At 37.2% G+C, this 59,838-nt stretch overlaps 1 protein-coding gene, 1 non-coding gene and 1 pseudogene across 4 annotated transcripts; 1 reads left to right on the top strand and 2 right to left on the bottom strand.

The window, feature by feature from the left end:
* Positions 1-11,879: 11,879 nt before the first annotated feature.
* Positions 11,880-11,986, bottom strand: LOC147914129 (U6 spliceosomal RNA). The gene has a single exon (XR_015555917.1). It is a non-coding gene; the product is annotated as a U6 spliceosomal RNA (small nuclear RNA).
* A 10,275-nt stretch (positions 11,987-22,261) lies between these two features.
* On the bottom strand, positions 22,262-58,809 carry HNRNPR (heterogeneous nuclear ribonucleoprotein R). 3 transcript variants are annotated; one of them, XM_004425705.3, is made up of 11 exons: positions 58,700-58,809; positions 55,391-55,559; positions 53,004-53,122; positions 52,252-52,359; positions 49,578-49,691; positions 35,390-35,566; positions 33,619-33,754; positions 30,952-31,157; positions 26,289-26,438; positions 23,672-23,793; positions 22,262-23,542 (listed from the first exon to the last, which is right to left on the bottom strand). In XM_004425705.3, exons 2-11 carry the CDS (start codon positions 55,545-55,547, stop codon positions 22,930-22,932), a joined length of 1,902 nt encoding a protein of 633 aa, XP_004425762.1. In that variant the 5' UTR covers positions 55,548-55,559; positions 58,700-58,809; the 3' UTR covers positions 22,262-22,929. The 3 variants fall into 3 exon arrangements, with proteins under 3 accessions (XP_004425762.1, XP_014639458.1, XP_004425764.1); XM_014783972.2 differs by having other exon boundaries at positions 55,391-55,556; positions 58,700-58,808; XM_004425707.3 differs by lacking the exon at positions 55,391-55,559 and having other exon boundaries at positions 58,700-58,792.
* On the top strand, positions 38,333-39,007 carry LOC101401660 (ADP-ribosylation factor-like protein 6-interacting protein 1 pseudogene; annotated as a pseudogene).
* Positions 58,810-59,838: the final 1,029 nt, after the last annotated feature.

Genomic DNA, 59,838 nt, shown 5'->3' with positions numbered 1-59,838 from the left:
TAGCAAACAAAATTCTTTTTATTTGCTTCCTATAAATCATTAAGTAGGTTTGCTGTACTCACACACTGACACCTCAATTCCCTTTCACACCCAAAGTGACAGAACTAGGTCTGGAAAGGAGAGTAGCTAGATCAGGGGCACTCTGAGGCTGATAAAACTTGCATTTTAGGGGAATGGAAGAGAAAGCTATCGGTATGCCATCAGAGTCTGAGCATTCTGACCATACATCAGGCAGTTATCCTTGCTGAATGGTTCTGGAGTCCAAGTGACACATTCTTCCTCAATGTACTCATTCCATCACTGGCCGGCAGTCCGCCCTGGAGACCATTTACAAACGTGCAGTGTGCAATAACCATTATCTATCTTAGCAGCTAGAAAGGCAAAACAAAAGTTAGCATACAAAACTACCTTTAGGGACTATGGTAGAATACTAATTCATGAATGATAAACATAATGACTAGAAGCAATTTTTTTGCAAATATAATGAACACATCTGGTCCTGAGGAGTCTGTTTTTATGAAGAAAAAAAACCTCAAAATATCTGTCATTCAAAGAATGGTCAAAGTACTGTCTTTCTTCTCCACAACTTCTACTTTTGGATTGTCATTCCAGAAGTGTAAGAATATAAAATATTGTGGTTAGATGTTCACTAAACAGGAAGGAGAGCCTGTGAATTTACTGATACTGCCCAATTAAATAATAAACATTGAACTCAATATGCCTTCAAATAAAACACTGTTTGTTGCAAGGTTGAGATGCATCCTGGACTACATTTGCTAAACTAAGAGCCAGGAGTTGGCAACAACAGACTTCTGCTCTCCAATATCCAAATTTGTAATATTTTGTTGTTGTAACAGCCAACAATAATTCTTATTTACAAACCTTAAATTTCAAGGTTTGTATTTTGAAACTGATCATTCTTCAGTCTTGCATTACGAATTTTCATAGTAAATCTTACCTTTAAGGTCAGTGGTAACATCTATACTATGAACCACTTCTACTGTTGGTACTTCAAATCCTCTAATATAGTCTAATATACTTAATCATAGCTTCAGTGACATCTCAATTGTCCCTATAGACTCAAAAGAGGAGGGGGGAAACTGAGAAATCATTATGCCTGTTTCACTATACCAGTTGAAGAGATCTGGAGAATTAACTATTTTTGTTTTTCTTCATGCCAGGTTTATAAGCAGCTGACCACTGGACATGAAAAAAAGTGGAAGTTCTAGCACCAAGTCTTCACAGGTATTTTCATCATTCATTTGAAGTAAATTCCAAGGATATCAGCTGTCCCACATATAAAGGGGCATATAATCTCTCACTTCAAAGTTAACTTACTCTGAGTTATTCATATTTGTGTTCTTCTCTAACGGCGTAAATAATCAAGAACCACGACTTATGCCCTCATGATAATAACCATGTCTCTGGCCTACAATTCCAGCTACATTTTTAAGTGCTTGCGTGGTTCTTTAAAATATTCATTTCAAACATACAAAATGAGTAATATTATTGTTTTATTTAGACCAAATATTCAGTGTCTCCTCACTAAGGTGGGCTCAATAACCCATCTTTCAAAAAAAAAAAAAAAAAAAACTTGACTCATACATATTTTGAGTATAGCTGCTGGCTTTGTCTCAACACTTCTGCTCAGTTCTTGTGCCTCAGTTCCCAATTCAGGGACAAAGCCAAGGGCAAAAGTGAACTTGTAGGCTAGGCCTTGTTAACAGTGAGGCAAAATGGGCACCAACTTTAAAGAGGCAATCTCTCCCAATTTGGGGATGCGCTGGGCACAAGAGTAAACAAAGGGTCAAGTGTAAACTGTGCCCACCAAATGGTGATTTCTGCATCCACAGCTCATGAAAATGCATTTAAAAAGATTATAATAAAGTGTTAAGATGATTTTAGTTGTGAAATATTAACTATACCAAGTTATATAAGGAACTAGAGAAAAAAAGTCTTGAGCATAATTTCAATTTTTCTATATATACTTTCCCAACAACCTAAAGCCATCAAAATGCCCTTCATGAAGCCTTATCCTATCCATTGGCTGATGATGGTGAAGATGACCAGACTCATTATTCCTTTGGAGATGCTGTTGCTCTGGACTGAATGCCGTTAGAGCCATTTCTGCTACCTGGATACAGAGCACCCGCTGTAAATTTGTGCCTCCGGGCTGGCTTCCCATTCTTCCCCAACTGCATGCTTTAAGGAATGAAACACTCATTTCATGTTAGTTGTAAGTAAACCACACAGGAAGCAAATCAGACTACAAATTACTTAATACTTATTTATATCATCTCCTACCTCCCTAACGCTGACCTCCCACTCCATTCCCTGCAACTTCTTCTGTTTTCTTTTTCTTTTTTAATTTGCAAAAAACTTTTTCTCTGCATCACGCTCTCCTCCCAACGTTTGTGGGTTTTTTTTTTTCCTCCCACTTGCTTTGAAAAAGACATTGAGCTAAGCTCCTGGAAATTTCGGGAAAAAAATCAGTGTTGAAACTAGAGGCACATCTGTAGTCAAAGTAAATATTACTCTTCACATAAATTATCACCTAAAGGGTCAAGGAACTGCAGACAGTTTATCTGATAGGCACTCTCTTCCCTTTCTTCTTGCCCTTGGTTCCAAGAGTGAACCTTAGAAATCCTGGTCAATGGCAGACTGTCAGGGACAAAGAGAGCGTTGGCTACATGTGAAAAGGAGGACTCCACCTGCCCCTCAGGTAGAGATGCGGAGCAGAGACTGGAGCTGAGGCAGCTTCACGAGCCAAAGGCTATAAACTTCTAACCCAAACTTCAAAGAAAAAGAAATCCTACATGTATCACTCTCTCTTAATCACTGGCAAATCAGTTACTGCGCTCTCTCCTTTCATGAAAATACTAACACATTAAGTACTCTAATACCATCATACACAGCTCCACTAATCACTCATTTTCCAATCTAAATTGAACTTTCAGGTAACTTTTAAAAAAATGCTAACACAAAGAAGGAAAGTTAGAAAATCTGGATTTCAATGACCTTTGCCAGTGACTGTTACACAACCTAGAGTGTCAGTTTTAAAAACATATGGACATAATATTTTCAAATGTCAATAGCCACACTCGTATCATTTAGCTTCTCCCTGCTTTATGAAATAAATCAATTCCTGAAAATCCACTGAGTAAACATAAAACTTTTACATACCAGATGAATTTCCTACTGACAACAAACTAGTTTCAAAGATGCCTTACAATCTTTATTTCTGATTGCTCTCAACCAGCAACTTCTCCTTCCCTCCACTAGCTTTTTTTTCAAGTCAATTCTTTAAAGGACTAATGGTTCTACCTGATACCTTAGGTGAAAATCCCAATTTGATCTTGCTAAACTAGGTTACTATAAATGAGATGTAAAAAGTGGAATTTGGGGGATGTGTTCTTGTTCTCAATCTTTCCTAGACTGCCATCAGAGCTTTGTTCTTAATGATTTGATTATCAAGACAAAATAGGAAAAGAGAGTATGTATTATGCATATGCAGAAACTCATTTTCCCACTGATTTTGCAGAAGAACCTAGTCCTCTTCAATCATTCACTACCAAGTTCTACTCCCAGTAAATGGGCTTTAAGTAAACTTCAAGTAACTCCAAGTAAAAATAATATTGCAGATATCTAATTTTCAAAGAACACTTGTTTAACTGAAAAATTAATGTTAACATTTTTGGTGTCACTAAATTAACTTTAAAATTTAAAAATGTGTGGCATATCTTGTTTATGTATTAAAATAAAGGATATTTTAAAACAACTTTATGAAGGAGATAAAGAAATACGTCACTTCCAAGGTTTTTTTGTCTTCTACAACTTCTAGTCATAGAAAAGAACTTACAAGGACACGCAGGGTTCACCTTGGCACACTTGTTTCAGATATGTGAGAGACGTGATATGGGATTTAAATCCAATGAGGGTTCTGGGAAAATAAGAAAGCATTTGGGACAAAGCAGCAGTAAGGCCTGATTCTGATATATCTAAAATGTGTTTTACATAAATATTTGTTATTCACTTTATAATTAAGTAATTCAAGTCTTCTGCATAAAATTTCACACAAAGGGGAGATACTTTAAGGTCTCCAATATTTCCTAACGTAACATGAGACTACCTTTTTTGACCTTAAAGATTAAGAGAACTGATGCTATGTTTATAAAAATAAGAGAGAATCAAAACACCTATAATCGTTTTGGCAAAATCTATACCACTTAAATTGTTTTGTAAATAATTTTCAGATTGAACATGGCAAGTATGCAACTAAACAAGGAAAAAGATTTCGTAACCCTAATGTTAGAAAATGTTCCATATGATACTTTTTACCTATGTCCTTCGTCAAGTCTGAGTGCTCCAATACATGCTAGTGAAAAAAAAGATCAAAATTAGCATTAGCACAAGGATTTTTAGTTAATACTGCAAATAGAACCACCAGGGAAAAAAGGCCAGAATAAAGAAAACCCAAGTATGTGACTGTAAGAGAAACCCTTGAGATATAAAAATCAAACTAGATTACTTACCAAACCTCTATACTATCTCCTGATAAATACCCAGGAAAAAATGTGGGAGATCTAAAACGTATTATACATGGGCAGAGAGAACACTTTAACAGCCCTCCCCCTAAATAACATAATTCAAAACGAAAGATTTTAAGACAAGACATAGGTCAATGAAGTATAATTATTGTGAAGTTTTCTATAAAAATTTTAAACTTATGAATAAATTTCCAGACTTTTCTGCTCCTAAGGATGCTAAAATCCTTTGAAAAGCAATAGAAGCAAAAAGAAAAACAAAAGCAAAACTTAAATATGGGGGGGGGGAATCCAACACAGAACATGAGGTAGAGGGAAGCTGAGGAGAGGAGAGGGAGAGAGAAAACACCAAAATTGAAAAACTAAATAAAAACCCATTCTCTACAATACTCTGGGGCTCTATTTTTGAACAGACCAGTTATTTACTATTTAAATCACAGCTCAACTACAAAACATTCCTGCATCTCAGTGTCCTCATCTGTAAAGTGAAGTTGTGAAGAAGATTCAAGAACACCTGAAAAGCACTTTGAACAGTACTTGACACATAGTAACTACTTTACAAATGCTGGCTGTTAGCATTAAACACCAAGCACATATTCACTTAAATATTTATCAGCTATTATTTTAATTTTTCAAGGGCAAAAGCAGGGATCTCCCTGGCGGGCTCCCTGAATACAGGCTGGAATTTGAGTCCAGATTTTGACAAAGTATCATACTTAACTTTCAGAATAGCTTCAGGTAAATTCTTTAAAACGCTGTCTTTACACACAAAGTAGCCAACTAAAATATAAGGTAGCACCCTCTTCTTACCTGGCATCAATGATCACTACTGATATTAGGAGGAAATGGAAGGCAGTATGCCCTTATGTACACAGTGTGTCTGCATCCTAAATGATGGTGAATTGAATGATCAAATTTACTGTGGGGATAATTAAAGCCAACAGGCTATACTTACAAGTATAAAACCAACTTAACTTCTTTTATTCCTTTCCTCTACAAAACTAAAGCTATTGTATATATAAAGAAGCAAACATTTATCAATCACAAAATGTGGAAAAGAAAATATTCTATGATGCTAAGGGCAGGGCAATAGAAGCATACAACAGCAAATTAAGTTTTACAAATTTAAACATTATATTTCAGAATAAACCTTTTGCTCTTTTTAGTTTGTAATTCAAAACTTGCCACAATAAATCTAACCTAAGAAAATCCTTTGTCTCTAGCTCTTAGAAAGCTAAATATATATTTCTGGAGAAAGATAAAAATGAAAAAAAGTAGAAAGGTAAGTTCTTAGTTCTCATACTTGCTTTATCACAAACTAGCTGTACAACCCTGGCTATATTATTCAACCTCTCTGGGCCTCAGTTTTCTCACTGGTAAAACAGGGATACAACTGCCCAACTCAGGGGTTACTGTGAATATTAAAGATAACAAAACGCACTTAGATTCATGTGTCTGGCACACAGTAGGAACTCAATGAATGGGAGCTATTCCTTGAATAACGTGAGGGGAGTTAGACTAGGTATCAAGTCCAAGGCAAAATATCAAGAAGCCTTCTTTTGTACTTTAGTTTCCTCAGGAAGAGACAGCTAGAGCATAGAGGTCATAAGGAGGCATGTCTAACAGATTTTGTCTAAGGGAGCTTATTACCATGATTAAAGCAAAGAACTCTTTAAACATTTTCACCCATAGTATGGATGACTACAGCAATATGGACGGACATTGCAAAAATATTACGGTACCTTTGCTTTCAGAAAACACAACAGCATGTGAAAATCTATGTATTCACTTGTGTAATTTTTAGGCCAGGACTGGCCAAGTGGACTATTTTAATACCGTCTGCTCTGTGTACTTGCAAGTAGAATTCTCACAACTGTGAAGCAAGAGATTGCTCCGTTAACAGTTAAGAGCGGAAAGTCTTCCCAAGTTTCCTTTGAGTCATTAGGTTCAGTCTCAAAACCTGACTGAAAACTCATATCCAAATGATCAATTTTGACCCTTCTGCATTTTCTACTTACAGATTTTGTTATCCACAGCATCTAAATAAAGTTCATTACAAATTTGCCAAACTGCCACTTAAAGTGATTTCAAATGCTCCTTGAAGTGGGCCACTAGTAGGAGTCTAAAAATCATTTTGTATATAGCAATTTTGATAGCTCAACCATATATTCCTGTTATTTCATGAATGATGCCACATCCCAATCCATGTCTCTTAGGAAAACGGAATAATCTCCAAAGTAATTGCTATGAAGTAATGGGTTAATGCAAGGTAGACAAAGGCAGTGTAACTTTCCTAAGGCTAACAGTAAAGGTTTAAGTACAATCACAGTTAGACAATCACAGTTAAGTACAATCATAGTTAGAAATACAAGGTTTGAAAGGAAAGATAAAATAGGAAGTATATAGAAAGTCTCAAAAGAGAAATATACGAAAGGTCTCAAATTTCAAGAATTTAGATTTGACACCATGATGTAATGGAAATGTTGGTGTTTGTGTGATAATTATTACGGCAATTCTGTAGGACAAATAAGAGAAGTAAGAGAGATTAGGCAGGAAAATTAGGAATAAATACAGGAATTAACTTGTAGGGCACACAGCAATACTTCCTAACCTATAAGTCTTGGATTGGGGGGTACATTAAACAGGCCAAATATGAATTTTCTCCCTAAATAGAACATTAGGTCCATAACAGGAGAAGACTGTCTTTAATCCACTGCTATGTCTTCAGTACCTACAACATTATCTAGCATAAAGGTGGTTCTCTAAAATCAGTCTAAATCTGAATGTGAATGCTGTTGTAATTAATAAAACATAATTCTCTTAAAAAGTATTGCTGAATTTCTAGAATCTTTTAATTCAAGTGTTCCAGTCAACTGAAATACTAAAGTACAGCTATTAGTTCTCTTGGCTGGTCTTTTTTTCTACACTGGTTCCAAGTCATTCTCCTATAAGATTAAGAACTGCCAGGGCTGGCCCTGTGGCATAAGTACACGTGCTCCGCCGCTGGCGGCCCGGGTTCAGATCCTGGCCGCGCACCGACGCACTTGTCAGGCCATGCTGTGGCGGTGTCCCATATAAAAGTGGAGGAAGATGGGCACAGATGTTAGCCCAGGGCCAATCTTCCTCACCAAAAAGAGGAGGTTTGGCAGATCTTAGCTGAGGGCTGATCTTCCTCACACACAAAAAACAGATTAAGAACTGCCACTCTAGGATAGTAAATTAACGACTAGAGAAATTAAGGAAAAGACATCATAGAAGAATCAGCATGACTAGATTAAAAGAAAATCCAACAGAAGAACTATTAGGATTGCAACCTGTAGGATCAAGAGATGCTCCCAAAACATATAATTCTTTCAAGGCTATGTCTATAAGGTTTAGTTCCCTTTGCCAGACGTTCCCTCTGTATCCCCAGGGCCAGCACAGTGCCAGGAACACATGTACTCACTAAACGTTTGTTAAATGAACACATGCTGGTGACTGTTTTTCAACACCATCAAGTTTCATGTGATCTGGAAGCACATAGGAGATTAGAGAGTGAAAGATCAGAGTTAAGAGAGATGATTTGGGAGGATATAAAATCCAGTAGTCCTCACAGTGGTTGAAGTTCCTAAAGAGGGACAAAAGACACAAGGAGGAGGCATTACAGGGGACAAGAAAATATACAGAATCGTGGATCAAACAGAGCCAAGAAAGCTAGACAAGTTTTCAATGTTTACTCAATTGTGTCAAAAATAACAAAAAGATCAAGGATAATGATCAGGAGGAAAAAAGCAACCCAAATGGCCTGAAGATCACTGCTGCCATTAGCAGGCTGGCTTTGACTGAAGAGCAATTAAAATGATCTGTAATTAAGAATCTCCTAGGCATACCACAGCTAGATGGAACCCCAAAGCAAGCAAGGGCACCTTGGTTCATCAAATATCTATTTGGAATTCTGAAGCTGGTCTTGCAGCTGAGTATAACTAGAGCCAGCCTTTAATACCGTCTAGGCCGTTAAGTCCCAGTTCTGATGTTGCGCAACTGTTTATTTACCAGCCATGTATGTGTGTGTGTGTGTATACATATATATATACACACACACACACACATAGGCTGTTACTATCAGAGAACAGAGTTTTCCAAAGTTAATAGGCAATTAGGATGCCATTCAAATTTGCTTATGCATACTACAGGCTTCTTTGTCCAGGAATCAAGGTGACTGGAAAACTATCAGGAAATAAGTTCGGGTTCCACTCTATTTTTATTCTATGACCCTAACCTAGGTAAATCACGTGAGTTATAAAGTGAAATGGAAACAATAATGCCCCACTTCCAAAACACACACAAACAGAAAGATAACAATCAGGGGTAATCAGAAAAGTATACATATTAAAAAAAAAAAAAAAGAAAGAAAAGAAAATCAACAGTACACAAAGCCATTGTTATGTATGCAACCAGCATACCTCATGACATTTCCAGCAGCCACTTCAAAGACATAAAAGAAAACCAAGGAAGGTACAAAACAGGGCAACTAAGAAGTGCTTATAAAAAATAAAGTGGCTTTTACCTTCAAAGGGTAAAAACTCCAATCTGGAAAGAAAGTTAAGATGATAAAATTGAATCCCATGTAAAATCATAATGGTTGCAGATGAGATACCACAGCCTGGCTCCATTTTATTAAAAGTAATTTAAAACAAATCCTGAAACACTCTAATTAGATGTTATAAAACTGGTAAAACGAAATCTCAAATCACAAGATGTTTAGTAAACTTGTGGCAGAAGAGTACAAAAGAGTACTACTACAAAAAAAAGAGTAGTTTGAAAAACTGTAAATAGGTTTAAGAAGGACACTGTTCAATTAATGGAGGCTGCACTGATAGCACATTTATATACAAAATGGAAGTTGCTGAGCTGTTCAAAGGCTATCATTAATCTTACCATCACAACACAAAATTCTTATGCTCTTATTTCTATAAAACTAGTCCTCGGCCCCACCTACAGTTCTGAGCTGGGGAAACCACTAGTCTAACCAACTAGTTAGTAGTATCCCAGTTATTCAATATTTCAAAGAAGCCTAATGACATTTACCTGATAAGACTGCATGGAGCAAGTAAAATCCAGAAGGCAGTACAAAGTGATGGTTAAAATGCGAACTCTGGTATCAGACCCATCTGAGTTCAATAACGGATTGGCCAATTCTAGTTAGGGGGCCTTGGATCAACAAATCTGTGTTTTGGTTTCCACATTTATACTTTACAGGGTTGTAAATAAGTTTAAATAACTTAAGACAATGACAGCTCATTGGAAATATCCAGTATTAGCTCTTTTGTCAAGTTTATTTTTGACTGAAATTATAACCAGTTCAATGTGTTAACCTCAGTTCTTTCCTCCTGCCTAAAAGTTTTAGCTGGCAGTTATAGGCCTTAGAACTTTTTTAAAAAGAAAATGTTCATGGGTGAAAAATAATAGACTGAGAGCTGAAAAGGATGGCAAGTCAGTGGGTTAAAACACATATTCTTATGAGACATATAGTCCTGAGATTTTCCAAAAAGGAGCTATTATCGTCTATCTTTTCTTTCTAAATCACCTCAGCAGTCACTCCTGTCAAATGTCTTAATGTCCTATAACACTGCTAACAATAAAATATATTATCAGACACTAGATGAACCAGTTTCACAAGACATAATGGAGTATGAAACAACCTGACCTCATAAGGAAACTTATGAGTTAGAAGGAATGGAGAAAAACGTTATTTTTAGTAAATCTATTCGGTTTGAACGAAGCAACATCTGTGTGTCTGTTCATCTTCAGGGAGGAAAAAAATGTTTCAAAGAACTGCTCACTAAATCCAACAATGACCAGGGATTTCTCACTTAAAAGCTTAAAGTTTTCAGTAATGGAAAAATAGATAAAAATATAATGAAACCTACCTCCACATTTGTTCTTTCAGATTCATACACACTCAATCACTCAATTTCCCTCTATATATATGTTTTTTATTTTTGGTGAGGAAGATCGGCCCTGAGCTAACATCCATTGCCAATCTTCCTCTTTTGGCTGAGGAAGATCAGCCCTGAGCTAACATCTGTGCCCATCTTCCTCTATTTTGTATATGGCACACCGCCACAGCATGGCTTGATGAGCGGTACGTAGGTCTATGTCTGGGATCTGAACCTATGAACCCCGGGCCCCTGAAGTGGAGCACTCGAACTTAACCACTACACTACCAGGCCAGCCCCTCAATCTTTATATTTTCTTTAATTAAAATTTGAACTGTACAGGTGAAAATTATTAAAATCAAGTTACTTTGCTCATATCCAGTAGACTCTAATTTTAGTTAGCTAAAAAAACCCCAAAACCCATGATATATGTATCTTACAAACTCTTTTGCTCTCTAGGAGTAATCTAAATCATACACATTATTCATGTATTCCAATTACAAGCTGAATATCTTATTAAGAGCACAGAACACCTTTTGAACTTCCAATGGTGTTTCTGGAAGATTTGTTTTGATGATTATCACTACTATTTATAAATCTGTCATTGCCTCCTGGAATCTTCTCTAAATTCTTTTGAGAATAATGATATGACTTACTAATTTTGTCTTCCTAACTCCTGACACAAAACACTCAAGGGTTGTGAAATGAATGGATGACATCAGTGCTAGGTACAGACTAGACTTAAGCTTTTCAATAAACAGCTGACTTTTAGCTGATTATCTAAATCTGGTTAATGATGTACAAGATCAATCCATTTAATGATATCCCTTCATGGGCATTAACAGGTTGATCAAGATGTGACTGTACTTTCTGAAAAGAAAAAAAAGTTTAATTACCTTTATAATACTTCTCAAGGACAAATCCAAAATGGGAATTTTTGGTAATTCCTACTGTCATAAAAAAAGCTCACACTGCAGAAAAATAAACTAGCAATTGTCATTTTTTTTTGCAATCCTCTTAAGATGAAAAACATGTTACACTAATAAAAACAAGATTAAAGTTAAGAATTTTCAACACCACAAGACAGAATAAAGCCTCAATTTGGGTTTGCTATCTTAGAATTATTTAAACATTTTTCTCAAATGTTTATTGATAAGCAGGATCACATAAATCATACACTGAGAATCCACATAAGTGTTCAGCTGCTGGAGTACAGTTACTCAAACTTCTTTCTTCAAGGCTATTATACTATACATCTAAAGACACAAATATTCTACCCTAGAATCTTTGGGTAAATTCTAAGAAGCACTTATCATTGCTTTGACCCATTTTCCAGATTAAAATATAAAGCAACACAAAAACTGTGATATGTGTTATTTTTTTAGAATTTTAATTTTTTTTACTGCAGTAACAGTGGAAAAATACAGAATGCTTCACGAATTTGCGTGTCATCCTTGCACAGGGGCCGTGCTAAGCTTCTGTGTATCGTTCCAATTTTAGTATATGTGCTGCCAAAGCGACCACTACAAATGTTATTAAGAGAGTAATGATAGTGACTTTTCAGAAAATATGGGCCAGATCTTTTATTAATGTAATATTTCACATCATTAATAATCTTCCTCTGGCAGACATTTATTTTTTTTTGTGAGGAAGATTAGCCCTGCGCTAACATCCTTGCCAACCCTCCTCTTTTTATTTATTTAATTTTTTTTGCTGAGGAAGACTGGCCCTGGGCTAACATCTGTGCCCATCTTCCTCCACTTTATATGGGACACCACCACAGCATGGCCTGACAAGCAGTGCATCGGTGTGCGCCTGGGATCCAAACCCGGGCCGCCAGCAGCGGAGTGTGCGCACTTAACCGCTAGGCCATGGGGCCAGCCCCTCTGGCAGACATTTAGACTACACCAAACAAAACTAACCTGAAAATTTTGTTAAAGAGAGCTAGTTTTCTTAGAGCCAGATCAACTGATCAGTTATAAACTCAAAGAAATGACTTGAGAGCTTAGGCAGTGAACAATAAGCCTTCAGCTCTTCCCTAATATAGCATGACATTACTGTCATGGTGACCTTAAATTCAAGACTAGTGAGTACTGACAATCCCTGATTCTACTCTGAAAAACCCAACTACTTTAAGCTATGGACCAAATTACACAGAATTCTAGAAGCAAGATGTTACAAACCTTAAGAATTAAAAGGCTTTTAACAAAAATACTGATATCGGTTGACCTATATATTGTTTTCCAAATGGCTCAGATTTTCATCACAGCAGAAAATACCCTGAATAATCAAAGCCATGATTATTGTATTTTAAAAAAATGTTTTAAGACCACCTTTCTTTCTGTTTCAGGGAAGATAACATTTTCTGTAAGAGTGCATAAGGAAAGTAGGTTCTCCATACTACCAATTTTAGGGCTAAGTATACCAGCTTCTTTTATGTGTAATTCCGTATGTTGCGCGCGCGCACACACACAAACACTCAGGTCTGAAAAGTGAAGCCCTTTAACAAACTCGTCCACTATGTCCTTGAAAAATGTAGAAGGACTGAAATCAAATATTAGATGATGGGGATGGTTTAATATACCAATACTTTAAAAGTTTTTAAACACTAGATAGAACTAGATAGATAGAACTCAGGTATGAAGATAAATTTGGATTCGGTGAATAAAATATGCAGAAGTGAAATTTTAAATTTTTAAGTCACTTGGAAAGTGGCACCTCTTTTCAAATCAAGTATAAGCTTGCCTAGGTAAAAAAATGGCTTTGAGACCAAAATTCAATGATATTCTGGCCGAAATTTTTATAAATGAATGCTGGAAGAAAAGCAAAACAAACGACAACTGAACTGTCAACATAACACACAGACATATATAACACCTCAGCGATACACTTTAATCTAGGACAAAATTATTTTACTTTAAATTCAAATTGGTTGGCTTTATTTCAGGCATAACAAAGCACTTTAAAGTAAACATAAAATTTAACATTTAGTTCTAACTTCACAGAATTAGGCTAATTTCTAGTCTAGTAGTTAAGAGCATACACTTGGATTCAGGCAGAACAGGGTTTTTGAATTCTGGCTTTTCCACTTTATAGATAGGTGACCACTAACTATATATAACAAATCACTTAATCTCAATCTCTGAGTTCCTCACATGTAAAGTAGGGACAAGATCATCTACCTTACAGGATTGTTGATTACATGATACACAGAATGTAAAGCGATTCCTTAACACAGTGCCTGGTACACAGTATTTACACCACAGTTAGTAGGTATTGTTAACCTACCGTGAAAAAATAGCTTGGTGTAAGAAAAATAGCAGAGTATCTGTCTTCAATACTTCACGTATAATGTATTTTATTTTTCAAAATAAAGTTTCAGCGTTGAAAATCAGATTATTTTATCAGTTATCAGGAACTACCTTTTAGCCCCTCTTTCTATAACAGAGATACCTGCCATTTCTATTCTCCAAGAGCATTTCCCATCTGTTCATCTTAATGCCATATAAACTGTCTTCAAAAGGTCATCTTTAATGATTTTTTCCTTTAATTTGATGTAGCTTTTCACCACCCAAGATTTACTTTGATCTAATTAATGAACGTTATAACCTTTTTTTTCAAAGTCAGAAATTTCAAATAAATAAATAAAACCACATAGGTATTTTTAGTAACCCATTAAGTTTCCCTTTCTGAACGTTCATAAGTTATTTTTATTTTATCTTCTATGACTCATTGTAACCTGTTTTCCGATCTAATTCCTGAACACACATGCCATGACAAGTTCCTCAGCAATCGCATCTTTTTTGCTTTTTCCTTCCAACTGTTATTTTCCCCCAATTCCCTAAAACTATTAAAGCCTGTTTTTCTAAATTCATTTCATTTTCTTCCAGACTATGGTCCTAACCTTTCCCTGGGACCCTAAACACTATTAACATTTGTGGTGGCCTTTACCAAAGTTTTTAATCTCCAATTAGATCCAACTAGATCGTGCCAATCATTGCAAACATTTTATCTTTTCCACTAAGGTCTACTATGAAACTCCCCCCAAATGTGAGATAATCTATGACCTTGCTACTCCAAGTGTCATCAGGGATATTGGCATTATCTAAGAGCTTGTTAGAAATGCAGATGCTTGCGCCTCATCTCAAATCTACTGAATCAGAATCTGCATTTTAACAAAATCTCCAGGGATTCCCACCCACATTAAAGTTTGAGAAACACTGATGAGTGGTGAATTGTGATCTGAACAGTTTAACCAGAAAATTAAAATAATCACCAGAAGTTCCTTCAAAATTATTTTGATAAATGCAACAAATGGTCTCATCTTTTTTTTTCTACATTTTGGAAAGTCAAATAAAAATAACATTACAACTAACAAACCTACCTACACGACTCTTCCATGATTTAAAAAGAAGTTTCAATAACAATATTTATTGTTGGTTGTATTTAAATAGATCAAATTGTTTCCCACACCAATTCTACGTAGCTTATATTTAAATATGATTAATCTGGTAAGGTTATACTTCTTAAAAGGAAGCATGGAAAGCTTCAATGTGACAAGCCAATGCTAAAATATTTAGCATACCATCTAACCAAAAATATTTACCATACAATAATTTGCCAGACGTATACCCAAGACCTTCTGACCAAATCAATTCACGTACTTGAAGAATAGAAAACTATATAAACACCATTATAATCAATAGGTTCAAATGAAACCAGAATTTGGTAATATTTTGATCAATATAAGACACAAAATTTTCAAAATAGTGATTTAGCTGATAAAAACAGTAATGAACTTTTAAAAAATACATAACCTCTGCTTAATCTACTTAGAAAACTAGGCAACTGAAATTTGCAGATTTAAAGGATTCCTGGTTGAAGTATGAGACTAATCCCCCAAGCACACCTGTACAGGAATGTTTCTGTCTCCTAATCTATTAAAAAAGTGCTTGATATGATATCTTCAATAATGCAGTATTTTCATATTTAAGGAAACATTTTTCCCTTTACATATTTGAAAACTGAGGTTGAGCTCCTTTGCTGGTCAGTTACTATACTTGACAATATTGATCCTCATCTTTACGCCTGTGGAAAAGAATTTTAAAGTGATCAAACCTCACATCATTTTAAAAGGCATGACTAAGTTGTCTCATTTTATGACTAATTTAACCTCCTGCCCTCTTAATAAATGGACAGCTAGGCCTGAAAATCACCTTTTGGGAATTTTAAGTAAATAGCTGAATAAAACACTACTCTTGTTTATTAGTTTTTGGAGGAAATGTGTATACATGATCGTGATTTCAGTGACAAATTTCAAGTCTAAGTAAATAGAAATGTGACTTTTTTCACAGCTATAGGCAGAAGATATTCCCCTATGTGAATATAATACACTCTACAGGAAAACACCTAATAAAATCTTGTTATTTCTAAAAATAAACTAAATAAATTCAGAGCTTTAGGTAGAGCCCTAAGACACTAATAGAGCCTAACCTTAAAATGATTGTCAAAAGCAATCTCCCCTGATTTTTGGAAAAATACACCAGAGTCAGTGAGCTGTCCCACCCCCACACAGTCCCACTCTACCCTCTGCTCTGCCAACACCTAAAGGTGCCCAAGTTTAGATATTTTTGCTGTTAGAACATTCCTTCCTGTCTCAGAGAGTGATCTTTGTTTTGGGACAAAAGGAAAGCAGCAAAAACAGTAAACTCTTTCTGGAAAATACTGACCTACAGAAGTATTTTGTCTACTCTTCTTATCTTAAAACAATAGGGTAATCACTTTTTCTTCCCCATACCTCACACTTATTTAACAGTCTTCATTCAAAAGAGTCAAGGCAGAATATATTACTACTCCTTCTAAATAGTTTCTTACTCAGCTTGTTTATGGATCATTAGGTCTCTACCACTTTCCTTGGAAATCTTTTTTGTTATTAATGGTACAGTCTGCAGAGGAATGAGCACATTACTTCAAGGAAATTTCCATTCTGAGCTGCTGAACTTCTACCTTTTTGACTGGTAAGGAACTAAGTATACCCTCAAGGAAAAGAAATCACCAAAAAAACTACTTTATTAGGGCTATCTTCAAGAGAATGGGATCAGTACGAAAACAGAAACCCTTAGAAAGTGTACTTTAAGAAATAAAGTGAATGCTCTTTATATGGTACACTTCTTGTACATTGGAGATATTTTCCGATGATGCATCTAAACGCTTCAACACAGCCTTCCTCAAATACTCCCTCATTACTTCTCCTTCACTTGCTGGCATGTCATGTTAAGGGGTCAAGGACACTGAGGGAATAAAATGCCTACTGAAAGCACTGTACAAGTGTTTCCCTTTGCCCACTTCTGTATGTTTTCTAAGATCATTTCCAATGTGGATACGCCACAATTTCATCAGAAAATCTCTCATGGCAGCCTGTTACGCCAAAGCCAATATTCCCATCTGATGCCTGTGGACCCAGCTCTAAGCCCAATAAAGCTACTTTCTGGCACTTTAATAAACCCCCTTGAGTTCAGTCCTTTTATTTTTATTATCCCACTCCCTCACTACCTTCCCTTGAACAGGTGCCCAATATCTAGTATTAAATTTGAGGACAGGAACTCCATTTGACTACAAAAGTCTCAATTACAGAACTACTGAATCTGTTTTGCACAATTAAACCCATCACACCCCACCCAAAATCACCAACACAACATTTTTAACATGTTAGATTTTATTAAAAATATTTAACATTGTACAAATATTCCAATACAGTTACGATGCCTGAACACTGTACCAAAAGCATGATTTTTATTAAACTGCTGATTAAATTGTCTTGCAAATGTTCCTACTCATGTTACTGTATGCGTATCAGCAATGTAATGTTTGCAGGAGCTTTCAGCTCAATTATAGAAATAGCCTTATAACACAGTACTAAACATCACAATAGGACTCATTAAAGTACAATTCTACTTATGTTACTGAACAGGCTAGAGAAGTCCCTTTTGTCCAACCACCATAAATGAGAAATCAAGATAAGCAATGTTCAAGGGATCCTAACAAAGTTTCTACATAAAATGAAAGCTCTTATTTATATCAGAGGAATTTAAGTTTTCCCCCACAATGCCTCCTCCTTTTCTGATCCCATGAAATGTATTTTGTTGTTAGTGTATAAAAGCCAACAAATTTGCACTGCATTTTCCTTAACTTATATGAATTCCAGAGAATTACTTGAGTGTTCCTACCGCTTACTACAAAACTTTCAAAGGAGCACATCATGAAGTGCAATCTTTAAACTTCTATACCCTGACTTTTCTATCACTGATACATGCACAAAATGTGTCACAGAAGAAACAAGTACCTTAACACATTAATGCAACCACTGCAATTCTTAAAGTATCCTTTCATTGTAGAGATGTACAGCTAGTCTACAGCAAGCTTACAGATAAGGGTTTATATTCATGACACTGACTAGCACATGTTTAACCTCTAGGAGATTCTTCCTAGACTGATACACCCAATCAATAAAGAAGGCATAATACTGAGGAGGTTCTTCAGGCATGAAAATCCATAATTACTTTTAATCAGTGCTTATGCTATATGACAATTATTTTTCATATGGTATGGTCATAAATGCCTAGTTATTAAATTCAATTTCCTCAATTTATATTTTACAATCATGGAATACCCTACTGAGTACGAAAGATTTTAATCTTTAGCAACTGTCTAAAAATTGACTCTTAATTCTTCCAGTATCTACTAATCCCACCAGCTGTCCTGGGTTTCTGATGAAACACTCAAGTTGCTGATAGATTTGTGTTTCTGCTATGTTCAAGGTCCTAATATTTTAGCCATGTAATTTCCTTTTGACCCAAAGTCATTATTATCAAATGTATCTTTAAATTGAGTCCACTATTGTTTATCAAACTGCTAAAACTTTCAAGTTTCGTTTTACAATGTTAAGACTTCTTTTGGAGAATTTTTAAAAATAATTTCAACACCTTCCTATTTTTACTAATATTAGTGTGCAATAAACATCTCTTAAGATGCATTATATGCTAATCTACCCAATAAAAATGAAATATAATGATGTAAATATAATGAAGGTATTACAGGGATTGAAATCACAGTAAAATAAAGCAAATTTATTGTCTCTCCAACAGACTGTATTTAGAGTCTATCTTGATCACTTAAAATATACCCTGAGTATTTCACTACTTCATACTTGCAGGCCCTTCCTGTTAATATACCGATCTGGGAATAAAGAGTATGAAGTACTTATTACATGTTCCTATCAAGAATAGAATTATTTAAAGGTTTATTTTTCTACAAGGCTGACATAAATGCCCACTTATAGTATGTGGGCATTCTCCCACACTTAAATGCCCCACTACTGATAAAAAAAAAATAGGAAAAAAAAAGTTCTTACCAACAATTCCACTGGTTATCGTCCCCAGCGAACCCCACCTAGCAAGTCGACATCATGACATGTCAGGTCAGGGCAGCCTCAACCTCGCTTCCCTGATAGTCAGGTGATAAAAGGAAGGAGTTAAAACAGGAAAAGTACACTTGCAGATTTCTGGATAACATCTGAAAATGATTAAAAAGTAAAAACAAAACAAAAACCCAGAGCTTCTGGTAACCTCTAAATAAAAAATATATATGTATATATACTTAAAAAGAAAAAAAAAAACTTTTCTAGAAAGATTAACAGTAACTACTTCAAATTAAATGTTTATATTCAAATTACTGACCAATACATTAAATATGCAATATTTTTAAAGCATGGTGTTTGTATTTTAAAAATAAGAACTAATCACAAACTTCTAATGCAAAAGTAAACATGCCTGATTAATGGATTTGTCATTCTGGATTCTCTAGTCAGTCACCCAATCCACCGTGTTACTCAGAACTAAGTTAACAGAAGCTCCCATTCTTAGAGAAAAATAAACACACTTATAAATCCAGTGCACTCTTTCTATAAGGCTTTTTCTTAGCTGCTCACTTAAGAGACTCCATATAATAAAGGACAACACTAACATTAACATTTCCTCCACATACTTCAGTTGGTTTTAATATCGGACAGCTCAGTATAATAAAATTCTCTTTGGAAAAATCAAAACAGCAAATTTTAACATATTTAGAAGTCTTTATAAATGGCAAGTAATAGCCTTATAGCAAGTATTACTGGAAGGGTTTGGTTTTACAAATAATACACAATTAATAAAACGTAGGTATGATTATCCAAATGGGCAGGAGGCAAATGATGTAATGAGTTTCAAGAATATTATATGGCTGTATGCTAGAAATGGAATTTTATGTCCCTTCTCTTTTGGAACTTAAAATATGTAATTTATTTTGATACATGCTGACCTTTTTAAAAAGAGGGTTCACCTCCTAATTCAGATTTCAAAGTCAAATGAGAGAAAAATTATCTACTAACAGAAAGCATTGGGCCTTCTTATGCAGAATAACCCCAGTAACTAAAGAAAACTGAAAAACTATGCTGAACTCTTTTGTTTAAAAAAACTAACTACAGAACCATAGTAACTCAATTTCCATATCAACTGATCAAATAAACTTGGATTTATTAGAAATATGGCAACTTATTACAACTTTTTTGCTTTTAAAAAATTAAAACACCGTCATATAAATACATACATTTAAGCAACTGCTATAAATGAGTGATCAAATAAAAATTAGGATTCCATTAGGGGAAGGGGTATATTTATGTCAATCTCAGGAGGGTATCTAAAAAAAAGAGATCTACCTCAATATAAAGTAAATATATTTCCCAACAAACCTTACTGTAGCAGGCTCATAAGTGAAACAAAGTGAACTAGGTTGGGGAACAAAAAAGATGGCAGGAGAACAGGAAATTAAATTTTCCAGAACTCATAATTTGTGCCTATTTTAAAAAAACACATAAAGCAAATCTAGACCTCCCTCAATTGACATTTTTCAGGTTTATATATTAGATTGTTAGATTTATTTCTGTGAAAAGTTGAGCTCTGAATCTATTTTCTCTGAATGCCGCTACAGCAGAGGTTTACAACACATCAACAAGAGAAAAGCTCTAAAGTGAGATTTAATGTTTATACAGTTGTTTTTCTGTTAAATAAAATAGCCACAAAAAAACGTATAAAGTAATATTAAAGGAATATTTCTATAGATGTATTTTTAATTGGTGAGAGTAAAATATAACTTGCAATTAAAGGAAATGATTTTGACAGGGAACCCAAGTTTTGTTCTTATGTTTTCGCTAGGGTTTATATTTTAGGATGGGTGAGGGAAGCATGATAAATTACTTTTTCAGTATCACTTCTATTCCCATTCCTAATTTTCTTCATGATAACTTTGTAGCTGATACCATCTAATTTTTAAGAAATACAAACAACTCAAATTTTATTTGTAGACCCTTTCTTTTTTCAAAGAAAAATCAGGGTTTTAAGTGTAATTTATAGCTATAGCTTCAAATCATACTTTCAAAGTTCAAAAGCATCATTTAAAGAATGTTTGGTGTCTTTACTTGCATACATGGGTGTACGAAAAACAACTGGATTTAAGCTTTACAAAACAGATACCCATGTTAACTTGAAACTACTATAAAACAAACATATAATTCCTTTATCAGTTTCCAAAAACATAATAGGAATTTAATAAGGCCTGTTAACTTACTATGTAATGAGAGTACTTTTACCGTACTATGTAAATGAGAGTACTTTTAAAGAGAAATGAGATATACTGACTTTCATAAGCAAATATTAATTTTCTTACTCAAGATCAAAAGAGAAGCCATGAAACCCAAAATACGATCTAACCAAGCTAACAAGGAATTAAATGGCTTATGATTTTGAAATCGAATATTGCTGTCACAAAAGACACCAAACAGGAACAAAACACAAAATAAAGGTGTGTCCATTTTAATTATTCCCCAATGGCTTATTTTTATAATTTAAAAACAATTTAGACCCACCTAAGAATAAAATGGAAGGGAAAATTTTATGGTAACTGGAAAGTGACCCAGACTTATCTGCACTGTAAAAGTTAGGATTCTTTTGTTCCTCCTATTCTCAAGCAAAAAAGTCATTACAATAAATCAGAATCTCTAAAGGAAACAGGGAAATAGATGTTAAGGCTTGGCCAACAGAAACTTTAGCCATTAGGGATAGTAAATAAATAAATAAATAAGAGGTATTAACAGAAAGTCAGAAGTATGACTACTGGATATTTTTAAGCCTCTTTTATAAGGCATTGAGTGTTTCTCAAAGCAAATTTACATAGCAATAGGAAACTATATTCCTAAACCAGTAACTGAAGTGGTAGTCATGATCACATATACTAAACTGAAGTTTAGTCCGCAGTGCAATTGACGCCACAGTATTAACACTTTTCCTGTTACATACATTCACTTATCCAGCAAATAAGGTCTTCAGACAACAAATTATCCTCTATAGAAAGAATGTGGGTCAAAATAAATTGCAGTCTGCTTTCTCAATCCCATTTTATTTAACGCAAATTATCCAATGCCTGCAAGAACGTTCAAAAGCCTTTGAACCTGTTTTTAATAAAAATAAAGGATAAAATTTCAAAATTAGAAAAGACTATGAGAGAACACCAATCAATGAAGTGCTATTTGGAATAAATACTAGAATTTAGACTAATCCTCAGTCTGACAGCCACGATACATATTGGAATAGACAAGAAATTTTGCCTGAATTTGATCACTCACATAGGCAGTTATACTTGGAAAACAATATTCCTTGCAAGAATTACGAATAAAATAATGTTTTAGGACACAATTGAATTTGAAATAGGTAATGTTTTGAATAGATTTTTGAGTTTTATTGAAATCTTACATGAACAAGAAATTGGAAATACAATCACATCAAAGAACAAATTGTCACGGCTTTGACGTTTAAGCCAAACAAATTTTGTAGGGCAGATTTCAAAAAGGTGTGAAGTTATAACAATTTAAAAACACAGTTAACCTACTTCTAGGAATGCAAAACATACAATCATAGGTTATTTTCAATACAAGAAAACTTAAATTTGTTTGCTTTAATTTCTTAAAACTACTAAGACAAAGCACTAGCTTGTATTTTTATTTACAGCATACTCCATACTCCTATGTGATCTATCCCAAATCCAAAAAATGACACTGTCCAAAACCAAAGGTTCTGCAAAATCATGATTTAACAGTGTGCTCAGCTTGTTTTGAAGCTAAATGAAGCCTGAAACGATAAAAGCATTGTAACCCCAGAATAAGGGAACTCTGCAAGCCCAATAATGTCCAAGAGCATTTATGAAAAGAGGAAAAAATAAAAAGACTTGAGTATATACACAATAGTGATTTCTTCAGCCCAATACAAATGGCAGCAAATTGCTACTTAAAGATGAAACAGTTAAGCCAATTTTTTTTTTTGAAGAATGTAGATCTAGAGCCAATCGTATCTTGCCAATATCATTTTCAAGCCCTCACTTGTCTATTTCCACTGTTGCCCATAAGTATCCTGATAAAATTCTTGGTTGTCATTATTGTAACCATAGTTACCAGAATAGTCACCACCTTGCTGAAGCGGCTGCTGAGCGATGGGTTGGGAACCCCAGTTCTGTTGGTTGTTGGTCTGACGGCGCTTGGAATCAGGTTGGTTGTACCCATCTGCCTTTCTCTTGCCTCCTACATTGCCCCCACGATTGCCCCGAGCTCCACGGGAACCACGGCCTCTCTGCTGTTGTGCAGGACCCCCTCTGCCACCCCTAGAGCCTCTTGGTGGTCCCAAAGGTGCCCCCCGCTGTGAATAGCCAGCTCTACCTCTTGGAGGTGGTGCTCCCCGCCCCCTTGGTGGTGGTGGAGCACCTCGCCCTCCCCTTCCTCCTCCTCTTCCTCTTACTGCATAGCCATCATCATAGCCGTAGTAGGGATCTTCATAGCCTCCACGATAGTCGTGATAATCATAACCATAGTAATCATCATAGTAATCTTCATAGCCATAGTAATCTGGAGGGTAGCCATATCCACCTCTCCCCCCACCACGACCCCGACCTCTAATTGGAGGTGGCATTCGAGGAGGAGGGTGATAGTAATAATCTTCATACCTAGCAACAGAGGGAAGGGAGAAAGAAAAAACAAATTAGTTTACTTCAAGACTCTTCCTGATTTTATTAACCTGATCTCTGTTATCAAGTTATTCTCTGTTCAAAGTATTTACTAAAATGCAAACTCACGCAGTGCTTCTGGAGGCTTGTCTAGCAGCTTGGCGCTCTTTCCTTTTCTTGTCTGGTGGCTTTGCAAGGACTATTTCAATTTCTTCCCCTTCTATTTCTTTGCCATTCATTTCATCCATGGCCTATACAAAGTTAGAAAAATAAATTTATTTTACAAGTGACAGTATTTTAAAACCTAACTATATAAACATGTCTGTGCCATTTAATGTACTTAATAAAACAATTTACTTCACAACTATTATAATCTGCTTAAGATGAATCTAGCCAGAAAGTAATAAAGATGAATCTAGCCAGAAAGTAACAAAAAATGTACTTGTTTTCCTCGATCTTATCCTCATATACATAAATTACATTGAGCACAAATCCTATGTCCTATTACTATATTTAAAAAGGGAAAAGCTGCCACAGCTGCCTATTGTGGCTCCTTAATTTCAAAACACAACTCAAAGCTCACCCACGCCAAAGAAGCAAATCTACATCTGGGAAAAATGCCAGTATTAACACAAACTTTTCAGGATTCAAATTTTTAAATAAACACATGGCATTCAACATGTAGGTCTTACTCTGCTCTTTCCTAAAAATTTTAAGGATTTGAAATAACAAATGAGGTTATCAGTAAAATTCAGCAAGATACTGACCAAAAAAAGCCTAGGTTTCCCCCGTTACACTTAACCTGGAACATATTTTGCCTGACCAGTTAAAAGCACAGAGCCCAGAAAAGGCCTGGACTAATGAAGACTCAAGTACTCACCTGGAAAGCAGCAATCACACGCATACTATTGCTCTAGTCCTTCTACCTAACAGCCTGCCTGCCATACTTCAAGGTTCAGGTACATCAGTAACAAAACATCACCTCCTCACCACAGCTTTTCTGTTAACCTGTACAACCTTTCCCTTTCTGGACACACACAATAAAATGCTCTATCCATAAAGTATCTAGACAGAGATTAAATCAGTCTTCCTCTAGATGCTAATTTCCCCCTTTTACCACCTTAGCTCCTTCAGCTAAAGAAACTAAATGAGTCTACAGAAGCTTCCTGGTATAAACAAAAGAATGAAGCATCTACTCTCTCCCCTGGCCATCCTAAAGAATGTGATTCCCAGTTGCTGAGCTAGAAATTTCATAATTTCATAGACTTCTTTGGCAAACCACCCTACTAGTTTTTACAATTATTTTCAATTAGGGACAACCAGTTATTTAATACCAACTAAATCAAAAGAAATATTTAGAAGGTACAAATTTATTAGTTATCTGTGTTTCATACCATGGCAATTTCAGAAGGCAAACACTCGATTTTGTTCTAACCTGTGAATTTTATAATCAATTTTGACTCATTGTATCGATGTCTCACTACCATCAAAAAGCTAACTAATAAATTCTAACTAGTCAAAGATTCTATAAAGCACATTTTTTTTTTTTTTTTGGTGAGGAAGATCAGCCCTGAGCTAACATCCATGCCAATCCTCCTTTTTTTTTTTCCCCCTTCTTCTCCCCAAAGCCCCATTAGATAGTTGTATGTCATAGCTCCAGATCCTTCTAGTTGCTGTATGTGGGACACTGCCTAAGCATGGCTGGAGAAGCGGTGCGTTGGTGCGCGCCCGGGATCCGAACCCGGGCCGCCAGTAGTGGAGCACGCGCACTTAACTGCTAAGCCACGGGGCCAGCCCCTCTATAAAGCACTCTTAAAGCAGTACCCCAGGCAAAAAACAAAAACAAATAGTGCTCCAATTAGAGGTGGCACTAGTCCACTGACAGAACATGTAGAAAAAGAACCAAGTCTCAGTCACTGAGGACTTTGGATTCATCTTCCCAATTACATAAAAAGGTTATTATTAGTGTTTTGTCTTCTTTTCCTCGTCTAGGAAAGGAGAGAGGAACAAGAGGAAGAAGAAACTGGAAATTTCACCCATCGAAGATGGTGCTGATCAGTTATCAACAGAAAGCATCAGAGTGTTCAGGTTTTCTGTTCTAGATACCATATGAAAATACTTTTTTCACACTTTTCATTACTATCATCAAGGGGTAAATAGACTAATATATGCAAGAAATATCTCTAACAACTATCAAAACCAGCAAAACATAGTCAATACTATTAGAATTCTAAAACCACTCAAGAAAAGCAAAACTATGAAGAACAACCATTCCCTCAAACACATCTATTGAATTAAATATGCTGTACTGTATGTAAAGTCACGTACACTGCTCAGTTTCTTTTATAGGTCCACAAACTAAACAAAGTAGTCATAATACATTCATTACCTGTTTAGTATTTACAGCAGGTAATTACTATACTTTGTAATATTTCCAAGGCATCATGCTATCAAACTTGAGGCTTACAAAAACAACAGATGAAAAATAACTTGCCTGAGATCACAAACCCAGTTAGCAATAATCAGGCTTGAAATATGGAGTCTTACCTGTTATACCACAACCACTTCACAGGGTTATTAAAATATTAAATAAAGTTCAATAAATAAATTCTATTAAAATAAAGTTCCAGAGTTTGGCAAAAGCTGAAAACCATTTTTATTTCAGTTTTTAAAAGTCACTTTATGTGTTTAGCAAGTTTCAACAACAAAATTCAAATATCAAGAAGCAAAATTTCAAAAATTCTACCTTAACAGCTGCTCCTCTGTCTTCAAAATGAACAAATGCATAATCTTTCAACTTCTTCACTCTTTCAAGTTTTCCAAATTCAGAAAATGACTTTTCCAATATTTCTTCTGTAACTGTAGTAGCCAAGTTTCTCACAAATAAAACTTTCACCTAATACAACAAATACACAAAATTGGCATTGTCTATTTAATTTTAGCTGAAGCCTTATAGTAAAGTATTTCTTCCTATCTTCATGGCATAGGCTTTTCTTCTCTAAAATATTAAGTGCTATCATAGAAAGATGAAAACGGTCAAGAAAATGATTCTGATATTAGTCACCAATTTATATAAATTACTGGTTCCTTCTCCTGCCCTGTCATTAAAGTACATAACACTGTGAACACGACCTTCAAAGAACCAACACATAATTATTACTAAGCTAATTTACAAATTTCACAAGGCCCTAAGTTCCCCCTAAAACAACAAGTTTTCCTATTTTTTTCCTAGAACTGGATAAGCTGATCCTAAAGTTCATAAGAAAAAATAAACAAGCAAGAATAGTCAGGAAAAAAACAATAACAAAATTCAGGGACTAGCCCTACTAGATGTAACAAACTACAATGCTTAAATCATTGAATCAGTGTAGTGTTAATCTGGATAAAGATAAAAGTTGGATCCGTACCTCACACTATACACCAGAATAAACTCTAAATAGATAAAAAATTTAAATTAAACAAAAAAAAGGGAAGAGGGTTGGGGGAGACCAAGTATTAGAAGAAAATAAGGGTGAGTCCTCTATATAACACTGCACTGGGGAAGGCTTTGTGACAAAATCTCTGAACTATAAATCGATAAACTATAAAGGAGTGATAAACTCAACTACTAAAAATCAAAGGCTTCTACATAACAAAAAATTCCATAAGCAAAGTCAAAAAAACAAATGACTGGGGCTGGTTCCGTGGCGCAAGCAGTTAAGTGCGCGCGCTCCGCTGTGGCAGCCTGGGGTTCGCCGGTTTGGATCCCAGGCGCGCACCGACGCACCACCTGTCAAGCCATGCTGTGGCGGCGTCCCATATAAAGTGGAGGAAGACGGGCATGGATGTTAACCCAGGGCCAGTCTTCCTCAGGAAAAAAAAAAAAAATGACTTACATCATAAAGAGTTCATCTCTCTTTCATATCAGAGAATAAGAAACTAAGAAAAAGCTCAACAGAAAAACTACTGAATAGAAAAACAGACAAAATTCATGAATACATGGTCCATACGAAGAAACACAAATGGTCCTTAAACATATTAAAAACTTAAACTCACATACAGTAAGAGAAGAAAATCATAACAGCTTTGAGATACTATTTGTTGTCAGATTTGCAAAATCCAAGTTTGACCATACAACATTTTGACAAAGATGAGGAAAACAGGCCTCGTACTTTGCTGGTGGGAGGGTAAAATGGTATACCTCCCACAGAGGGGAATGTGGCAATCTTAATATATTACAGATGCATTCACCCTCTGGCCCACAATTCTATCCTTGAGAATCTATCCCACAGATATATCTACATTTGTATCAACTGACATGACAGAAGTTTATTTATTACAGTATTGTAATAACAAAAGATCAGAAAAAACTCAGTGTCCAGTCGGACGAATATATTACGGTACATCCACAGAATGGAATATTATATAGCCACCAAAAAATGAGCAAGAGCTCTAAGAGGTGACATGGAAAGACTGCCAGAATACACCATTAGTAAGACATGTTTTTTCCCATTTTTACATCTCCAAAACAGGGATCTAAGTTACAGTCAACGTGATAGGCAAGCACTACGTCATAATTTAACTGGCAAAATTTTATAATTTCTTAGTGGTACATATAATAATGGTATCTTCAATGGTATCTTCCTTTGAGCTGGTGAAATATGCGTCAGTAGGTTACCAGCAACAATTTGAGTAATAAGCAGGGAAAGAATATGTACTCATATTTGCCTGTATTTGCTTAAGGAAGCACTTAAAAGGATAGACTAGAGACTACTAAAACTGGACGCCTATAGGGGACCAGGGGCATATGGCAGATGGAGCTAGGGGTGGAAGTGGGACTTCTTCGTCTATCTTTCTATATAATTTCAATTTTTGAGCTGAGGAAATATATTACCTACTCAAACAAAAAAATTAACACACTCACTGACCAAATTGTTGCCTCAGGTAAAAGACTATATGAATAAAAAGGATTTGGGGAGAAGATAATTATTCAAGGGGGAAAAACATCCAACATCTTCCACCTCTACCTCCCTTTATTTTTCTCCATGTTGTCAATATTGAAGTCTCACTCGACATTAGACAGGCCTCCAATGATTTACTTTTTTCTTTTTAACTCAACATGGATCTTTTATTCTTTTCTGAGATGAAATCGTAACATACTATATAAAAATTACTTGCTGAAATGTGTTAGAAAGATACATTTAGGCTCTTAGGTTCTGCTTGATTATAAAACTGGCCCAACTGGGCAAAACAATCTTCAATGAACTGTAACACTGACAGAGTGAAGTAATAGCAGAAGCCTTATTCTTTAGGGTAAACTCCCCTTCCCTATTAGAAAACAATAAAGGAGTCAGTATTATTCAATCAAGTTCATTCAATCAGTATTGTTCAACTCTACAGAGTAAACTTCCTTTTCGTTCTGAAACTTCTTTTTTGTGTGTGTGTGAGGAGATCAGCCCTGTGCTAACATCTGCCAATCCTCCTCTTTTTGCTGAGGAAGACTGGCCCTGGGCTAACATCCGTGCCCATCTTCCTCCACTTTATATGGGACGCCGCCACAGCATGGCTTGCCAAGTAGTGTGTCGGTGCGTGCCCAGGATCCAAACCCTCGAACCCCAGGCCACCGCAGCGGAGCGCGCGCACTTAACCGCTTGCGCCACCAGGCCGGCCCCTGAAACTTCTTTTTGATCCAGAAAGACTAGTTACTAGAATAAAATCTTGAGGTTTTCTAACTCTATAACAAAATTTAGAATGAATTTCAATCTGAAACGTTACTAGAATGATGTGAAAAGTGGTTGATAAGCAAATTACTAGCTACATTTCAGATTTTTCTGGGGATTTTACTCCTCTCTTATAATGTGTAATATATCTATAATGCTATTTTAAAAATGCTTTTATAGGAAAAGCAATACAGGCTACACTCAGTTTCTACATGGTAGATTCAAAGTTGTAAGGGATCTTAAGATATCTATCCAACCCCAGTAAAATAGATAGTATCCAAGTCCAGTAGTTCACCCAAAGTCACAACTGTATTAGAAGAAAAAACAAGTAGAATAAAATCAAGCTAATAAAAAATAAAAATTAAAAAATCAGGGCTATTTAGATTTCCATTCCTTTCCCTGACACCCATCTAACTCAAGGAATATGAGAAAAAGATATTGAGCAGCACATCTGAGAACCTCTCTGGTTCAGTCTCAATGGATCTTCTCTGCTTAACTCAAACATGTCTTTGCCTACAAATACTTTATCATAGTAGTATAAACTAGGGCTCTCCTCCAAACTAATGACAATGAGGACTGTCTCCTCAGAATCTGGAATGAAAAGCTTGAGGAAGACTTCTCAGTCCAGAAGAATCCAACCACTAATTTATGCCCATCCATAGAGCTGCTGGCTCCCTGAGAAGAAAAGACACATACACTAAAATACTCAAAAACGCACTACAAGCAGCAGAGATGCAACTCTGATGTGTCCCTTCAATCCCAGGGGTCACCCAAAGGAAAGCCTAAGAACCAGGACTCATGGCACTATCATTTAAGAGGCAAAGATCCTGGCAATGCAAGTATAAGGCTTAGGAGGAAAGTGAGGGCCCTCTACAAGACTTGCCATGCATATTTTCCCACTACCATGTTATAGCAAACACGATAACCCTTTGCCTTTCTTCATGGGGACAATACTCTAAGGGAACTTTTTAAAAGAAGAAGATTGAACCTGTGCTAACATCTGTTGCCAATCTTCCTCTTTTTTTTTCCCTCCCCAAAGCCCCAGTACATAGTTGTGTATCATAGTTGTAGAGTTGTAGCTCTGCTATGTGGGACACCACCTCATCATGGCTTGAGGAGCGGTGAGTAGGTCCGCACCCAGGATCTGAACCGGTGAACGATGGGCCGCCGAAGCGGAACACATGAACTTAACCGCTACGCCACCGGGCCAGTCCCTCTAAGGGAACTTGATCATTAAAAAGAAAAGCTTTAAGCAAGAAAAATTGGCTATAAATCTAAATAAAATACGATTCATGGTCACGTAATAAAAGTCATAGCACGGTCGATGAAGATTATAATTCATAATCTCCAAAACATTACTTCTCTCTTTACTCAACAAGACCTTGTCATTTTTTTTCTTTTTTTTACCTCTGTATCCCTCACAGTGCCTAGCACTAAACAAATTCTCAGCATGTATAGAAATACTTAATTGAAGGGATTTCATTTCTGTTCCTTTGGCATATTTAATCTACAGGAAAAGGGATGGTTAATGGGAATTCCTGGATACCAAGACAGGCTGTTAAGTTTCATGTTAAAGCAGGTCCTTGCGTAAATAGCTAGGATCAAGAGCTTCAATTTGTATTTATTGTTAAACTCGAAAAATTTGAGTTTTATTCTGAGTATGAATTTTAAATGTTAACTGCATCCCCAATCCCAAGGAATTGCATTTACCTTAGCCATGACTTCTGGATCTGGTTCTTCCACAGGGTCAGCCCATTCAACTGTAACTACATTTCCCCATACTTTTACTTTTCCACTCATCAGCCGGCGTCTGGCTTGTGCTGCTGACTTGTGATCCTCATATTCAAGGAAGCAGAACCCCCGATTCTTCTTTTTGTCATCGGGTTGATGATAGAGAATAACGTCCACCAAACCCTCTGTTAAACCAACAGCCAGATATATAAGCCAAAAGCATCCACCACACATCTAGTGATTAGGCAGACCTAAATCCACTTGCCGAAGAGCAAAAAATAATTGAAGAAGTCTCAAAGTGATTCACTAATTACCTAGTAGACAAAGCAGTATTATTAGACACAGGGTTTGGAACAGTATTTTACGTTCCCTTTTAATTTTAGGGGTCCTGAAGGTACAGCCATAAACAACAGGTCCAACTACTGTATTTTAACATAAAAATGTTTTAGAGTGTTTGACATAACATGACTTTATAATTTATGACAACACTACCTAGGAGCTTAAAAATCAAATTATTAATATAAATCCAAGAGAACTAACATTTAACCACTAGTCATGACCAAAAACCATCCTTGGATCTAACTTAAAAGTTACTGTTTTTACCACGAATGAAAATAACTGCTAAATACTGGTGTTCCTCTGGTCTTAGTCCTGTGCCCTCATCTTTCCACACATGCTCTTTCTAGGTAATATCAACTAGTCCCTCCTTTTAAATACTATCTATATCCTTAAGAATGCTTAGATTTTATTTCTGGCCCAGATTTAAAGACATTTCAAATTTAACATATCCAAAACTCCACCACCACTCCCCAAATCTGTCTTTTCCAGACTTTTCTATCTCATAAGCAGTACCATCTCGCAAGCTCTCAAGCCAGAAACTGAGGATTCATTCTTGATTTCTTCCTTTATTTCATCTCCCCTATCCAATTCCAAGCGGATCTACTTCTTTCCATTTCCACTGCTATCACCCTAATCCAATTTTCTATCTGAACTACTATGACAGCCTCCACTAATTTATTGGCTTCTACTCTTAACCCTCCTCAGTCATTATCCACATAGCAATAGGAATAATATTCCGTAAACATGAAACAGATATTATCTGCTACTAAGACCTTTAAATACATTCTTATTATACATACAATAAAATCCAAACTCCTTACATGGTCTACAAAGGCCCTGCCTGCTTCATCTAATTCTACCTCTAATTCTACTTTTTAACAACACTGGTCTTATCTCAGTTACTTTAATACATCACGTTCTTTCTTGCCTCAGAGCCTTGGCATGTATTGCTCTCTTGGAACACGCATCCCTTTGCTCTTTGTATGCTACATCCTCCTCATTCTTCATGTCTTGGATGAAATGTCACCTTATCAGAAAAGCGAGCATTCCACAACCAATGAAATAGGGATAGTAGCTATTCTCTAGCTAAATATCTTTTATTTCCCTCTTCACAGTGCTTGCCACAATGTGTAAATATTTCTTTAATTTTTTGTCTTATCTCCTTTCTCAGAATGTAAGCTCTTCAAGGTCAGAGAAAGATCTCTCTTATTCACCACTGTACCCCAGCACATAGCACAACACCAGCACTTAATGGGTACTGGATAAATGCTTGCTGAAGGAATGAATAAATGGATATGAAGCAGAAAGGAGCTGGTAGGTAATAACAAAGTGATGAGATCAAAGAACTGTGTGCTATTAGGAGTATTTGACCAACACAATTATGATGGATAGTGGCAGTGGTTACAAAGTGGGAAGCTAGAAATCGAGATTTCAGAGTGAGTAGAATTTCTGGCGACAAGATCCAGAATGAGATCTGGATGTGCGGGAGCTGAAGTAAAGGACTGGACTGAGGTGATCAAAAAACTAGGAAGCCATGGTATTGGATGGTTCTTCCACACAGATGTTAAAAGTACTAAGAATAAGTTAATTGAGGGCAGAAGAGGAAGACTGTGAGCCAGAAGCAATCTTCAATTAATGAAAGACTGAAACCAGAAGAGCAATAGATGACAGCTTGAAGGAAGGGAAAAGGATAGTGCGTCTGGATGATAAAAATGTAAAGGAACAGAGGTTTTTATAAAGGGAAGTAATGGTCTAAAACAATGTCTTTTAAATCGTAGCTAGCATTAGTGGATCTCCATCAGCATTTAAAAAATGAAATAGAATAGGTTATATGTAATAAGTGCAAGTATGGTTTTTGTAGATTTTGTTTCAGTTATATATAAATGTACATAGACTTGTGATATAAAATGTACTTCTCAATCAATTCCATGGATTTAGAATTGGCAATTTTGAAAAATCTGATCTACACAGGACAACAAGAAGGAAGAAGATAAGAACTCTCATCCCGTTGGCCTTAAAGCACACTGAGCGTCAGGGCGGGAAAGCCTTCATTCAAGGGCTGAGAGCAAAGGCTCCGACAAAAGCCAAGGTTCAATTAAGGCAAAGAAATGAAGGGGACATTCTAAGAAACTGAGGTCATGAGGGAACTTGCTTAGTCCAAACTACTACAAAGCAGAAAAAAGGCAATTTAATAGACACCGAGTAGACATTTAAATTCTTAGATTAATATACACCTCCTTTTTTTTGCACTTATAAATAGTACGACAGATTTCCCCAAACTAACTTCTAAATACATTTTTGTTTTACCTGTGACTTTACTGAATTCTTCCAGAATGTTTTCTTTAGTCTTATTCTTCGGAATTGATCCAACAAAAAGCCTGTTGTTTGCCACGGAAATGCACACTCCAAGGTGTTTACCAGGGCGAATTTCATAGCTGTCACACTGCAAGGAAGAAAAGAACCAGATACCCCACAACCACCCCAAACTCAGGACAACTGATCTCAATCTAAAAAATGCAACAATTTAAGGTCAAACATTCCCTACTTCACAAACTCACTGAGTTCCCTCATGCTTGCCATAACAGAAATGTGTCTTTTTAAACTTGTTAGTCTCTCATTTTAGTTTGGTTTTGTTAACCTTCACTGCTTCTCCATACATAAACGACTCAGTTATTCTCTTTATTTTTAAAAATATCTTATTTCATATTTCAATTTTATCTATCTGAAAAATTTTTTCCAGAGAATTTCAGAAAAAGTATCCAACACTGATCATTCAGGGCCCTTGGAGATGAAATTAGATACAGATAAGTCATAGGCAAAACAACAATATATAAAGAGTAATAACTATGTTTAATCAATGGAAAAGAAATTTAGAGGAATTTCACACTCTACACAAAACATAGAACTCTAAATGTATACATAGAAGCTTTTAAAGTGCATATCAAACACAATACTTTCAAAATTATATGAAGTAATAGGAATAAAAAATGTTTTATTTAAATCACTATTGTGAGGGTTTTCTTGATAAACTTTAGCTTATGTTTTAACATAGCTTCTTATGTTATAACATTACTTACCCATTAGTTTACTAAAAGATGTGGTTATTAAAAAACAGAAACATCCATATGTTGCCAGAAACGAGGAAACAAAGCCTTGAAAACTTCTCAACATGAAAAAAATAAACTGGAAGGAAAAGTCCATAATAACTAAAATCTGAGTCAAGCTGGAAATGGATCTAATTTAGAGGCAACTAATGAAACCCAAAGCCCTGGTAGAGGTCACCGTTCTAGAAGGACTAGAACTAGACTAAGTGACGCCTTTAGATGTCTGGCAAATGAGTGTGCCAAAAAACGATTTTGTTATTTTAAGCTATTGAGATGGCTGTATCTTAATACAGTAGAAGTGAAGATACCTAATTTGCAGAACTTTGTAACTACTACTACTACTCTGAAATAAGTACCAAGGGTAAAAGGCCCTACAGAAAGGAAATTACTAGAAGACTGGTTATAAAATAGGAGAAAAAGATTAAAGACAGAGAAGACTGAAGGGCCTGGAAACAAAAAGAACAAGAACACTCTTAGAAAATGAGTAAATTGTATGATTAGGTATGACAAACATAAAACAAAACAGATTTACAACCATTTCCTGAATTGTGTCCTAAGTCACTGTAGCCCATTGTTAAGTTCCCCAGAACCCATCCCAGCCTTCATTACACTTTAAGAATCCTATCCTAAAGTTTAACAGCAAGAATTGACATCCTTTTTGTCTAAAATCAAGAGAGAACTGCAGAAGCCAAATATTCAAATGAAACTTTAGATACTGATCACTCTGATGAATAACTTCTTAGAACTATGGGAGACTTTCTCTAACACATTATTTCTTGGGTATTTTCATTTCTTCTTTACTTTTATAATCAGAAAAATAGAGAAAAGGTCACATATCAACTCAATCAATATAAAAACATTCAAAGCAAAAACTGATAAAAAAATGAAACAACGTTGACTGCAAACATTTTTTAATTGAAGTAATTCTCTCAAATAATGACTTGCTAGACAGTGGGTTTCTGTTTATCACATACCAGTTTAACAGCTTCCTGCGCAGCTTCCTTTCCACAGAAGGTGATAAATGCATACCCTCTGTTCTGACCGGACAGTGGATCCATCATAAGACGCAGATCCCAAATGGGACCAGCCTTTTCAAAAAGGGGCACCAACTCATCTTCATATAAATCTCTTGGTATTTTACCTACAAAGACCTGAAATAAAACCTCTGTATTAGAAATCCCAATGTGAGCATTTGATTTTAGAGCCCCAAAGCCTGTCTTTTTTTTAAGGGGGGTAGGGGCACAAAGATGGTTACAGAGGAATGGGGATAATTTGAATCTCGTGGAGCTAACCCTAATTTTTATTATAATGACCTTAAGGTCATCCACACAGAACAATATTCTATATTGAAAAATGGAAACTGTTTAATAAGAATGTGCAAAACTTGTACTAACTTTAAATTTTGAATTTTTATAATGTCTTTTTCTCATAAAAATAGAATAAAGGGCATGTATGTATCTTCATGGAAATATGATGTCTGAATTTTTATAAAAACAACTGAATCAAAGATTGATGTGGTCTTCTTGCCGTTTTCTCAACTCTAAAATCTTTACTAAGGGCGGCCCTGTGGCTTAGCGGTTAAGTGTGCACGCTCCGCTGCTGGCGGCCCAGGTTCAGATTCCAGGCGCGCACCGATGCACCGCTTCTCCAGCCATGCTGAGGCCGCGTCCCACATACAGCAACTAGAAGGATGTGCAACTATGACATACAACTATCTACCGGGGCTTTGGGGTAAAAACAAAACAAAACAAAACAAAACATCTTTACTACTTAAAACTCCCGTGCTTCAATCTGTCCCTTTCTCTATCAGAATATTACATTATAAGGTATGAAAAAAATTCTTCACCATTTGAAGATCTGGTGCTCTATCTTAATTAAAATTATATAAGTAGGATTAAATTATAATATACAATAATGATAAATCAGAATTAAACAATCAGAAACCCTCTCAGTATTTAATATCAGACTACAATTTTTTTCAGGTTTTCACCATGTCAGCAACTTCAAAAACAACCTTTTCTGTTAAAACATTTGCAATCCACACACAAAGTCTTAGAGAGTACAGTGTTTGCACGAGAGATGAATTTTTCTAGTGAAACTCATCTACATCAACATTTCATATTCCCAAAAATGACCTGATTAGTAAAATAATAATAGCAATCCAAAAGATGCCAAAATTATTACTGGATATTAAATTAAGTTTCCAATGTTAAGCTCTACAACAGTTGTGTTATCTCAAGACAAGCCTTTTCAAAATAATCAGATTCACCTTCATTGCTGTCTGGTAAAATCTGAGGTCTTCTTTTGAATCTCTAGCATGATTCTCACATAATATCTCTTCCAATTCTACCTCCTTAAATTCTCCAACTCTCGTTCACTAAGTCTCATTCTAAGGACATCATCTGGGAAAGTCACTGGTTTCCTCATATTCTTTCCTCTCAGCCTTAAAAAGCTCTCTCAACATCTATTTATTTTCACTTTCCTTATACCTCACAGAAAAGAGATTTACTTCCTTTCCAAGGTTAACTCCTTAACCATAATAAATAAGTTCATTTCTTCTCATCACCTTCTTTAGGAAATAACTGCAAACCTTTATTTCTCCAACTCTCCTATTTTGCTCAGTACATCCTTCCCTTTCCACTGGTTCCTTCCTCTGTCTTCAAACATACCAAATCTCCCATACAAAACAAAACACAAACAAAAACTCCTTACTTTACTTTAGCCTACATTTTATATATATATATCTTTCCTTTCACTTTTTTTTTAATATTTTTTTTGATTTATTTTTTTCCCCCAAAGCCTCAGTAGATAGTTGTATGTCATAGCTGCACATCCTTCTAGTTGCTGTATGTGGGACACGGCCTCAGGATGGCCGGAGAAGCCGTGCGTTGGTGCACACCCGGGATCCAAACCCAGGCCACCAGCAGCGGAGCGCACACACTTAACCACTAAGCCACGGGGCCGGCCCTCCTTTCACTTCTAAATGCTTTGAACACATAGCCCATCTCTGTTTTTATCTCAGTCATGCAGTTATTCTTTTCAACTCATCAACTAATATGCTTAGTACTGTGAAGCTACAGACAAGTATAAATAAGACATCTGAGGCATCATCTGAGTGATGTCCCTACAGAACCATCTTTCTAGTGAAAACTAACTCTGAAAAGCACTTGGCATCTATGCTCTCTTTAACTCTCTAAAATTGGCTTCTTCCAGTTCCTGTGCTCCACTTCGGCGGCCCAGGGTTTGCATCCCAGGCACAGACCTACACACCGCTCATCAAGCCACACTGTGGCAGCGTCCCACATACAAAATAGAGGAAGATGGGCACAGATATTAGCTTAAGGCCAATCCTCCTCAGAAAAAAGAGGAAGACCGGCAACAGATGTTAGCTCAGAGCCAATATTCCTCAGCAAAAAAAAAAAAGAAAATTGGCTTCTTCCTCTAACACTAAACTGTATGCCCAAATGTCACTAATGGACTTCTAATGACCAAGTTCAAGTCTTTTTTTCAGTCTCATCGCCTTGCCTTGTCAACAAGCATTAACAGTAGTGATGCTACCTTCTGAAAATTCTCTTCCCTTAAGCTTTCAGAATCCTCCACTAACCTGATCTTCTTACCTTTAATTACTTCTCTGTCCTTTCCATAGTGATTCTTCTATCCACCTTATAATAATCTACCTGTTTCCGAAAGTTATGGGTCTATTTCCTAATCTGCACTGTATTTTCTTCACTTTTAAAGATCATATCCATTCCCAAAGCCTACAACTATACAGTCATCTTTCAGATCTACATCCCAAGACCTAATTCTATTATCTCCAGCTGTCTATCAAACATTTCCAGCTCTGGGGTCGTTGTGCAGTTCTTGCAGGAAGGCTGCATTGCAGGGTGGCTTCCGCTCGCTGAGGCAGCACCTCGGGGATGATGGTGGAGGGAGATAATCGCAGCACCAACTTGTTGGCTACACAGACTGCAAGTCTGGAAGAGCAGCTGCAAGGATGGGGAGGAGTGATGCTGATGGCTGATAAAGTCCTGCGATGGGAAAGAGCCTGGTTTCCACGTGCTATCATGGGGGTGGTTTCTCTGGTGTTTCTGACTATCTACTATCTAGATCCATCTGTTCTGTCCCATGTTTCCTGTTTTGTTATGTTTTTGTGCTTGGCTGACTACCTTGTTCCCATTCTGGCACCTAGAATTTTTGGCTCCAATAAATGGACCACTGAGCAACAGCAAAGATTCCATGAAATTTGCAGCAATCTAGTCAAAACTGGATGCAGAGCTGTGGGCTGGTGGAAATGCCTCTTCACACTAAAGGAAGAAAACCCTAAAATGTACTTTGTGAACCATGATCGTTTCTCTTGCTGCACTTGCTTAGGCGGGACAGCAAGTCCACAACCTTCTTCTCACCTACCTGATAGTGACTTTTGTACTGTTGCTTCCTTGACTAAACCAACATGGAATCATTTCAAAGTACACTGGAATGGCCAAAAGGGAAATAAACAAGCCTCTCAAACAAAAAGAAAAGAAAAATGAATAATGCATCTGCTTTATTCAGTGTGATTAGTAGCGTATACATTGTCCCTGGGAACAGTTTATATTATGCTCTCTGGATACTAAAAAGTTACAGAAGTAGTTCTTTGCTCTCCCTCATTCTGCCCTTAATTAGTAGAAATTCAGACCCGCCAAGTAAGGCTTTATGCGTAGTGTCTTCATGTCAAGTGTAGCAGGGTGCATTCTCATCAGTTGGCCTTCTACAGACGACTCATTTGTGAGTACGACTTGTTTTGATTTTTCTCACCCAGGGTTAATTGAATTCTTACTTTTAGGCAACTTCCTTTAAAATAATGCAGTGGTGAACTTCACCCTTTAGTCCAGTTAACAGCGACTCTGGATAATTGTTCAAGTTGGTCGCTGCTTTAGCTCGATACAAGGTAGTGGTCTGAGGCTACAGGAAGCTGGTTCTCCTGTCTGAGTTGGTCGTTGCTTTAGCTTGATACAAGGTAGTGGTCTGAGGCTACAGGAAGCTGGTTTTCCTGTCTACTTCCACAGTCTGCTTACAAAACTGTCTGGCACATGAATATAGAGACCAAGTTTACCATTTCTGATGAAGAGACCAATTAAGATTCTTCCTCATTCTGTTTCTATACCATGGGAAAGAATCCTCGTGGAATAAAATGAGACCAATTACATGCTCTAGTATGTGTTGGTTTCTCCCTTGTGCAAAACTTAGCAATTTGGAGGAAACATTGATCCTTCCTCCCAAATGGGGACTCTCACAGGCTTTGAGCTCTTGTCCTCTTGCACTTAGACTTCAAGTTAGTAGATCCTTCAAGGCTTTTTAATAGCAGGCTTCCAAAAGTTTGTATTTAGGACTTTTAGCATACTTTTAATTTCAGATTTTCAGCTGACTAAAACTAAAGTACATAATAGGTTAAGACTCATGTCTTTGACCTTCACTCTGAGACCAGCCAATAAAGGACAAAAGTCTTCCTGTGTTTAATCAAGATTCATTTCAGTAGAAAATAACCTTATCCTACTAATTTTTCAAGACCAGAATAAGCCTTTAAAGGTAAGCCTCAAGATTCTCACCATATGGTAAGTGCTGGTTGCTTTGGTCTCCGTAGATTTGGCATAGGAGGTGGTGACTACGCTGGCCTCTGACTGGTTTCCTAGCTATTTCTCTGAAGAATGCAAGGGCTGTTGGTGAGAACAGATTGTGGCCATGACAGCTGGCCTCTGGTCTACAGAGATTTTGTAACTCCTTGGAAAGCGTCTTAGAATCATTTTCCTTCTCAGAAGCTAGAAATGTAGAGTAATTGAAATCTGTAGGAATGAACCTCTGAGGGCCGAAAATGTGACATATTTGCGAACAATTCTTAAACTCTGATTAATGAGCTGTAATATAGTTTTGTGAATTTACTGCACTGATGCTGTAAAACCTGGACCTTGTGAAATACCTGTCCCTAAATAAGTGTTGTTTTCTCCCCTTCAATACTGCTGTAAACAGTGGCACCTATGTAGCATATATTTGGTTTTCTTTTTTAATGTTTCATATGAAAACTACAAATTACCTTAATTTACCTGTGTCTCCTCATTGTAAATAAACCTGTCTTCCTATCCAGATTTTTTGTGTATATGTGTTCTACCAGTTAACCACTTTTGAGATTTTAATCCTGTATTATTTCTTCTACTTTGTTTTGTGTAAAAGGGGGAAAATTTTTAAAAAGCTGAAATTTAAACATTTCCTCTTGGTTGTCCTGATTTTACCTCAAATCATCAATAAGTCTAGCAATGCAAATTTTTGTTTTTTGAATATAGGTGTATGTATAGATAAACGTGACTATGTATCAGAATAATACTAATAGTGGTTATCAATGCACGAATAAACTGTTCTAATTTTATTCTTTTCCCTTAATTATATTTTCTAAATATTCTATGATAAAGATATAATACATTTGCAACAAAAGTCTCCTCTCCTTTTTCCAAAAATCAAAATGACTAAAACCCACCCTTGTCAACCAGCTCCCCTGATTTTCCCCATTTCAATTGGGAGAACATAATTTCTGCTCCCCCTCCTCTCCCAAAATGACTGAGGAACTAATACTCCCATAAACAGAAATCTGGTATTTTTAATCCCTCCCATTCTCATCCATATCCAACTAATCTTTTAAGTATCAGCCTGAAGTTGTTCCAATGCATAATGCCTAGCCTATACAGACAACAGACAACTGGCTCCCTCCCTACTCATGGAACTTGTCTAAACCTTTCATGAGCCATGGAATCGCATATACCTGGGACTCACATACCATGTATTCTTCTAAGTTTTAGAGATACAGAGAACACCACAGACAAGATCTAAACATTCATGAGGTTTACATTCTACTGATAGAGACAGACAAAAATAAAAATAAATAAATATGATTTCAGGAGGTGTTAAGGGCTAAGAAAAATAAAAGCAAGGGGGCCCAGGCCCGTGGTAGTCGTTCAAGTTCTGTGAGCTCCGCTTTGGCGGCCCGGGTTCACAGGTTCAGATCCTGGACACAGACCTACTCCACTCACCAGCCATGCTGTGGTGATGTCCCACATACAAAAACATAGAGGAAAACTGGCAAAGATGTTAGCTCAGGGCTAACCTTCCTCAAACAAAAAAAAGAGGAGGACTGGCAATGGATATTAGCTCAGGGAGAATCTTCCTCAGCAAAAATATATAAATAAAAGCAAGGAGGGCCGGCCCCATGGCTTAGTGGTTAAGTGCACACGCTCGGCTGCTGGTGGCCCGGGTTCGGATCCTGGGCGCGCACCGAGGCACCGCTTCTCCGGCCATGCTGAGGCCGTGTCCCACATACAGCAACTGGAAGGATGTGCAACTATGACATACAACTATCTACTGGGGCTTTGGGGGAAAAAATAAATAAGTAAAAATAATAAAAAAATAAAATAAAAATAAAAGCAAGGAAAAGTGATAAATGACGAGGAAGAGGTTGTATTTTAATTGGGAGGGCCTCCCTTAGGAGGTAAATTTGAACTGAGACCTAAGAGAAAAGTAAGTAAAAATCTGAGGAAAGAGCATTTCAAGGTAAGGAAACAAATACAAAAAGATGGGAGTACACTTGACATATCTGAAGAACAGCAAATAGACCAGTCACTGGAATAGAAAGTCCACACAGAAGATAGTGTTAAGAAAGAGAGAACAGCAGTCAGATTAAGTTAAACCATGGTTGGGAGTCTGAGTTTCATTCCAAATGTGTTGGAAAGACATCAGAGGGTTTTGAGCACACAAGTGACTGGGTATGACTTATGTTCTAAAAGGAATATTCTGGTAGCTGGGTAGAAAATGGATTGTATGGAGAAACAGGTTCATCAGTCAGGTTAACTGGACAATCCAGGCAAAGGATGATGGTGGCTTGGAGCAGTAGGATGATAACTATGAAGGTAGAGAGAATGCGATAAATAGTGAGTTTTAAGTTATGTTGGATTAAAACTTACATTTTAGTTACCTTGAGAGCAAGTTTCTTAATCAGGGAATCTCAATATCCTCATCTGGGAATAACACCAGCAAGAGGGTTCAATTTCCACTTGAGAGCTGACATCTTGTTCTTCATTTTATTCCCACCATTGAACACAGTGCCTGGGACATAATAGCTGCTCATCTTTGAATCAGTGTATGAATGAACATCTACCTCATACTGTTAACTTATGCACTAGATGCCATCCCTTCTTCCCTACTCAAGGACACCTGGTCCAGCAACAATTTTATCATCAATTTCCTCCTTTATACATGGATCATTCCCTTCAGCACACAAATATCTTATAACTTCTCCATTAAAATTAATTAAAACAAAAATATACCTTGACTACAACACCTTCCAGCTATTGTGACACTTCTCGGCTACTGTTTTTAGCAAAATTGCTCAAAAGAGTTGTAAAATACTTGCTGTATATACAAATTCCAAAAAAAATGCTCCAATTCCTCATCTCCCACTCTCTTGAATCTTCTTCAGATCTGGTTTTCACCACCATTCCTGTCAAAGTCACTAATGAGATCCATGTTGTCACAATTAAGTGTCAATCTCAGTCCTCATCTTACTTGGAAAGTTTGATATAATTGACCATCCTTCCTTCTGTGAAAACTTTCTTCACTTGACTTCTGGGATAACACACTCCTGGTTTTTCTTTTACCTCACTGGCTCCTTCTTCTCAGTCCCCTGTGCTAGTTCCTCATCTCCCAAACTCTAAATGTTGGAGGGCTCCAGGGATCAGATCTTAGACCTTTTCTCTAGCTACGCACACTTCCTTGGTGACTATATCGAAACTCGCAGTTTCTAAATACCACCTAGATGTTTACGCCTCCCACATTTATAATCTCCAGCCAGAACTCTCCCCTGAACTCCAGGCTCATATAAGCAACTGCTTACTCAACAGCTCCACTTGGAGGTCTAAGAGACACCTAACTCATAACATGTCCAGAACTGAACTACTATCTTTCAATCCTGTTAATTTGCTCTTCTCTACAGCCTTCCTCATTTCAATAAATGGCAACTCCATCCTTCCAGCTGCCAGGTCATAAGCCTTGAAGTCATCCTTGGCTCCTTTCTCTCATACCCCTATATCAAACCCATCAATAAATCCTGTTAGATTTGTCTTCAAAATATCCAGAATCTGACCACTTCTTACTAGTTTTAGCTATACCAGCCTGCATTATCAACTCTATAAATGAGCATTCATTAACAGGGCATAGCACTAAAAAAAGCTACTGATAAAAAGTGTCCTGAGATAAGAAATACACAAGGATAACTGATATTAATTTTGAAATGTGTTTTTTGGTGTGGCTAGGCTCTCTGGCACAGACTGGTCAGAGTATTTTTATATTTGAGGATAACTGATTTTTTTTTGGCAAGGAAGACTGGCCCTAAGCTAACATCTGTGCCCATCTTCCTCTATTTTGTATGTAGGATGCTGCCACAGAATGGCTTGATGAGCGGTGTGTTGGTCTGTGCCTGGGATTCGAACCTGAGAACCCTGGGCCTCGGAAGCGGAACACGCGAACTTAACCACTATGCCACCCGGCTGGCCCCCTTATTTGAATATTTAAAAACTGATCTGGGAAGTAAATTCTGCTTTAAATTGTTTCTATTAACATAATGCAATGGTGCTTCATAATTACATCGTTCACCATATATATTTTCTCCCTATCCATTACAAATACATGTAAGCAAAGAAAGAGCACACGCAGTGGCATTATGAAAATATATCTGACACACAACTAAGCAAGGAAGCTAAGTGTCAGATTATTATACTACTTATATAACACTTGTGCCTATATTTTTAGAACCAAACAGGTTTGCCTCATTAAGCAACCTAAAGAGAAAAACTTGTATTTTCAGGAAAAGTAATTTATTGATTGATTAATCACTTTACAGAAAGGATTCATAAGAGCAAGCTCCTTGTACTCTAAACTATCATTTGAATGTTAGATGTTCAACTTATAGATTTTCCATAATAATACTGTTTTACTTTAGAATAAACATCAATATATCTGTGGTCAGCAAAGTCCCCAATGTTATAATCACTGGGGTCCATGAAGGAACAGACTAAAAACACTGGTTCATCTGAAAAATAGAAGATGGCCTCATTTCAAGATCAGTTTACATTAAAGAACTTATAAAGGCTAAAAAAAAAACAGTATTCAAAAACTAATTCAACATCACTCCTTTAAAAGTTTTTAAGCTCAATTTTTAATTAACTAAAAGGAAATAGAAATGTTTTCCTTTTATTAACTTGCTAGTCCCTGAGCCATTCTGGCTCCATATGAGCTGTTCAGAGTAAGCACTCAGTCATGTGCAGGTAAATCCTCCCTCTTCAGAACCAACAGAACCTAGTGAAAACCGTAACAACAGTTCTTTCTTTACTCACTAGGCATCAAGGCTTGGAAAAACTTTTGGCTATTTACCATCTATCCATCGAGTACTGCCACAGTAATAGAGGAAACCCTCTGAGACTCTGAAAGGAACAGAAAAACCAGGCAGCTCAACAGAATCTTCTGAGTACTTACTGGGGTTCTTCCATTATCCAGCTCCTATTTGCTAATCTGCAAACACAGCAGCTTTTCCTTATACATAATTTAATTCAGGTGCTACAAAGTCATATACTTTTAGGTTTCTGCTAAATACACTGCTCCTGTAACACTTAATAAACCAAACAGCCAGTAACAGTTAATAAACCAAAGAATTAGATCTCAATCTATCCCTTCTTTTGAATTCCTCCACAGAACATTAGTGCTATGCTCTTTACACAAATAACAGCGTATTATATAGCCATGATCTCTATGGATATGACATTTATGTCAACGGAAGCAAATTAAAACAGAACTTGCTTCCCAAACAATTTTACAATACCAGCTGAAGAATATAAAGATACTATAACCAGACTACGTCTGAGAGCCTAAGCACACTAAAAAGTACATTTCAAAATTAATACCTATCATTCCTATAAATTTCTCATCACAGGACAACATTTAGCAACAATGTTTGTTAATGAGCTCTCATTCGTAGGGTTAATTTGCAGTAGATTTTATCCAAAGATGAAATCTGAGTCTGCTCACAACTTAATATTGTCAGTCTTAGGCAATGACCCTAATTTCAACTTCCTCAATCAAGAGCTAAAAATTTTTAATAACTGTAATAAAACATAAAAGAACAAAAACCTAAACCTCACAGCATCAAAAGTGACACCAATTAAAACTAAATTATTTATTAAATCTATCAGCAATCTAACATGTTAAAAACCTCCTATTTTTCAAAACTTGAATTTTCAACAAGTATAGACCAAATCTCATGAAATCTTATCTTATGGAAGGAATCAAAAACTTTACACGAGGACTTTGTTGTAACCAATTGCTTGACAGCTGTGGCTTAGGTTGGTGATCTCATATAGGGGATTTTGCTGCAACAATACTTGCTATATGTAATGATACTTAATATACAGGAAAATGTATCTTTCTCCTAAAGAGGCAATGCAGTGGAATAAAGAATAATGCAATACAATAAAATATAATGCAATAAAAGAACTTATACATATTTTCCAATTAGCTTACCAACTATTTGTTTCTACTAGGATACTCAAAATAGTTTATTCTATTAAATTATTCATATGCTTTCAGTGAAATCTTAAGAGTACTAGCAAACTCCTTCCTTATCTATATAAAGAAAAGATAAAATAAATCTCTCTCCATTATTGAGCTCATTAATAAAATCAATCTAATGGGTTAAAAAAGTTCACTTCTATAATTATGAAATAGATACAACCAACTAATTTTACACCAGACTGTATTGGGCATTGCAAAGAACATAACAGTTTTATATAGACTTAATTTTTATTCCTAAGGATTTTATAACTAGTTGAAGAAAACAAGACTAAAAAAAACGTAATAATTGGTAAATATTAACAGGGATTTCACATGCTGAATGGTATACTACAAATAATTTTTTTATTATTTTTTAACTAATTACTTTATTTTTTCGTGTGAGGAAGACTAGCCCTGAGCTAACAGCCGTTGACAATCCTCCTCTTTTTGCTGAGGAAGGTTGGCCCTGTGCTAACATCCATGCCCATCTTCCTCTACTTTATATGGGACGCCACCACAGTGAGGATTGACAAGTGGTGCATTGGTCTGCGCATGGGATCTGAACCTGCAAACCCCGGGCCACCAAAGCGGAGCACACAAACTTAATTGCTACACCACCGGGCTGGCCCCACAAATAAATTTTTGAAGTTGTATTCCCCTCTTGGAGGTGTCTCAGGCTGCCTCAAGAACAAGGAAAAGGCACAAAGGCAATTCCATTTTTATTCATAAAAAAAAAAATAAAATGCTGGGGCTGGCCGAGTGGGGTAGTAGTTAAGTTCATGTACCCACCTTTGGCGGCCCAGGGTTTGCAGGTTCAGATCCCGGCGCAGACCTACGCACTGCTTATCAAGCCATGCTGTGGTGGTGCCCCACATATAAAAAGTAGAGGAAGATGGGCAGAGATGTTAGCCCAGGGCCAATCTTCCTCAGCAAAAAGAGGAGGACTGGCAACAGATGTTAGCTCAGGGCTAATCTTCCTCACCAAAAAAAATAAAAAATAAAAAATAAATCCTGATGCTAAGAACAAAATTTAAAACCATTACAAAAAATATATATGCTGTAGGAGTTCAAGTAAGAAAGCTAAACTATATTTCCATATTGTTTAAAAAGCAAATAAAATATAAACGTAGGTTTGAATGGGTTCACAACATAAGCAGAACATTAAAGATGAAGGATGGCGGGGGGGGGGGGGGGGGCCAGTAAATGAGAAGACAAAAGTGGGAAAAAAAGGCTGAAACATTATTCACTTGTACACGATGTTTCAATGACATCTGCCCCCGGAAGGAACTTAGATGGCTCAGAGTCCCAATTCTAACTTTGTCAATAATTATATAACATTAAGTAAGTTACAGTAGTTTTTTAAGAGACTCAAAACAATCACATGTAGCTGACTCAAGTATCATGAAAAATAAAAATGCTTAAAGCCCCCTTTAATAATGCTAAACATTGGGGCCGGCCCCGTGGTGTAGCGGTTAAGTGCGCGCACTCTGCTGCTGGCGGCCCGGGGTTCAGATCCCGGGCGCGCACCGAGGCACCGCCTGTCAAGCCATGCTGTGGCGGCGTCCCATATAAAGTGGAGGAAGATAGGCACAGATGTTAGCCCAGGGCCAGTCTTCCTCAGCAAAAAGAGGAGGATTGGCATGGATGTTAGCTCAGGGCTGACCTTCCTCACACACAAAAAAAGCTAAATATTAAGAAATAGAATATTAACTATAATACTGTTTAAAAGAGGCTCACGGAACAAAGACCAATGGATGTAAACGCCATTCATTTTTTTTTTTTTGTGAGGAAGATCAGCCCTGAGCTAACATCCATGCTAATCCTCCTCTTTTTGCTGAGGAAGACTGGCTCTGAGCTAACACCTATTGCCAATCCTCCTCCCTTTTTTTTCCCCCAAAGCCCCAGTAGATAGTTCTACGTCATAGTTGCACATCCTTCTAGTTGCTGTATGTGGCACGTGGCCTCAGCATGGCCAGAGAAGCAGTGCGACGGTGCACGCCCGGGATCCGAACCCGGGCCGCCAGTAGCGGATTGCGCGCACTTAACCGCTAAGCCACGGGGCCGGGGCCCTAAACTCCATTCTATATACAGAGAACACAACTAGAATTAGTTCTGATATAGATCTAAAAAATAACGCTAGGGCTGGCCCTGTGGCTTAGCGGTTAAGTGCACACGCTCTGCTACTGGTGGCTCTGGTTCGGACCCCGGGTGCGCACTGATGCACTGCTTGTCCGGCCATGCTGAGGCCGTGTCCCACATACAGCAACTAGAGGGATGTGCAACTATGACATGCAACTATGACATACAACTATCTGCTAGGGCTTTGGGGAGAAAAAGGGAAAAAAAGGAGGACTAGCAATAGATGTTAGCTCAGGGCCAGTCTTCCTCAGCAAAAAGAGGAGGATTGGCACGGATGTTAGCTCAGAGCTGATCTTCCTCACACACAAAAAAAATAATAATAAAATAAAATAAATTAAAAAAAAAATACAACAATAAAAAATAATGCTAAAAGGCGATGTCTTTATTCACAAACTAGAAATAATAATCTTTGCTTCTGGCTACCTGAAAAGTAAGTTTTAGCTTTTAGGAGGGTATCCTTGATAGCAGTTTGAGCAAGGCATTCTTGTTTCCTTTAAAGTTACTCAAATAGGAGTCTGAGTAAACCTTTAAGATTTCTTAGAATTCTAATATAAGTAGGGAATACATAATAATACCACCTAAACCAATTATTATTTTTTTATTTTTATTATTAATTTTTTATTTTATTTATTTTATTATTATTATTTTATTTTATTATTATTATTTTATTTTATTATTATTATTTTTATTATTCAAAGAAAAAAGCCATAACCAATCATTTGTCAAACACTGTGTGCCTACTATATTCCTGGCATTATGCTAGGCACTAAATATAGATAGTGGAGACACCAAATCAGACAAGATCCCTGCTATAACAGACCTTACATTTTGGCTCAGTTTTCTCCATTTAAAGGATAAGAATAGCCTAGCATAAAGGCATATGAAGAAGAAATCTTTATGAAGGCAAAGATGCAGGAGGAATTGCTTCTTTGTTCAAGGACAGACCAATGTGCTCAAGCTTTTATCTGATTCCACATCCTTCCCTTGTGCAACCCACTCCCACCGATAAATCTCTCAGTTAATACTGAATACTTTCTATGTGATGGAGGGAGGGTCGAGGAGGGAGGACAAGCACTGCTCAAAATTACTGACAGAACAAAAGAAAAACAGAATACAGCAATTGTTTCTCCTTAATAACCTCAGCCCAAGCACCTTAAATGGTGTGTTTCTAGCTCATGGTTTGAGCAACCAGTTCCAAGAACTCTACATTCCTTTACAAAGTGTTTGGGTATCTACCAGTCACATGATTCTCCTTGCTTATGATGGCAGCAAAATACAACTCGATATCCAAAAAAATAATAATAGCTACACATTGAAAATAATCAAGTATTTCCCCCCATCATACAACAGACAGAATAATTTACATACTGGTAAGATTTCGGCAAACAGCTGAAGAACACTTACTTCTGTTCCAATTCCAGGTTGCACGCCAGAGTACACACTGTCTGGTGGAGGACCACCATACTTCCTCTGTCCTGTGGTTACATCCAGAGTATAACCAGTTCTCTCAAGCAAGGCCTAAAGATAAGTATACATCTGTTTATACTCAAATATTAAATCACACACACACCAGTATACTAATCTTTTCCAAAAGGGACCCCAATGTCTTAGCCTATGTATTTTAGTTAGGTAAAAAAATGTCAAAACTCACACTGGTACCTCTCACATATGTTGCTCCCACTTTATTTTACTGCTCCTTTCCAGACATTTAACGGAAAAAGTTGTAGGCAAATTAAGTGTCTAAGCACACACTACTTGTTTGTTATGAATGAGAACAGAAAAAAGGGGCAAGGATTAAAACATAAGCTGACCCCACGCTACCTATTCATGCTTATGTACTGCAGTATTCCTCATTCTGCATCCTGCTCTACTTTAATTAGACTTCTTTCCTTACTTGTTCCCTTTATATACCATACTTATATCTACCAGTGATTCTTTTCAAATAAAATGTTCTGTATCCTTAAAACATCAGAAGTCCTACGTCCTTCATGTAGCTTCTCTCATTTACTATTTCTCACATCTTCCTACTCAGACTTTCTATTGTACTCAAATAATTTAACCTTTATATTGTTTGATCCTTTTGTTTTGTACTCCTGCTATACCATAAGATCCGTAAGAACCAGACCATTTCTCATACAGCTCAGACTCAAAGTACTTGGCAATTACCAAACGAGAATACTCAGGTTTCAAAAAACAAATTACCCTATGTTTCCTGATTACCAACCTTCCTCACAACATTATATTAGGTATTATGAGGAATCATAAAAAAGAAGATAATGTCCTTGCCCTCAAGCATTTGTATTTACATGAAAGGCCTACAGAACGAAGACATAAGGGAAAAAAGGAAATGCAATCTACCTAGAAAGGGGAGAATTTTACACTTAAAGTTTTTAAAATTATACGACGTCAAAGCAACAAGAGATTTTAGACATCATCAAGTTTGGTGGTTTTCAAAAATACCTTTGGAGGAACCCTGGGATTCCAGAGTCACTTTAGGCCCCCCATTCTTCTACCTTTGACTCAAATAGAGCTGCTCTACTTTTAAACACAGAAAAACACGTAATATATAATATATACATAATATGTATATTACATATTTACAAATTACTTGTTTAATATGTATTATACACATACATATTACATATGTAATACACACCTTAACAAGAGCAAATAGCCAGCTTTAGGGAAATAACATAGGCTTATTCAATAACAGTAAGAAGTTTTTTTAAAAACAACTATTGTATCATATAAAATTTTCACATATTAAATTATTTATTTATTTATTTATTTTTTTTTTAAAGATTTTATTTATTCATTTTTTTCCCCCCAAAGCCCCAGCAGATAGTTGTATGTCATAGGTTCACATCCTTCTAGTTGCTGTACGTGGGACTCGGCCTCGCGCTGGACGGAGAAGTGGTGCCTTGGGGCGCGCCCGGGATCCGAACCCAGGCCGCCAGCATCAGAGCGCGCGCACTTAACCGCTAAGCCACAGAGCCGGCCCTAAATTATTTAAAAAATATAAAAGGGGCCAGCCTGGTGGTGTAGTGGTTAAGGTAAAATTAAGCACTCTGCTTCGGCGGCCCAGGATTCATGGGTTCGGATCCCAGGTGCAGACCTATACCACTCATAAAGCCATGCTGTGGCGGCAACCCACATACAAACTAGAGGAAGACTGGCACAGATACTAGCTCAGGGCCAATCTTCCTCAAGCTAAAAGGGGAAGACTGGCACCAGCAGTCAGCTCAGGGCCAATCTTCCTCACCAAAAAAATAAATAAATAAGAATGGGGTTATGCCATTTTGCAGATGAGGAAAAAAGGTACAAAAGAGCTCTATATAAACCAGTTATATGAGAGAAACTACAAGTTCTTATTTCCTGTCTAAAACACAAAACTGTACAAACCACTTTAACATTAAATAACTATTTCAAATGGAAAAGTCTATCACTGCAGCAAAACATCAATACACATTTAACTAAGGAATTAGGTTCACTGGTCTTTCACTAAAAGCCCTATATTTACCTTTCAGAGCAGTTTATCTAAATAGTAATAACAACAATGGCTCACGTTATATAGTTCTTGCTACATTCCAGGCATTATTCTAAGCGCTTTACGTATCTTAATTCCTTTAATCCTCACTGCAACTCTATAAGATAGGCACTATTACTATTCCCAGTTTACAAATAAAGAAACTGAGGTAAATAAAAATTAGAAAGGAGGAAAGCAGGTATAAAAACCCTCTTTATCAAGAGAAAAGGAAGTCCTTGGAAAGAAATCGAACCAAGAGACATGACTGGATCAATCCAAAAAACTATTATCAGAAGCATCAATAAACATGTATCCTTCATACCCAGAACAAAGAATGAGGGAGAGTTTGAATCAGGGTTTTTCACCAAATATACAAGTGAATCTTTGCCCCCCAAATTCTTCCTATGTAATTTTCCATAAATTATTTCATTTCTAAACACCAGTTTCAAAAAAAAGTGGAACTATAAACACTGTTTCTAGGAAACATGAAAAGAAGCATTAGCTATCATCATTAAATTTAACTTCATTACAACTATCCAAGTCAAGTTTTACCTTGATCTTTGCTTCATCAGGTCCCTTTGTGGACTCTTGCACCTTGCTCCCCTGTTTCTCCCTTTGCCTGTAGGTCTTCATAACTCCACATAAAAAAGCACTTTTGTTCTAGAACAGGCAAGTAATTCAATGAAAAAGAATCACAGAAATTGTTGAAGGATCAAATACATAATTAAATTTAAATTTCAGAAGACCAGAATTTTAACAGAATATTTACTCATTTATTCATTCAACAAGTCTTTGCTGAGTGGTTACTATGTGTCAGAGCCTGGAGCAGACAGCCAAGGCCTCGCCTCAGGGAGCTTACCTTCTACACTGGCAAAGTCTTCCACTTGTTGATATTTAAATGCATCTGGACTATCTTCCCCAGATGTTCCAAAACTATTCCTCCCACCTATATTATTTTCCTCCAAGATAATAAAACAGAACCAGATAACCCAAAAGTGTTTAAAATCTGAATAATTTAAACATGTAAAAACCTAAGAATAACAATCAGCAAACTTTGGCTTTGATTTTAAGTTTTTAAAAAAGTAACTTACTGCAAACAAAGGAGTGGGGGGAGACCTTTACTTTATACTTGTGTTTCTGAAAACTCTTTGCCGTAGGCAGGCCTTTTATTCTTTAAACTAGTGTTTTTAAAGAAGCAGAGGTAGTCACAAACAAAAAATACCACTTCTCCATAGGAAAAAAGTAACGCTAAAATAATTTCAGATCATTAGTTGCTCAAAGACGATTCTGAGTGACGGCCTTACCTGAACATGTGATAAGTCACTTTCCTTGAACTGTTGTAGTACAGACAGAGCTCCTTCTTCATTAAATTCCCTGAGAGCATCAATTGCTCTTTCATCAAGATCGACATAAGCTACCAAGCCTAAAATTAAATTGAAAAGGGGTAACATTACTGCAACAAAAGGGATAATCTAAACTGTGCTACCAATGTTTAATCAAGAATTGTAATATTCAATGCTATCACTAACAGACTGCATTTTCATTTAACTATATGTATATAGGCAGCTATACAAACACTAGATAGAAAGGTGAAGAGTACAGATATGAAAATAGATAAAATGTCGACACCTACAAACATGAATTTCAATCTCCATATCCCACCAAAAAAACAAAAAAACACAAAAACCCTAACCCCATTTCCCACTCCCCAAAAGGTTTAAGTCTTGGAAGTGAAACCTGATGTACACACTGTACTACAGATTAAGCATTAATGTAACAAATTCTGGTTTATGTTAGAGTGGTAAGAACACAACTGTATTTCCCAAGGATCAACCTTCAAATTATATGGACTGTTGTAGCTGTTGCTAACCACACAAGAGGTGGGGGGAAAAATAAGAGAGAACTACTTTTACTAAATAACTCTTTCCACTCTTTAAAAAACGGCTTTCCCTCCTTAGCACCAAAGATAAAATGAAATGCATTTTTTATCTGAGCATCTACTTTGCTGCAGTCAGAATGTGGAAAGGCATAATTTTAAACTCTTCTACAAATGCAGATGCAGCTGGATTAATCAATTCTGAAAGTCATATTTTAAGGCATTTTTTGTTCTTCCAAAGTGTCAAGCTGAGATTTAAAGATGCTGTGGCATTCACAACACTGACAATTTTTTTCAAATGGCATTAAGGACTTTACTGTGGACTTACAAGTAAACTATACAGAAAATATATGCACTGCATTCTACATATGTAGTATATTTAACTGCACACAGAACATCTACTAAGTTTAAAATATAATTTCTTAAGTTTGTTATATTTCTCTCTCTATATATATAAGGAATATATTTCAGAATTGATCCAATATAAAATGGAAATATTTGGCAGATTAAAACCCCCAAGTCCATATTAAACTAACATCAAAAGTGACTCCATTTTGGTAAAGCCAAAAGAACTTTATTCCATACACTAAATATATTTTAAATAAATGTAATGCCACTTGCAAAGTTACTTTAAAAAAATGTTGCCATAATTTGTTTTAAAAGCTCAAAATGAGCATGCCTAAATAAATGGAATTTCCTTATTTGAATATTCCATACCACCACCCAAAGCCACAACTCAGGACACTCATCAATCCATTCTGTCAATCCAACCCTACACCCAAACCATCAGCCTCTTATCAATAACAAAACACTCTACAAGAGAGCATCTCTAAGCAGATCACTGCCAACTCTCTATGGCAGAATGTCACAAAAAGTTCCTGAGGACTGATTTTCGAATGGGACCATCACCCAGGAGTCACTTTTAGAAATCATTTTTATGTCTAAATTTATTCTGAGCTTTCCAGATTAAAATTTTTTTTTAAAGGACAAAAAAACAGATATTTGTTACTACGGTACCTAACACACATTTGTGAGATAATTCTATTCTCTCTCCCAGAGTCTGGATAGGCACACAAAACACAGAGGAAGAAAGTTTCCATCTTTGGCCCCAAAGGGGGAGGACATATTTACTTATGAACAACACTCCCTAAGGGTAAATATTTCTCTCCCTCTTTAAAACTTCAAACCACCTACAACCAACTGTATTAAGATGTTCAAATTTGCTGACACACTTAACCATGGGACTTCTAGATTAAAAAAAAAAAAAAAAAAGCAGCTGTTACAAACCAAACACTTTCAAATTACTGAGAGATGTGGATTTCTGTCTATTAGAAACTGGACAGGCCACAAACTCTCAAGGAGTCTGACATTTATTATCATTTCAGACAATACAGTCTAACTACTAGTCCTCTTATGCCACCTAATCAGACCTAAGCTGATTTAACAATCACTTTAAGAAGCTAAAAGTAGAAAAGTAAAAGCAAAATGATGACTAATTTAGATTAAGAAAAAAATTGTAAAATTTAGTATGCTGAAACATACATTTTAATTGGTAGTAAATGTAAGACAAATTGATGTACTGTTCTGAAACAACTAAGACTGCATATTCAACACTAAGAAGGCTTCAAAATAATGAAAAAAGAATATCAAAGTCAAACCCAATATGCCCTCAATGAAGGGAAAGTAACAAACATTCAGCTCTACATAGATCAGAAACAATAAGTATTATTTAACCTTAAAAAAAAAATCTATAAAATTCAAAGTGGTTTGCCCTCACTTTCATAACCAGTCAGAAACAAGAAATGCATATTATACCTGTCTGAAATATTTCATCAAGTCTTTCTGCCACCTTCTGTGGGAGGCCTGCCTCTATCAGTGTCTTGTAGTGTTCTGTGTGAGTTACACTGGAAGTATCCATTGGTTCTTCCTCTTCTTTTAACTGTACCGCATTACCATTCACCTGATTAGCCATTTTATTATGCTGCTGGAAAAAATTCAGGAGCTATATTACATTAAGCCAGAAATAACTAGTTTGTAGGACAATGCATGATTTATCTAAACTAATTTGTATACATGCTGCTAATAACGTCTATCAAAATAATATTTTATGCCTTTAGTGATGTATCTGACCTAAATTTGCAATAATAATTCTGCAAAACCATAGAAAATGTACATGGAAGCATTAGATCTTTAAGGAACTTCATGTACACTAGATTAAATAAAGGCTTGAATTTACTGAAGGTAGAATCACTGATTAACAAAAGCAGCTGTTGTGTCCTGACGAGCATATCAACAAATCACAAACCCTAAAAAGACCCTCGGCTCTCAATTCTTACACAGTTTTTAAAAGTTTGGTTTAAAAACAGAATGAACACCCACAGGCCACTTAAAGTTTTAAGGACTTTCAAATTTTCCTAGCTCTGCTTCAAATCTCCAATAGGTGTGAAGTAAATGCCCTGTTCAACATGTCTCTAGTTCAACATGCTGGTGGTTTGGGTTTCCTTCGCCTCACTTAAAACTAAAAAACTTGACATTAATTTTTGTTCTAAAATTAACTTGCTATTCCCATTCACAGATTTAAAAGAAAAAATGACCAAGTTTGAAAGCTAAACAATTGTTTTAAGTCCATGTAAAATAAAAAGTGACCTATAATTGAGGTCGCTTCTTTAAAAAAAAAAAAAAAAATCATGAGTACTTATTGAATTTTTCATATTAGTAAAATAAAGCTCCAAAAACATATTGAAGAATGGACTTCCAAGTTCTTCCAAATAGTTTCAACAAACATTACCTAATTAGGATAAACTTAGGTCAGACGTCTCAGATTAACCTACCCAAATCATTTTGCATGTTCAACCTGTTCGTAATGCTGAATTGGACCAACTCTCTGAAAAGAGCTTAAATAATAAAACCAGACAAAGCCAGTCTCTACACTGCCTCAAAAGACAGGGCATTAAAGTGTATTTGTCTGTGGTGAAATTATAATGTGATGAAGATAATAAGCAGCAGAATGAAGACATTGCAACAAATACTGAAATAAAGGACATGAGGTGGATCTCCAGAAAAAGCCTACTTTTCTTGACGAAACTCAAGATACCTAGTCAGCTATAGAGAAAAATACAAGTTTCCTAAAAAGCACTAAAACCCGTAAGATAACCACACTTCCAGATTGCTTAACAAACACTGTGCAAACGCACCAGGTGCAGTTTTCTGACTTAAAACAACTTCTTCTTATTTCAAAGTCCACTGATACTTAGTTGAAGTTCATGAAAAAGTGAGGAAGACCGAGAGGAAGGAGGTAATAGAGCAGGAAGAGAGGAAAATGCAGAAAGGGTTATTCTTGAAAATGAGATAAACAATATCATGACTTCCTATAATTACAAAACATTAAGACTTGATAGCCCACTAATGTCTATATAGACGCAGACTCTGGTTAAACTCTGGGTGGATAAACGTTTCTCAAGGCAAGCCTCAAATTCTGATGAACAGGCAAAAATGAAAACATTCGAAACTGGCATACTTTTCATCAAGAAACTACTTACAGTTTAAGATGAATACGTTACTGATTAATACAACCTATTTCTATAAAGATGCATCCTCGAGTCCAAAATCTCTTTGAGAACCTATAGCTCCGTTTTCCCATGCTCCCCCACCCCCAAATGCGACCACAAGATCATCAGAACTCAAAAGTTCTCAGTATCACAAGACCCTTAGGGTATTGCACCTGGGAATACTATTAGTCACAGAAAGCAAGCAAATTTTTAAAAGAAAAGTTCAATGAACATCTGTTAAGGTGGTATTTTTTTTAAAGTATGTGTAAAGCAAAAAGACAAGCTGGGTATTAAGCTCAAGATAGAAATATTTATGACTACCATTTCATTGTAAAGGCTCTCTACAAGGTGACTCTGACATTGGTTGAAATTTTCAAAAAAAGTTTATAAACTTTAAGAAAAAAACGTAAAATAATTAGATTCCAGATACTGAAACTTTTCAGATCAAGGGAACAGCTCTATCTTCAAGCCGAATACAATGTGCTCATTTTAAAAAGACTTTTATGTCATACGAGACCATTTAAAACCCTCGTGTCAATTCCACGCAATGCCACACAGCCAAACCATATTTCTGGATGCAGCAAATGTACTAACGTGACTGGAGTCGTTTGAACTAAACATTTCTGCAAAAAGTAGAAATTTAAATAAGATTTACAAGGGCTGCTGGGAGATTTGGGAAGTCAGCACTAACCCCTCCCTGACTTTCTGAACATCTTTGTGCAAACTCACCATCTTAAGAGACGGGCTTTAAAAGACCCACGACATGAAAAGTAACGGTTATCTAATGGCTGAGGAGTGTCCAGCCCTCATCCTACGACTGACTCATGAGACATAAATTCAGCCTCTTGAGGACAGCAGAAATCTCAAATAGGTAGCGTGAAAGGACTGAACCTTTCAAGAACCCCTCCGCTTTAACTTTTAAATTCTGGCAAGAGAATTGCCTTTCCAATTCAGGGCGCCTGTGACATTCTCAGCACTAGGTTCTCGCGGGCGCCGCCGGCACCTAAGTTTCATGGCCTCTAGTAGTCATTTTTTCCTTCAAATCTCGGCTCGCAGCACGCAGAATGGGGGAAGGGAGGGAGGCTTCCTACACCGATCGGCCCTTCGGGTCCTGCTCACACGAAACTTTTCCCCCGGCTCAGGTGACCCCGGCTTGCATCCCGCCCTCTGCCCACCCCACCCCCTCGTGCCCGTCCCGAGCATCAACACGTCCCACTCGCGGCTAGGCCGGCTGGGACCGGAGCGAGGCGGCTCCGGCGGAGAAGCAAGGGGCCGCGTGGGGCGGAGGCGGGAAAAGCACAGCCGAGCCCGGCAGGCCGCGCGGAGGGCGCCCGGCGGCCCGGGGGTTGGAGGAGCGGGGAGAGGACGAGCGAGGGCGCGGAGGCGCCTCGGCGGGGCTAGGCCCTCAGCGGCGCGGCCGGACGAGGCCGAAGCCGCCCCCGGCCCGTCCCCACCCCCACCTCGCGGCCTCGGAGCGAGAACGAAACTGGGGACCAGACGCCGGGCCCGGGCCGGGCCGAGTAGGGTCGGATCGGGGCGCCTGGCCCCTCCCCCCACGGGCCGGCGCGAGACTCACCAGGGCAGAGCTGGGGCCGGCGGCCGGGCCCGTGAGAATCAGCGCGAGGCGCTTTGAAAACGACTAGAAATGGCGCGCGCGCCACCCCCTCCCCCCCTCATGGACAGAGACGCGATCCCGGCAGCACGCGGGGTTTCCCGGAACTGCTTCCAGGGACTCCGAGCGGCCGGGCAATCACCTCGCGCGGCGGCCTGAGGGGCAGTTCAGGCGACCAATAATAGCAAGGAGAGGCGCACGACGCCGGATGACTCGGGAGCCAATCGGTGAAGCCGTCGGCCGAGCCAATGAGGAAACTCAGCGCCGCCGGCTGGGGCGCCTCCGGGGCGGGGGCAGGAACACAAAGGGGTCTGTGGTGAAGCCCCGGGTAGAGGCGAGGCTGCGGGGCCCCAGGCCCTGGGTGGCCGAGGCTCCTCCCTCCTCGTCTGCCGCCGACGCGAGGCCAAAAACCTAGGCCTCGCGCCGCGTGGCCGCCTCCGGAACCCCACCCCCTACCGTCCGCGCCGGCCTCGCTCCGCCGCGGACCTCCCGCCCCGTCGCAGCGCCCCCGATGCCCCTCGCGCTGCCGCCGCCGGCGTTCGCCCCAGACACGCCCCCCGTCACGCGGTCGGGCCGCGCTCTAGGTCGTCTTTTGGGCTCCAGTTGGAACACGATTTAAGGATGATTTGGCTCGTCCTTTTGCTGGAGAATTTCGCGTAGAAATCGTCCCTTGGAACGATCGGAAAACTGCCCCCCCTCGCCCCGCCTCCCTGGCTCCCTTCCATCCATCGTTAGGGGCAGCTCAGACTGTGAAGGAAGTCGCTACAGTGGGCGTTACTCCAGGGCAATATTACCCACAAATGATAGAGCCGGCAACTTTTCTCCACAAGGTTTATAGCTAATTAATATTCATAAAGTAGATAGGGCAGATATATGCATTTAGGAAGCCAAAAGAACCGTGCAGGGAAAAGGGCTAATTCCCAATGGAGACTAACCCCCGTTATTCCTAAACCTATTTCTCACTCGCCACCCCTACTGGTTTGTTCCCTGTCCTCGTCTTAGTCCAAACCTATCTCGTCCCACAGCCCTCTAAGCTTTCTTCTGTAGAGCCAGGCCCTTCCTTCCCTACCCCAACCTCCAAGAGGTCAAGAAGCGGTCTGCAG

This window comes from Ceratotherium simum, chromosome 22 (assembly GCF_057802395.1).
Source record: "Ceratotherium simum simum isolate JZ-2026a chromosome 22, ASM5780239v1, whole genome shotgun sequence".
Classification (NCBI taxonomy): domain Eukaryota; kingdom Metazoa; phylum Chordata; class Mammalia; order Perissodactyla; family Rhinocerotidae; genus Ceratotherium; species Ceratotherium simum.
The sequence above is the reverse complement of the archived record's forward strand: the minus strand, read 5'-3'. Positions and strand labels throughout refer to the sequence as shown.

What these genes read in the sequence shown, in the direction of transcription:
- HNRNPR (XM_004425705.3), bottom strand. Translation starts at nt 55,547, where the DNA reads ATGGCTAATCAGGTGAATGGTAATGCGGTACAGTTAAAAGAAGAGGAA. An exon ending in CGCAGGAAGCTGTTAAACTG is followed by an intron (nt 33,755 to 35,389) that starts GTATGTGATAAA and finishes TCTTCCTTGCAG; the next exon opens with TGTGACAGCTATGAAATTCG. An exon ending in CAAGCCTCCAGAAGCACTGC is followed by an intron (nt 23,543 to 23,671) that starts GTGAGTTTGCAT and finishes CTCTGTTGCTAG; the next exon opens with GTATGAAGATTATTACTATC.